General features: G+C 43.5%; 2 protein-coding genes across 2 annotated transcripts; one reads left to right on the top strand and one right to left on the bottom strand.

The window, feature by feature from the left end:
* Positions 1–21,674: 21,674 nt before the first annotated feature.
* ALG2 (ALG2 alpha-1,3/1,6-mannosyltransferase) lies at positions 21,675–42,334 on the bottom strand. Its single transcript, XM_044293964.1, has 3 exons — positions 42,138–42,334; positions 36,449–36,779; positions 21,675–23,170 (listed from the first exon to the last, which is right to left on the bottom strand). Exons 2-3 carry the CDS (start codon positions 36,758–36,760, stop codon positions 22,262–22,264), a joined length of 1,221 nt encoding a protein of 406 aa, XP_044149899.1. The 5' UTR covers positions 36,761–36,779; positions 42,138–42,334; the 3' UTR covers positions 21,675–22,261.
* A 206-nt stretch (positions 42,335–42,540) lies between these two features.
* On the top strand, positions 42,541–50,075 carry SEC61B (SEC61 translocon subunit beta). The gene is made up of 4 exons (XM_044294649.1): positions 42,541–42,681; positions 45,820–45,917; positions 47,110–47,211; positions 49,732–50,075. The coding sequence occupies exons 1-4, from the start codon at positions 42,679–42,681 to the stop codon at positions 49,817–49,819; spliced, it is 291 nt and encodes a 96-aa protein (XP_044150584.1). The 5' UTR covers positions 42,541–42,678; the 3' UTR covers positions 49,820–50,075.
* Positions 50,076–72,089: the final 22,014 nt, after the last annotated feature.

Raw genomic sequence — 72,089 nt, 5'->3', positions numbered from 1 at the left:
CTTTTGTCTTTTTCCAACCTTAACAACTATGTAACTATGTAACAAAAATACCACATTTGAAAAAAAGCTAAATTTAGCCAACTAAGAGAGGCCATTAGCTTATCTAACTGTCCTCAAAAATAAAAGTACATAGATAGGATGTTTTTTAAAAGCATCTTAAACTCTAATTGTGAAAGGGTAAATGTGGATAAATAGAATTTTAGAGAAAGAAACAAATAAAAAAAAAAATCATTTAAATCACATAAACAGGAGAGTAGTGAGGAAGCATTGAAAAACTAGAAGGAAAAAATAGAATATGTACAGTAAAAGACAAATAAAAGCAGCCAAACTAGACAGAGATTTATAGTAAAACTAACCCAAAAATGTTCTTCAATTATATAAATGGTAAAAAGTATAACTCTGAAGGTGTCAGCCCTTTACAGTGTGATGAGGGGGCAGTTGCAGACAGCGATGAGGAGAAAGCAAAGCTATAAAAAACAAAATTCTCCACTGTATTCTATGAAGAACATAAACTGTCAGATGAAATGTAGAAAGTAAAACAAAATTCCCCATTAAAAGTGCCCTGTCTGACCCAGGAAGAAGTGGAGCTGCAAGATGAAAATAGACAAATCGCCGGTACCAGATGGCATACCCCATGTATCCTAATAGAATTAAGTAATGTTATAGCCAGACCCTTATTTCTGATATTTAAGGAATCTATAAGGTGCGCTTGCGGCATGACGTGAAGACGTGACTCCTCCCCGCCCGCTCTCTCTCAACTATGTGTGCCCTATGTGCCCATCTATGTAGACTGATGATTGAGTCCTGGACTCAGGCCTGGAGCTAGGACGCCGCGGGAAGGAATTAGCTGTGAAATGTGGTGAGGAGCACTCCTGGCTATGCTGTGCCATACCCTCGCTTTATCCTCGCTCTGGCGTTCCCATTTTTGACTAAGAATCGCCCCTTCTGTGATCCACCTGTGGCCACCGCTCGCTAATCTACGGTCTATTGGAGGCTCTGGAAACAAATAGAAGCTACTTTCCATCCACGGAGAGTCTGCCCTGGTCGCGTGAGACATCTTGTTGTATTTATTGCTGGGGGGATTTATATCGGCTTGGACGCCGTGAATGCCCTGATATAGTGCTCACACTGCCATCAGTATATGGTGTAGCTGGAGGTCCTGAGAAATAATCGCTTTGTAAGCCCGGTGTCTGAGGAATATTGCCGGTCTCTGGCTTGGGACATGTTTTCTGGACAAAGAAGTGTGTGTTACCATCCCCCCCCCTAGTATTCACATAAATCTTGAAGTCCAGCAACGTGGTTCTTTATTATACTACTATACTAACCAGCTATACTAACTATAGTAGCCTGAACCTACTGCCGTATTCTGCAGTTTTGCTGCATAAAGGTCTTACAACACCAAGAGGATCTGCCTCTTTGCAGCAGACTAATATTAACCACATAAGACAATAGTTGTTCTGGATTTCACTAACTCGTTATATTGACTCGAGACTGACCTTTGATTGTGTAGGAGAGTCTTTGAGCTTTAGGGGTCGTCTGGTCTGATTGTTTAACTTATATTAATGCATTTTTTGGTGTTATAATCTGAAACACACAGGATGACTATCTCACAAATTTATAGCAAGCTTAGGAAAGGAATAGGTAGAATCACAAAGTTTAAGAGTGAGATAAAATGGGGATTAGATACGGGACTTCAAAATAACACATTAATTTGGAAGACTATATATAGAAATATTAAAAAGACCTCTATGTCTGGGAATTTTAGGTTAATACAATTCAAAGTCTTGAATCATCTTTATTACACTCTGGCATCTCATTTTAAGTTCTATTAGAACTTATCATAGTTGTCGGAGATGTAATAGTGAACAAGCCGATTTTTTACATATGACTTGTACTTGCCCTGGGAACCAGATTTTCTGGGGAAATGTATTTAGGGAACTTGATAGCCGCTCCTCCTGTAAAACCACAGGGAATATTGCCTTAGCAGTGCTGTGTGCCCCCCTTCTTGATAGCAGGGGGCGAGAAAATATATTTTGGATAAAGGCTTTGATGCTGGCTAGAGAGATAATTGCTAGAAACTGGGGCTCAAGTAAAACCCCAGAAGTGGCAGAATGGTCTCAATTAGTTGGCAAGGTCAAGAAGTACGAGAGATTTGATAGTCAGGGGAATCGTCATAAAATAAATTGGGAAAAAACATGGACATACTGGACATAAAGCCCAGACCATACCAGTTGATATCATACCCTGCAATATCTTGGATATATGTGTTCATTTATTTTATTTTTCATACTTCCTCAACCCATTTTGGTGGGTATGCCCTGGCCCCAGAGACATAGAAGGTGGGAGGGGATGTGTGGGAGGGGGGGGTTTGAGTTCCGGGTTTTTTAAGCACACGTATTTTAAATACGATTTCTGAAATAATTGGAAACATGGAAAGCCAGATTATGGTGCATATACTGTTTTTATTGTACAAACCGGATTCCAAAAAAGTTGGGACACTAAAGAAATTGTGAATAAAAACTGAATGCAATGATGTGGAGATGGCAAATGTCAATATTTTATTTGTAATAGAACGTAGATGACAGATCAAACGTTTAATCCGAGCAAATGTACCATTTTAAAGGAAAAATACGTTGATTCAAATTTTCACGGTGTCAACAAATCCCCCAAAAGTTGGGACAAGTAGCAATAAGAGGCTGGAAAAAGTAAATTTGAGCATAACGAAGAGCTGGAAGACCAATTAACACTAATTAGGTCAATTGGCAACATGATTGGGTATAAAAAGAGCTTCTCAGAGTGGCAGTGTCTCTCAGAAGCCAAGATGGGTAGAGGATCACCAATCCCCACAATGTTGCTCAGAAAGATAGTGGAGCAATTTCAGAAAGGTGTTACCCAGCGAAAAATTGCAAAGACTTTGCATCTATCATCATCAACTGTGCATAACATCATCCGAAGATTCAGAGAATCTGGAACAATCTCTGTGCGTAAGGGTCAAGGCCGTAAAACCATACTGGATGCCCGTGATCTCCGGGCCCTTAAACGACACTGCACCACAAACAGGAATGCTACTGTAAAGGAAATCACAGAATGGGCTCAGGAATACTTCCAGAAACCATTGTCAGTGAACACAATCCACCGTGCCATCCGCCGTTGCCAGCTGAAACTCTACAGTGCAAAGAAGAAGCCATTTCTAAGCAAGATCCACAAGCTCAGGCGTTTTCACTGGGCCAGGGATCGTTTAAAATGGAGTGTGGCAAAATGGAAGACTGTTCTGTGGTCAGACGAGTCACGATTTGAAGTTCTTTTTGGAAATCTGGGACGCCATGTCACCCGGACCAAAGAGGACAAGGACAACCCAAGTTGTTCAGTTCAGAAGCCTGCATCTCTGATGGTATGGGGTTGCATGAGTGCGTGTGGCATGGGCAGCTTGCATGTCTGGAAAGGCACCATCAATGCAGAAAAATATATTCAGGTTCTAGAACAACATATGCTCCCATCCAGACGTCATCTCTTTCAGGGAAGACCCTGCATTTTTCAACAAGATAATGCCAGACCACATTCTGCATCAATCACAACATCATGGCTGCGTAGGAGAAGGATCCGGGTACTGAAATGGCCAGTCTGCAGTCCAGATCTTTCACCTATAGAGAACATTTGGCGCATCATAAAGAGGAAGGTGCAACAAAGAAGGCCCAAGACGATTGAACAGTTAGAGGCCTTTATTAGACAAGAATGGGAGAGCATTCCTATTTCTAAACTTGAGAAACTGGTCTCCTCGGTCCCCAGACGTCTGTTGAGTGTTGTAAGAAGAAGGGGAGATGCCACACAGTGGTGAAAATGGCCTTGTCCCAACTTTTTGGGGATTTGTTGACACCATGAAATTCTGATTCAACATATTTTTCCTTAAAATGGTACATTTTCTCAGTTTAAACTTTTGTTCCGTGATTTATGTTCTATTCTGAATAAAATATTAGAAGTTGGCACCTCCACATCATTGCATTCAGTTTTTATTCACGATTTGTATAGTGTCCCAACTTTTTGGGAATCCGGTTTGTATATTGTATGTTTATAAAAGAGAAAAGAATAAAAAATATTAAAAAAAAGGAATCTCTATTGACAGGGAGTGTTCCACAGGATTTGCGCATAGCAAATGTGGTACCAATATTCAAAAAAGGTCTAAAAACAGAGCCTTAAAAATACAGGCTGGTAAGTTTAACATCTGTAAACCGTTTCAAGGTTTTCTAAGAGATCTGTCACTACTTGGGCACTAGTGTTGATCTCGAATATTCTAATAGCTAATTTTTATCGCAAATATCGGCACTTCGAGAATTCACGAAAATGTAGAATATAGTGCTATATATTCGTAATTTTTTTTACCATCATTAACCTCCCTTCTTGTTTGTGGGCCAATGAGAAGGCTGCAATAACTTTGTCAGAGCTTGGCAACATCCATAGCAACCAAAAGGAAAGTTGCCTACCCCTTACTATATAAGAAACTCCCTAGCAGCCATTTTTGCTCATATAAAATATATGAAATTTATTAAGACATGAAATAAACATGCAGTAACAAAAGGCACAAGGTACTGGGAGGATGAGGCGCCCCGTGTAACGGAGCCAAAAACCCTCACCCTCACAACTACCGTACTGACAGGGGAACGTGCCAAGAATACCGGGTGCTGAATCACATAATGGGTAACACTGACATAGAAAAGGACTTAGGAATTTTAGTGGACAGCAAACTAAGCTGCAGAAACCAGTGTCAGGCAGCTGCTTCCAAGGCAATAAGATAATGGGTTGCATTAAAAGGGGTGTAGATGTCTGTGATTAACATAGTCCTACCACTTTACAAATCACTAGTCAGACCACACATGGAGTACTGTATACAGTTCTGGGCTCTGTGAACAAGGCAGACATAGCAGAGCTGGAGAGGGTTCAGAGAAGGGCAAATAAAGTAATAACTGGAATAGGGGGACTACAGTGCCCTGATAGATTATCAAAAATAGGGTTATTCACTTCAGAAAAAAGATGACTGAGGGGACATCTAAAAATTATGTATAAATATATCAGGATACAGTACAGAGATCTCTCTCATCATTCATTTTTCCCTAGGACAAGGGGATATCCTCTGCGTCTGGAGGAAAGCAGGTTTGTACACAAATAAAAAAGAGGATTCTTTATGGTAAGAGCAGTGAAACTATGGAACTCTCTGTCTCAGGAGATGGTGATCGTGAATTCACTAGAAGAGCTAAAAGGGGGCTGGGGGACCTGAATGTATTTTTGGAGTGTAATAATATTACATGTTATAGTTACTGGAAAGGATCATTGATCTAGGGCGTTATTCTGACTGCATGATTGGAGTCGGGAAGGACTTATCTTCCCCGAAAATGAGGAAAATTTGCCATCCAGCTGAACTGGAAGGACATATTATTATGTTGGGTGGCACTATACAGACACATTTTATTGAACAACTCAGTGGCTATGCAAAATGTTTAATTACATGCAGTTACAAAAGAACTCAGACAAAAGAATTCAGATACAGGTGCTGGGTTTAAGTCTCTTTCAGACAAGCGATATGAAACTCTACGGCTCTAGTGGACGTGACTTAAGGACCTGCGCCGTACATGTACGGCAGGCTGATCGGGCAGATGCAGTAGCTGCGCCCACCCAATCAGAGGCACGAACCTGGCAGTCACTGACAGCCGGGGCCCCTGCTGCATACGGTGACATCAGTAAAAACACTGGCGTGTTAACCCTTTGTATGCCGCGGCATGCAGAGGGTTTGCGAAGGGTACGGGTGCCCTCCGCTTCCCTGCGTTGCGTTGGCGGGGACCCGATGCCAGAGAAGGCAAGCCCGAGGCCTTCCATAGGCATCGGTGCTTGCCTTCTACAGAAGCCTGTGAGATCCAGCCCTTAGGCTGGGTCTCACAGGCAGACTGTCAGCATAACAGCTGACAGCCAATACATTACAATACAGGTTGTTATTGTAATGCATTGCAGAGGGGATTAGACCTCAGAAGTTGAAGTCCCAGACTGGGACAAAAATAAAAAGTAAAACAAAAAATTAAAATGCTTTTCATAATAGAAAAAAATAAAGTATCAAGTAAAAAAAAAATAATTTTTGGTCACCTTACCTTACAAAAAGTGTAATATCAAGCAATCAAAATGTGTAAATACAACAAAAATACATGATATGTGAAACTGAAACAAACAACCCAAAAATATTTGTTGTAAAAAACAAAATAAAAACTGCCAAAACTGCTATTTTTTGTTACCTTCCCTCAAAAAAAGTGTAATATAGAGCAAACAAAAATTATATATACCCTAAAATAGTACCAACAAAACTGTCAACCATCCTGTAGTTTCCAAAATGGGGTCACTTTTTGGGAGTTTCTACTCTAGGGGTGCATCAGGGGGTCTTCAAATGTGACATGGCAACTTAAAATTATCCCAGTGAAAATCTTCTTTTCAAAAACCATATGGCGTTCCTTTCCTTCTCCATCAAATGTATCATAACCAAATGGAAAGAACATGGCACAACAGAAAACCTGCCAAGAGACGGCCACCCACCAAAATTCATGGACCGGGCAAGGAGGACATTAATCTGAGAGGAATCACAGAGACCTAAGGTAACCCTGGAGGAGCTGGAGAGTTCCACAGCAGAGACTAGAGTATATGTAAATAGGATAACAATAAGCCGTACGCTCCATAGAGTTGGGCTTTATGGCAGAGTGGCCAGAAGAAAGCCATTACTTTTAGCTAAAAACATAAAGGCACGTTGTGAGTTTGCAAAAAGGCATGTGGGAGAAAGGTGCTCTGGTCTGATGATACTAAAATTGAACTTTTTGGCCATCAAAGAAAACGCTATGCCTGGCGCAAACCCAACACATCACATTACCCAAAGAACACCATACCCACAGTGAAACATGGTGGTAGTAGCATCATGCTGTGGGGATGTTTTTCAGCAGTCGGGACTAGGAAACTGGTCAGAGTTGAGGGAAAGATGAATGGTGCTAAATACAGGGATATTCTTAAGCAAAACCTGAACCAGTCTGTGCATGATTTGAGGCTAGGATGGAGGTTCACATTCCAGCAGGACAATGACCCCAAACACACTGCTAAAGCAACACTTGAGTGGTTAAAGGGAAACATATAAATGTGTTGAAATCGCCTAGTCAAAGCCCAGAGCTCAATCCAATAGAAAATCTATGGTCAGACTCAAAGATTGCTGTTCACAAGCACAAACCATCCAACTTGAAGGAGCTGGAGCAGTTTTGCCAGGAGAAATGGGCAAAAATCCCAGTGGTAAGATGTGGAAAGCTCATAGAAACTTATCCAAAGTGACTTGGAGATGTAATTGCCGCAAAAGGTGGCTCTACAAAGTATTGACTTTAGGGAGGTGAATAGTTATGCACATTGACTTTTTCTGTTATTTTGTCCTATTTGTTGTTGGCTTCACAATAAATAAAAAAAATAAACATCTTCATAGTTGTGGACATATTCTGTAAAATAAATTATGCAAATCCTCAAACAATCCATGTTAATTCCAGGTTGTGAGGCACCAAAATACAAAAAAGTCAGGGAGTGAATACTTTTGCAGGTTTACTTTATAAACATATTTGAGCCCTCCAGCCCGGCTCAAGCCGCGGATTCCACAGCCCTCCTGAGCTCCACTGTCAGACGGAGGTAGTCCTCCTCACCTGGCAGTGCTGGCTGGTTTTGATGACTGGCAAAACCTGTCCTGGAACATGGGGAGTAGTCACCCAAACAGCACTTTGACTACTCCCAGTAAGAGTTGTCCCAGATCAGTTTTACAGCCATACTAATCAAGGTGTCAAACAGCAACTGCTGCTGACACATAAAAAATGGCTGTTACCACACGTACGTCTGTATCTGTTTGATGTTCAGCAACTTACAGAGTTCCCGCATGATATTGGACATAAAAGCGGTCCCCTGGTCAGTCAGAACCTCTTTAGGTAGCCCCACTCTGGAGAATATCTCCATTAACTCCTTTGCTATGAGTTTGGCCAATGAGTTTGGCCAATGTATGTCACAGTGGCAACGCCTCCGGGTACCAAGTGGAATAGTCTAGGACTTCCAAGATATGTTGGTGCCCTCTAGCGGACTTCGGTACTGGGCCTACGAGATGCATAGCAATTCTTTCAAATGGAGTCTCGATAATCGGGAGAGGCACTAAGGGCTAATGGTTTGGCAGGTCGAGCAATACTTGCAAAAGTCTTCCACTCTAAACACACTGGGCTAGTAAAACCGTTGTAGTATCTGGTCCTGTGTCTTCTGCAGTCCCAGATGACCCCCGAGAACATGTTGGTGGGCTAACGCTAACATGAGTTTTTGATAAGCCTGGGGCACTACCAACTGTTCAATGGGTTCACGCCGCAGCTAGTTTACCTGATATAGCATATTCTGGTTGACCACAAAATGGGAAAACATCGACTCGGCCCCAGGTTGTTTGGGTACCCCATCAACTATTATCACATTCTCCCAAGCCTGGGATAGGGTGGATCTCAGCTTTGGGCTGTACAGAAATTATCCCCGGAGACGTTGAGGTCTGCCAACTCAGGTCCCAGTGGCAATTCCCCCACCATTACCCTACGCATGGTTGTCTTCCCCTCTTCCACTGAGGTGGAAGTCACCCCTACTGCTGGCCTTTCGGCCTCGGGTTCCCAGGGTTATGGCCGTCCTCTTAAACAAGGCCAATCTCCTGGGCTCACCCCTGACTCAGGGGTACCAGTCACTCTCACAACCGGCCATAGGGCCGGGAAACCCGGAAAGTCTCTCCCTATTATGAGTTCGTCGTGCAAGTTTGCGGCGACTGCCACTTCGTGGATCCACCTGCCGGCTACCATGGTTAGAGTCTTTTTTTTCCCCGCCAGTATACTCAGCGGACCGCACTAGGGCAGCCATTACTAGCGTCACCAGGTTTACCTGCCCCCCTCCCGAAAGAATACCCCTTAAGATTCTTAGTGGCCTCATAGCGTTCCACCATTTCCAGGAGACACCTGGCCGATCCAGAGCTGGAGAGGAGGTGGCAGAGCCTTCCAGAATATGTCAGCCAATAGTCTATCCAGCATAGCCATGGGACTCAGCACATCAAGCTGTAGCCACTTTTGCAAAAGGTGGAGTAAGTCATAATACTGGGGTCTCGCGGGCTCAGCCGCCTTAAACCCACACTGATGTACCCGCTGGGCCCGGACCAACACATTTACCCCCAGTCTTGCCAAAATCTTACACTTTACCTTCGGGTAGTCTGCTGCTTGATCATCCGGCAAGTTGAAATATACGAGCTGGGACTCTGATGCCAGGAAAGGAGCGATGACCTCAGCATATTAACATGATTCTTACATTCTTACAGAAATACATCTCAAAGTTTATACAAAAAATAATAATAAAAAATCACAATGGATTGTATAGGATGGATCAGGGAGAAGGATTGTTATAATATTCTCAATGTGTCACACTAGGCGGCTCCATCAAGAGCCTTTGCGCAAAATGTGCAGTTCTGATCTAGGGGACGCTTTCCATAGTTGGCGTGTTACAAGTATGATGACTTCCTGTACATGAGGTGGAGGCACATGCACAGTCTTGAGGATGAGGCTCAGAGCAGCACATTAAGATTGACAGCAATCCTTTTACCTGGTCCTTCCCATACCATCTAAACTGAAAAACTTCTCTGGAGGGAGAAAACCTTTCTAAGTTCAGGGGCAAGTAGTAAACGTCATAGCCGATCTGGAAGGACTCCCATAAACAGAGTCTTCTGAGGTAGGTAAGGATAAGATCTCCTCCAAATTACTATCCATCGAAGATGATACAACAGTTGACATATTGGACATCAATATTAAAAAAGCAGACAGCATCTTTAACTTTTTGATGATATTCTAATTTATTGAGATGCACCTGTATATACTGCCAGTCTAAAGAATCTCTGATCAGATAATATGCACCTTGCAGGTCTAACTAGGCGTTATAGTTTCCCTTCTGCAATAGGGTTACTGTGGATTTTACAGTTTCCATCTTGAACCTAGTAATTTACAACCTTGTTCAGGCATTTAAGATTTATTATATTATAAGGTTCCACTTGGTTTTCTGACCAAAAACACTATTGAATAATAGCCAAGCCCCAATTGATCAGGTGGAACAGGGATAATCAACCTCCTTGACAATTAATCCAAAATGCCTTTTTCTAGGGCTTGCTGTAAAGGGTAGATATTTTTGAATTGAGGTAACACTGAAGATAAAGGGAAGGGGAAAGAAATAGAATATGGAATGCTGCACCCTCCAATACCCTCCTTTTAGAGTGTTCAGAACCCAAGATATTGTGGTAATTATTTTGCCCTTCCAAAACAAATATTTTTTTTAACCAACATCCAGTTTGTGGCAACATGGTTTAGAGCAATGTTCCTCAACTGCAGTCATCAGGGCCCACCTTCTGCTCATGTTTTCAGAATTCCCATAGTATTGAGCAGGCAATATAATTAGTGTCAATGCATCAGGACTTACAACAGGTATTCATTCTGTGTGACATTCTCAAATCATGAACAACAGATGGGACCTGGGGACTGGAGTTGAGGAACACTGGTTTAGAGGACTCCGTAATTTTGAGGTTAAAAATAAAGCCCATACTCTTTCCTCCTTTTTGGGATTTCCATCCCTCACCATTTTCATTCTCTTTCTACTGGAAAGAACTTTGGGGGAGATTTATAAAACTGCTGTAAAGTAGAACTGGCTTAGTTGCCCATAGCAGTCCTTTGCAGAGGTCATTATGCAAGCAAAGACTAGACCAGCTTTGACAATCAACTTTGTGAATGATGGATTCTGTTTTATCTATACACAGGTGCTATCATTACAGGTAGGATAAGAATGACAGATAAGCAGGCAACTGTAGTAAAGTGATCTGTACAGACCAAGAAGTGGCGAAAATAATAAAAACAATAATAAATGAAGATTAAATGGGTTTTATTCCAGGGGGAATTATATATTCCAATATGAGAAGTGTTTACCAATATAGAAGGGAGAGATAAAAGTAGTGAGAAAGGTATAATGTCCCTAGATGCATCCAAAGTGTTCGACTGTATAGAATGGGAATACCTGTGGGAGTTCCTTAGATGTTTTGGTTTTGGGGAAGGTTTTAGAAATTGGGTTAAATTAATATATATTCAAATCCTGAGGCAAGGGTAGTGGTGGATGGGGTAACGTACCTGCCCTTTCTAGGGGCACTAGACAGGGTTGCCCCCTATCCCAGCTGCTTTTGCAATAGAGCTATTAGCTATGATAATTTGAAAAAGCGATGTGATTAGGGGGGTTCCAATACAGCAGTATTAATGAAAAAATAATGTTATATGCAGATTATATTTTATTGTTTTGGGGGAAAACTGAGGTGGACTTAGATAAAGTGATGAGTATTTTTGAAACCTTTGGATATTATTCAGGATTGAAAATAAATTAGGGAATTAAGTGAGGGGGAATTGAATGGAAATTAAGAAGGAAGTTTTAAATACTTAGGAATAAATACTGGAGTATGGTATGTTAAATTAAATGTTGCCCCTCTTATAAATGAATTGAGGAAGAGAATTGATATTCGGAAAACATTATCACTGTTGATGATGGGATGAATTAATTTGATAAAGATGATTTTTCTTCCTAAGAGATCTGTTTGTAATACAAAATGCCCCAATGTGTTTTAGGACACTAATACATTAATGAGGGAATTTGGAAGGGAGGAATATCCAGGATAAAAAATAAGAAATATTACAACTACCTGTTAGGGGACTGTCTCTTCCGAATTGGTACTTATACTTTTTAGTTGCACAATTAGTTCATATGGATGAGGGGGAAATAAACCCAATATTGAGGTGGAACTTGATGAAAATTGGAGATAAGGGTAACCAGGGTAAGTAGGTGGAGTTTTTGGAATCAGGTATATTAGGGAGTATAAACACTAATAATCAAATATTAAACTTAATTGATAGCACTTGGAGAGAAATTAAAAAGATAATGGGCCAGATTTATCATGACTCTGACAGGTCACTCCACTTTCACATATGGCTAAAGTCAGTTTTAGCCAAATCAGATTTATGATCTGCCCTTTAAGACTGTAATAAATGTGGTTTGACAGTAGCAGTTTATCCGTCAGTAAGCAGCTTTACAAAAGTCGCACATCTTTATGAAAAAGTTGCACGTTTTTATGAAAAAGTTGCATGTTTTTATGAAAAAGTTGCATGTTCTATTAAAAAGTCTCATAAGATAAGCATGGTCCTCACTGGAGTGAAATTGTGACTTGATTGCGACTTTTTAAATAGTCCCAATAGTAAATCTGTCTAAAGATTCATTTACATAAGAAAACATGCCCACTTTAAAAAAAACTGGCGAGCATAGTGCAGAGCAGAAAAAAGTCGTAAATTTGTGTGCAGTTTTAGCGTTTGAGACTTTTTCACTCTATTATTCTGACCTGAGCTAATTATAAATCTGGCCCAATGGGTAGAAAAGGTTTTTGGGGAATATAATCCAATATGGAATAATATTAATTTGAAAGAAATTCAAAAACTTAAGCACTATGTAAATTGAAAAAAAGGGGAGTACATTTTTGTCTCACATGTTTGATGGGGATATACTGAAGGATTTTGAAACTTTGATTAAGTAATTTGGGATTCCCCATAGAGATTTTTATAAATATTTGCAAATTAGGGATGGTTCCTGGAATAAAAAGCTTTCTATCAGGAATCTTCCACTCACGTCTGATTAATGTAGGTTTTTGTGTACAGTAAGGCTCCATTCACACGTCCGCAGAATGTGTCCGCATCCGTTCCGCAATTTTGCGGAACGGGTGCGGACCCATTCATTCTCTATGGGGATGGAATGGATGCGGACAGCACACAGTATGCTGTCCGCATCCGCATTTGCGGTGCGCGGCCCCGATCTTTAGGTCCGCAACTCCGCAAAAAGATAGAGCATGTCCTATTCTTGTCCGCAGCTTGCGGACAAGAATAGGCATTTCTATGGGGGTGATGAGCTAGTGTGTTGCAGACCCTCAATTTGCGGGTCCGCAACACACCACGGACGTGTGAATGCAGCCTAAAAAGCATGTATTTTCCTTTGTTCCAGCCTACTAATCATTTTGTCATGGTCCATCCTGTCCAACTTTTAAATATCACCCCAACCACTATACGGCTCGAAAAATGTATAACCACTGTGTGCTACTAGAATAAATCCACTACCAATTAAAGAAACCACTGCCACAGTCCATAATTAGTTAAAAAATACAATTATACAGTTCATCATAAATAATGTTAAAAAGTGAAATAACAGTCGCATACATATACACTGAGAGGAGACACACTGGGCATGTAACCTTAATAATGATCCCAATGTTGGACTCGGCACAAATAGACTTGGCCCCTCCCTCTATTAACACATACCCCCAACTCTGACAAATAAAGTGCTTAGTGCCATCAGATAATGGAGGTTATAGTAAGAAATAGTCTAGTAAAGTAAAGGTAAAGCCACTGAAGCTGAATCCATATAACATAAGCAGTGCAACATATAGGAACAGTCCTCTAGGGAACAAATAATACAAATAAATACCGACAAGTGTAGCTCTAACCCAGCCCTTACTATAACCTCTGTTATCTGATGGCACTAAGCACTTTATTTGTCAGAGTTGGGGGTATTTGTTAATAGAGGGAGGTGCTAAGTCTATTTGTGCCTAGTCCAACATTGGGATCTTTATTAGGGTTACATGCCCAGTCTCCTTTCAGTGTATATGTATGTCGCTGTTATTTGACTTTTTAACATTACTTATGATGAAATAATTAATAAAGTAATTATATATTTTTAACCAATTATGGACTGTGTGGTAGTGGTTTCTTTAATTGGCGTGGTCAACCTTTAAATATCACAAAAAGGGACAATAGCAATGGCAAGGGGGTAAATGTTTTAATACTAAGCATGCCTCTAACTCCATCCAATACATATCAATACACGCCCAATCCCGCCCAGTGCAATCTCACAATAGTTATGTCCACATTGTGCCCCCACTGTACATATGCTCCTCTTTTCAGTAGTGCCACCTCCATTAACAAAGTAAACAAGAACATTAAATACTCACCTAGGCATTTCTCAAATGAGTGGTGCACATCCTGCGCTCCCCAGCAGGCACGATGCGGTTACATATTGCATTGATGGGCTGTGCACGAGAAGCGTGCCAGCCTAGGAATCAGCCTGCACATATTCCTCTACACAGCCCAGCAGCAGGATTTGTGACTGCATCACACCGCATGGGGAGTGCCGGCAGATGAATGGTGAAGCAGGGAGCTGACAGCTCCCTAATTTACCACTGCAATTAACAGTTGAGAGGGGCACTTACATCGGCCCTCTTGGGACAGCCACCGAAATCTGGGACCGTCCTGCCAGATTTGGGGCATTGAGGAGGTATGATGGTCTGACCTCTCTACTCTTGTCTTTAGTTTTATCAAAGAAAATACTCTTTATATTTGAAATCTGAACCTGAACGTTTAGACCAGGCATCCTCAAACTGCGGCCCTCCAGCTGTTGCAAAACTACAACTCCCAGCATGCCCGAACAGCCTACAGGTATCAGCCTACAGCAGGGCATTGTGGGAGTTGTAGTTTTACAACAGCTGGAGGGCCGCAGTTTGAGGATGCCTGGTTTAGAGTCAATCATTTTCCTGACTCATATCCTTAAGGACTTAGCCCTATTTCAACTTAAGGACTTGGCCATTTTTTGCAAATCTGACCAGTGTCCCTTTAAGTGCTGATAACTTTAAAACACTTTGACTTATCCAGGCCATTCTGAGATTGTTTTTTCGTCACATATTGAACTTCATGACACTGGTAAAATGAAGTAAAAAAAATATTATTTTTTTTTGCATAAAAAAACCTAATTTGCCCAAAATTTGGAAAAATTTGCAAATTACGTTTCAGTTTCTATATTTCTGTAATACATAATAATACCCCCAAAAATTGTGATGACTTTACATTCCCCATATGTCTACTACATGTTTGAATTATTTTGGGAATGATATTTAATTTTTTGGGGATGTTACAAGGCTTAGAAGTTTAGAAGCAAATCTTGAAATTTTTCAGAAATTTACAAAAACCCAATTTTTAGGGACCACTACAGGTCTGAAGTCACTTTGCAAGGCTTACATAATAGAAACTGCCCAAAAATGACCCCATTCTATAAACTACACCCCTCAAGGTATTCAAAACTGATTTTACAAACTTCGTTAACCCTTTAGATGTTGCACAAGAGTTATTGGCAAATGGGGATGAAATTTGAGAATTAATTTTTTTTTGCCTAATTTTCAATTTTAACCCATTTTTTCCACTAACAAAGCAAGGGTTAACAGCCAAACAAGACTGTATCTTTATTGCCCTGACTCTGCCATTTACAGAAACACCCAATATGTGGCCGTAAACTACTGTACGGCCACAAGTAGGGGGCGCAGAGGGAAAGGTGTGCCGTTTGGTTTTTGGAAGCCAGATTTTGCTGGACTGTTTTTTTTTACACCATGTCCCATTTAAAGCCCCCCTGATGCACCCCTAGAGTAGAAACTCCATAAAAGTGACCCCATCTAAGAAACTACACCCCTCAAGGTATTCAAAACTGATTTAACAAACTTTGCTAACCCTTTAGGTGTTGCACAAGATTTCATGGAAAATAGAGATGCAATTTCAAAACTTTACTTTTTTGGCAGATTTTCCATTTTAATATTTTTTTCCAGTTACAAAGCAAGGGTTAACAGCCAAACAAAACTCATTATTTATGGCCCTGATTCTGTAGTTTACAGAAACACCCCATATGTGGTCATAAACTGCTGTACGGGCACACGGCAGGGTGCAGAAGGAAAGGAATGCCATACGGTTTCTGGAAGGCAGATTTTGCTGGACTGGTTTTTTTTGACACCATGTCCCATTTGAAGCCCCCCCTGATGCACCTCTAGAGTAGAAACTCCAAAAAAAGTGACCCCATTTTAGAAACTACGGGATAGGGTGGCAGTTTTTTTAGTACTAGTTTAGGGTACATATGATTTTTGGTTGCTCTATATTACACTTTTTGTGCAGCAAGGTAACAAGAAATAGCTTTTTTGGCACGTTTTTTATTTTTTTGTTATTTACAACATTCATCTGACAGGTTAGATCATGTGGTCATTTTATAGAGCAGGTTGTCACGGACGCGGGGATACCTAATATGTATACAATTTTTTTTATTTATGTAAGTTTTACACAATGATTTCATTTTTAAAACAAAAAAATGTTTTAGTGTCTCCATAGTCGAAGAGCCATCGCTTTTTCAGTTTTTGGGCGATTATCTTAAGTAGGGTCTCATTTTTTGCGGGATGAGATGACGGTTTGATTGGCACTATTTTGGGGTGCATAAGACTTTTTGATTGCTTGCTATTACACTTTTTGTGATGTAAGATGACAAAAAAGGCTATTTTTATACCGTTTTTATTTTTTTACGGTGGTCATCTGAGGGGTTAGGTCATGTGATATTTTTAGTTTTCATTTTTGAAACAAAAAAATAATGTTTTAGTGTTTCCATAGTCTAAGAGCCATAGTTTTTTCAGTTTTTGGGCGATTATCTTGGGTAGGGTCTCATTTTTTTGCATAATGAGATGACGGTTTGATTGGCACTATTTTGGCGTACATGCGACCATTTTGATCACTTTTATTACCTTTTTTGGGAGGTAAGATGGGCAAAATTTCAATTTTCTTATAGTTTTTATTTTTATATTTTTATGGCGTTTACCGTGCGGGGAAAGTAACATGACTGTTTTATAGATCAGGTCGTTACGGACGCGGCGATACCTAATATGTGTAGTGAATTTTATTTTTTTAATTTTTATTTAGTGATGAATGTGTTTTTTTTTTTTATTCTAACTTTTATCACTTTAAAAAAAAAAAAAAATTTACCCAGACCCACTTTGTTCTTGAAGATCCAGTTGGTCTGATGTCTATATAATATAGTACAGTACACTATATAGTATTTTTGTACTATATTTTACTTACACTTTGTCTGAACAGATCTATGCCTTTAGCATAGATTTGTTCAGCACCATGGACAGCAGGACGCCTGAGAAGGCGTCCTGTTGCCATGGGAACCTTCCCCGTCTGCTCAGTTGTAGCCAGAACTGCGCATACGGGGTAGGGTAAGGATGGGGCTCTCGGGTGTCTGTCTGGGGGCTCTCTCCCTCTCCCATCGGGGGGCTGCAAAGGCACAGCAGCCCCCCCTATGGGAGAGGGAGGGTGCTCCCTGAGCTGTTAACCTTTTCCATACAGCGGTCGGTACTGTATAGAAAATGATGTCAGCCGTTTATACCAGGGTGTCAGCAATGTGCTGAAACCCTGGTATACCCACTAGACACCAACGATTATTCAAGGGGAGGCAGGCGGGGGATCGCGATCCCGCCTGCCGCACCGCCCGCCTCCCGCACCGCCTGCGACACCCCCCCTGCACCAGCCGCCCACATAATCTCATTCAGGGGTGCAGAGGGGTGAATAAAACTTGATTTCGGGCACTTTAAAGTTTGATCCCAGCGGTCAGAGACCGCGGGGATTAGAATCTGCTAAAAGCACAGCAAACCGCAGGTCTGAATTGACCTGCGGTTTGCTGCGATCGCCGATATGGGGGGTCACATGACCCCCCCCCCGGCGTTGAGACAGGATGCCGGCTGAATGATTTCAGCCGGCATCCCGTTCGGATTAACCCCTGGGGCGCCGCAATCTTATGTTAGACTCATGATGTACCGGTACGTCATGGGTCCTTAAGGACTCGGGAAACATGCTATACCGGTACATCATGCGTCCCTAAGGGGGTAAGGAAGAGACTAAAGGGAGTCATCTATTAAGACTGGCATTTTAGACACTGGTCTTAATAAGCCCTTTAGCTGGCAGTGTATCTGCCAGAGACTGCAGCTGAAAATGTAGATCATTTTGCTGAAAATCATGAATGACGCTTTTTTTAGACCTGGCGTGAGCAGGGAAAAAGTTGCAGATTGCTGCGCAGATAACCTAATATAGGCGTATTTCTGATTGTAAATTACCTCCTAAATTACTAGAATATAATTTCTTTGAATAGGATTCAACAAGTTTGGACAGACAAATTTCACATTTTGGTGCAAATTTAGATTTGCAAGAATTATCCTTATCACTCTATCAATTCAATACTAGTGTGTAAAACAATAAGTTATCCCCTATCTACAGGATAGGTCCTAACTATTAGATTGGTGGGGGTCCTACTGTTGGGATCCCTAAAGATCACAATTACAGGGGCTCCGTACCCCCTGCAATGAACGGAGAGGCCAGTCAGACATGCATGCGGTCACTCCATTAATTTCTATGGGAATTCTGGAGATAGCTGACACTTAATGTAAGCAGAAAACCCCTTCAAATAGCCCCTACTGAACAGTAACTCACAGTTCCAGTGCACTGAGTGGTCTCTATGCTGTCTCCAACCTCAGACATAATTGTAGAGAGACAGCAAGGCACAAACAGATAACGTTTATAGGTGGACCCAGAACTTCCAGTCCATCACCATTCACACTGAAAGGGGTCCTGTACCTGAATCAGGCACTTGCACGTGGACCCCCACTCATGCCCTCAATGACATCATCCACTGGAGATGACCTATCAGGCAGCGGCATTCTAAGATCAGAGTGACTCCTTGAGTGTCTAAAGAAAAAAGTTTGTCATTGTGAGAAGTACATGCAGTATGGGAATAAGAGGTTAAGGAACAAAAATAAACCAATGTGGATAAATAGAACTGTAAAGAAAGCAATAAATGACAAAAAGAAAGCATATAAATCACTGAAACAGGAGGGTAGCACGGAAGCACTGAAAAATATAAGGAAAACTATAGAACATGTAAAAAACTAATAAAAGCGGCCAAACTAGAGACCGAGAGATTAATTGCCAAAGAGAGTAAAACTAACCCTAAAATGTTCTTCAATTATATAAATGTTAAAAAGTATAAATCTGAAGGTGTCGGCAGGGGGAAGTCGCAGAGAGAGACGAGGAGAAAGCAAAGCTGTTAAATATTTTTTTCTCCCATGTATTCACTGAGGAAAATAAACAGATGACACGCAGAATGTAAAAATAAATTACCCATTAAAAGTGTCCTGTCTGACCCAGGAATAAGTACATCAGCGACTTAAAAAGATTAAAATAGAAAAATCGCCAGGACCGGATGGCATACACCCCGGTATCCTAAGGGAATTAAGTAATGTCATAGCCAGACCCTGATATTTGCAGACTCTATACTGACAGGGAATGTCCCACAGGATTGGCGCATGGCATATGTGGTGCCAATATTCAAAAAGGGGCCAAAAACAGAGCCTGGAAACTATAGGCCGGTAAGTTTAACATCTGTTGTGGGTAAACTGTTTGAAGGTTTTCTGAGAGATGCTATCTTAGAGCATCTCAATGTAAATAAGCAAATAACGCCATATCAGCATGGCTTCGTGAGGGATCGGTCATGCCAAACTAATTTAATCAGTTTCTATGAGGAGGTAAGTTCTAAACTTGACAGCAGCGAATCAATGGATGTCGTATACCTGGACTTCTCCAAAGCATTTGACACTGTACCACATAAAAGGTTAGTATATAAAATGAGAATGCTCGGACTGGGAGAAAACGTCTGTATGTGGGTAAGTAACTGGCTCAGTGATAGAAAACAGAGGGTGGTTATTAACGGTACATACTCAGATTAGGGCACTGTCACTAGTGGGGTACCTCAGGGGTCAGTATTGGGCTCTATTCTCTTCAATATATTTATTAATGATCTTGTAGAAGGCTTGCATAGTAAAGTATCAATTTTCGCAGATGACACTAAATTGTGTAAAGTAATTTACACTGATGAGGACAGTATACTACTACAGAGGGATCTGGATAGATTGGAAGCTTGGGCAGATAAGTGGCAGATGAGGTTTAACACTGACAAATGTAAAGTTATGCACATGGGAAGGAATAATGCAAGTCACCCGTACATGGTAAAACACTCGGTAACACTGACATGGAAAAGGATCTAGGAATTTTAATAAACAGCAAACTAAGCTGCAAAAACCCGTGTCAGGCAGCTGCTGCCAAGGCCAATAAGATAATGGGTTGCATCAGAAGGGGCATAGATGCCCGTGATAAGAACATAGTCCTACCACTTTACAAATCGCTAGTCAGACCACACATGGAGTACTGTGTACAGTTGTGGGCTCCTGTAAATAAGGCAGACATAGCAGAGCTGGAGAGGGTCCAGAGGAGGGCAACTAAAGTAATAACTGGAATGGGCCAACTACAGTACCCTGAAAGATTATCAAAATTAGGGCTATTCACTTTAGAAAAAAGATGACTGAGGGGAGATCTAATTAATATGTATAAATATATCAGGGGTCAGTACAGAGATCTATCCCATCATCTATTTATCCCCAGGACTATGACCGTGACGAGAGGACATCCTCTGCGTCTGGAAGAAAGGTTTGTACACAAACATAGAAAAGGATTCTTTACGATAAGAGCAGTGAGACTATGGTGATGGTGAGTACAATAAAGGAATTCAAGAGGGGCCTGGATGTATTTCTGGAGCGTAATAATATTACAGGCTATAGCTTCTAGAGAGGGGTCGTTGATCCAGGGAGTTATTCTGATTGCCTGATTGGAGTCGGGAAGGAATTTTTTATTTCCCTAAAGTGGGGAAAATTGGCTTCTACCTCACATTTTTTTTTTTTCCTTCCTCTGGATCAACTTGCAGGATAGCAGGCCGAACTGGATGGACAAATGTCTTTTTTCGGCCTTATGTACTATGTTACTATACAGTTGGGCATGCGCGTTTAGAGCAAGAAAATGCTGAAGACATGTGCAATCTAGTGGGAAACTGTCCACCCATTTCCACCGTGGTATGTTGATGGGACTTTGAAATTATAGATTTAATAATATAGCAATCATGCTTATATTGTAGGTGAAATAGTGCAGTGTGGCGTGTGCCTGTGGGGAAGTTTCAGCGTGGAATACGATTTAAACTGCGCTTTCCTTTAATAAGGCGTTTTCTAAACTATATCTCCTTTGAAGCGCGGACCTGGACTCTGGTTTATGGATTATATTGTAGGTGATTGGTGAGCACATCACTGTTGGGTATATTAATTACATACTTGATGATTATTGGTTAATATGTGAAACTGATGTCATTTTCCAGTACTATATATTCACACTGTATTATGCTTGAGAAATTGGTTGAAACATTGCACTATTTTTGCACTTTGTTGGACCCATTTTGAGTAAAGGAAACAATGGAGCATATGTTACCGACATTTCAAACAGAAGGCTGTAGGAGAGGAGGCACCTCCAGGACACCAACAGGATTAGGCCCAATACGAATGCTGTGGTGCTGGGATGATCTTCTCCCCACCTGGAAGTGATGGGACACTGAGGAGGACCTGGGGACAATCTAATCTATAGTTCATGTCCCTACCTGGTGGGAGAACGTCATGAAAGATGAGAGAGAAAATAAGTCTCCTAATATTGTTGCAGTCTCCTGATGTTTGGAGCTGGCTCCCAGGTTGAACAAAGATTTATTCTACTCCTCATCTTTTTTCATATAGATCTGATGACTTTTCACTTCACCAAAATAGAATCAATAGACATTCAGAATAATAAAGTATCAACAAGGAATGTTTATTTTCAAAAGGACCTCACAGTGCACCAGAAAATATTAAACACAGCACACTAAAAAACAATCTTCCATGAACAACCTCTGAAATACCAAAGTACTTTTGCCCTTGGGGAGAAAGCCACCCTGTATATATATTACACAGGTCCAGATCTCTGAGCATCTGGTGTATTTACTTAATGGACAGGTTCCTTACTGCTTTAAGGCTTGGTTTCTACATTAGACCTCATTCACACCAGTGTTTTCATTAGTGTTTTACATCATTATTTGTAAGCCAAAAGCAGAATGTGAGGTCCAAAATATGAAAAGGGTAGAAATATTTCAATTATATTTTTTCTGTTTATCTTTTACTCATGAAAATACATACCAGAATATGTGTGAATGAGGCATAAGGCCGAAATCTAGATTCAGATCATCTCCCTAATCAGTAAAGTCCCAATGTCAAGTTGGCTAGGTTTCAGGCACACTGTCAAATTAAAAACAAAAAAAGCTCAACAACTATTAACATTTTTCTAGTACAAAAAAATCTGTTAAAGTAGTAGAAAAATATGTATTTATTCATATAGACATTTTATTTCCATTCTACCAGCCTACAGATGTAATGATACAACTGATTTGAGAAAGCTTCAGAAGAAAACTTTTCCATAACTCTTCCATGCCCAGATTTTCCCACTGTTGTCCTAAGTGAAGGATTTTTAACAAACTTCTCCATTGCATCAGAAAAAGCTTCATGTGTAGGAGCGCATAAAAACCCTGTGACATTATCGACAACAGATTCAAGGGGACCACCTGAGTTAACAGCTATTACTGGACAGTACATGTACATAGCTTCTACAGGGACAATTCCAAAATGTTCATTGCTTGGAGTATACAATATACATGTGCAGTTGTGAAGAAGATTAAGTTTTTGTTTATCAGAAAAAGATCTTAAAAATGACACATGGTTGGAAATGTCATACTTGATTGCCAGCTCATTTAGTTCTTGATAATACTCAACATTTTCTCTTACTCTCTCATCATATCCTCCAGCCAAGACAAGATGAATCTTCTCCCAGTCCTGCAAACTTACTTTGTCACGAAGAGTAGACAGAGATTTCAGTGCAAGTTTAAGATTTTTCTTTCTCTCATATCGGTTGATTGAAAGAAATACAATCTTTCTCTTTGTAGGTACAAGTCCAGCCAGACCATCAAAAGCACAAGACTGGAAGTTGCTAACATTCAAGGATGGATACAAAACATCAGGTTTCATATGAGATAAAGATGTAAATGTTTCTTTGAAGATTTGTGCAGTGAAATGACTATTAACTAGAATACAGTCTGCCATGCCCGTGGTCTTCTCTTCCAACCAATCAATGGGAGCTCTATATATCTTTTTAACCAATGATATTCTTGAAGTAAGTAGCTGGTCGGGAAAATGGCAATAAAATAAAACGCGTTTCCTATCTCTGGTCAGTTTGAAAATTGGAATGCAAGCAGAGATCTAGAAAGAAAAGGAACATGAAACTGAAAATAGTTACAGGAAACATTAATTTTACTGTTCTTATAAGTAGGAACAATCTGAATAATATAGTGGAAACTAGAACATACATTTTTGTAAGTCGCTGGAGAAATAATTTCCTGTTGCTTATAAAGGCTCAGCATATTCCACAGCACTGTTCAGAGATTGCAATTATACACATCACCATTTATGACATTTCCACTCTTTGAATAGAGAATTTTAAGGGGGCTTCTGGGACGTACTGCTAAAAATGAGAACACCTCTCTTCATGAACATATGGCCTCATTCAGACAACCATAATTTGGATACAATTTAGTAACAGTTTGTAAAGCCTTATTCACAAGTCAGTCTTCAGTCAGTTTTTTCCATCAACCAAAACCAGGTGTGGCCATAAAGAACAGGTGCAGGTCTTTCACATATTGGTGTAGGATGTAGTGAATAAGGCATAAGGCTGAAAAAATACTTAAAGGGAATCGATCACCACATACCTGGAAATAAAACCTTTTGAATGTTTAGAGGACTGCTTGTCAGGTGAAAGAAACACACTTGGTCCTACGGTGATATATGACCCCAATTTGGGGAAATAAGCCTTAAGGGTCCATTCACACGTCCTGTTTTTTTTCATCCTGAAAAACGGTCCGTTTTTTGCGGATCCGTTGTTCCTGAAAATGTTTCCGTATGTCATCCGTTTTTTGCGGATCCGCAAAAAACGGGAGCATGTATACATTTCAATAATCAAATAAAGTTGTTTGGATTTCTTTGAAAAAAAATTGGAAAAAAAAAAAAAAAAAAAAAAATTTGTTATGTGTTTCCAGGAACGGAATCCGCAAAAAACGGATGACATACGGAATAACATCCGAATGTCATCCGTTTTTTGCGGATCCATTGACTTTGTATTGTACCAGGATCCGATTTTTCAGGACAAGAATAGGACATGTTTTATATTTAAACGGACATGCGGAACGGAACAACGGAAACGGAGAGCACACATTGTGCTGTCCGATTTTTTCCAGGACCCATTGAAAATGAATGGGTCCAGATCTGGTCCTGATCTGTTCCTGAAAAAACGGAACAGATCAGGAAAGAAAAAACGGACGTGTGAATGGACCCTAAGGGTCCATTCACACGTCCTGTTTTTTTTCATCCTGAAAAACGATCCGTTTTTTGCGGATCCGTTGTTCCTGAAAATGTTTCCGTATGTCATCCGTATGTCATCCGTTTTTTGCGGATCCGCAAAAAACGGGAGCATGTATACATTTCAATAATCAAATAAAGTTGTTTGGATTTCTTTGAGAAAAAAAAAAAAAAAAAAAAATTTGTTATGTGTTTCCAGGAACGGAATCCGCAAAAAACGGATGACATACGGAATGACATCCGAATGTCATCCGTTTTTTGCGGATCCATTGACTTTGTATTGTACCAGGATCCGATTTTTCAGGACAAGAATAGGACATGTTTTATATTTAAACGGACATGCGGAACGGAACAACGGAAACGGACAGCACACATTGTGCTGTCCGATTTTTTCCAGGACCCATTGAAAATGAATGGGTCCAGATCTGGTCCTGATCTGTTCCTGAAAAAACGGAACAGATCAGGAAAGAAAAAACGGACGTGTGAATGGACCCTTATAGTATATGCAAATGAGTCCCTAGGTGCAAAAAGGGCATTGCCATTGCACCCGAAGTTCCAGTCAGTTTCAGTGCTTTAACTGACAGGGTCAGGCAGTATACAGGTAATCACACCTGACCCCAAAATCTCACAACTGCAGAATACAGGGCTGTAGATCACCGGGCAGATAAGGAGTACAGATTATATCTGCCCAGCAATCTCCAGCCCTGTACTGTGCAGCCATGAGATTTTAGGGCCAGGCGTGATTATGTCTACGCTATCTGGCCTGTCAGTCAAAAAAGGGTCAGGGTGGAGTATGCGGCCAGCACAGAAACCTAGTAACGTAAAATGTTATACTAGTCTGCCCATGAATAGCCCCTGGCCCTATCTTATATGAAGGATGGACTTATGTCTATCCCATACATGCTTAAACTACTTCACTGTATTTGCAGCTACCACTTCAGCAGGAAGGCTATTCCATGCATCCACTACTCACTCAGTAAAGTAATACTTCCTGATATTAGTTTTAAATTAGAGGGGCAAAGGTTTAAAAGTATGTCCTCTTGTAGCAGTTTTTCTTCTTTTAAATATTCTCTCCTCTTTTACCTTGTTGATTCCCTTTATGTATTTGAAGTTTCTATCATATCCCCTCTGTCTTGTCTTTCTTCCAAGCTATACATGTTAAGGTCCTTTAATCTTTCCTGGTAAGTTTTATCCTGCAATCCATGTACTAGTTTAGTAGCTCTTCTCTGAACTCTCTCCAAAGTATAAATATCCTTCTGGAGATATGGTCTCTAGTACTGCACACAATAATCCAAATGAGTTCTCACTGGTGCTCTGTAGAGCGGCATGAGCACCTCCCTCTTCCTATACACCCAAGCATTCTGCTAACATTTCCTGCTGCTTTATGACATTGTCTGCCTACCTTTAAGTCTTCTGAAATAATGACCCCTAAATCCCTTTCCTCAGATACTGAGGTTAGGACTGTATCACTGATTTTATATTCTGCTCTTGTTTTTTTACGCCCCAGGTGCATTATCTTGCACTTATCAACATTACATTTTAGTTGCCAGATTTTTGACCATTCCTCTAGTTTTCCTAAATCCTTTTCCATTTGGTGTACCCCTCCAGAAACATCAACCCTGTTACAAATCTTTGTGTCATCAGCAAAAAGACACACCTTACCATCGAGGCCTTCTTCAATTTCACCGTTAAAGATATTAAACACTATGGGTCCCAGAACAGATCCCTGAGGTACCCGACTGGTAACAAGACCATGGTCTGAATATACTCCATTGACTACAACCCTCTGTATCTAATCCATTCAACAATATGGGAGTCCAAGCCCAAAGACTGCACTTTATTGATAAGCCTTCTATGTGGGACAGTATCAAAAGCCTTACTAAAGTCTAGATAAGCGATGTCTACTGCACCTCTGCCATCTATTATTTTAGTCACCCAATCAAAAAAATAGCTTTGGGTGTATCCCATCAGGCCCCTGTGACTTATTTGTATTAATTTTAGACAGCTGACTTAGAGCATCTTCCTCTGTAAAGACACATGCGTCAACAGATTCATTAGACTTTCTTCCTGGGGTCCTATTCCTTCATGTTCCTTTGTAAAAACTGAACAGAAGTATCCATTGAGGCAGTCAGCTAGTTCTTTATCTTCTTCCATATACCTTCCTTCTTTTGTATTTAATTTGGTAATTCCTTGTTTTAGTTTTCTTTTTTCATTTATGTATCTGAAGAATGTTTTATCGCCTTTTTTCACTGACTGAGCTAATTTCTCTTCTGCCTGCGCTTTAGAAGCTCTTATAACTTGTTTGGCCACTCTCTGCCGAATCTTATAAATTTGCCTGTCATACTCGTTTTTTTTTTGTTTTTTTTATAATTATTAAATGCTATCTTTTTGTTTTTAATGATTTTGGCCACTTCTGCTGAGTACCACAGTGATCTCTTCATTTTTTTGCTTTTACTGACAAGCCTAATGCAATTTTCTGTTGCCTTCAATAGTGCCACTTAAGTTTTCCCATTTCTCCTGGACTCTATTGAAACTGTTCCAGTCTGATAGGGACTCGTATACCACTAATCTAATTTTAGAAAAGTCATTTTTTCCAAAATCTAAAACTTTTAATTTCGTGTGGTGTGACTCAGTCACTGTACTTATAGTAAACCACACTGACTAGTGATTACTAGATCCCAAGCTTTCCCCTACAGTATTATCAGATACCAAATTCCCATTTGTGAATACTAAATCTAAAATGGCCTCCTTCCAGGTTGGCTCCTCAACTACTTGCTGTAGAGATAATCCCAGTAGGGAATTTAGAATATCTGTACTCCTGGCAGAACTAGCTATTTTGGTTCTACAGTTTACATCAGGAAGATTAAAGTCTCCCATAATGATAACTTCCACCTTCAATGTCATTTTAGCTTTTTCCTCAACTAGTAGACCATCTAATTCTTTGACTTGGCTAGGTGGTCTATATATCACACCTACATGAGTTACCTTATGATTATCAAGCTGCAAGGTAACCCAAACTGACTCTAAATTGTTCTCGCTAACTTGTATTAAATTTGATTTTATGCTATCTTTCACATACAGGGCCACCCTGCCTTCTCTGTCTTTCCTATTTAGAGAGATCCCTGGTATTGTTATATCCCAGTCATTACTTCCATTTAACCACGTCGCAGTAACAGCCACTAAATCTATATTCTCAAATGCCATTATAGCCTCAAGTTAATTGATCTTATTCCCTAAACTGCGAGCATTTGTAGACAAGACTCGGAGCTTGTCATTTCTTAACCTATGTGCTACTGGCATCTTCTGGCATTGTTCTTGGGGGCAGTCGGACTGCTGGATTGTCACTCTTTTGCCCCCCTTACCTAGTTTAAATGCTCCTTAGCATATACTTTGAACTGTTCACTGAGGACAATCGTTCCCTTGAGAGAAAGATTCAAACCATCTTTCTTGTACAGTTCTTTTCCATTCCAACGAGAGCTAACATGAGACACAAAGCCAAACCCTTGGTTCAGACCCCATTACAGCCATACATTGAATTCCTTAATGCGCATCTTCCTGTCATACTGAAGGTTATGCACAGGCAAAACTGCAGAGAATGAAACAGTTGATGCAACCTCTCGAATATCATTTCCAAGTGTGTGAAAAGCTTCCTTCACCTTTGAAACCTCATTGCAAGCCAGATGCTTTGTCCTAAAATGGACAATGACATCCACCTCCCTTTCCTGCTTTGCTGGCCAAACAATATTAAGGATACGTTGTCTATCCCTGCTAGCGGTAACACCAGGGAGACATCTCACAACACCATTTTCCTCAAACTTCACACCTCTTATGATGGAATCGTTGTCACTACCAGAGCTTTGAGACGTTCTCACAGCTCTGTGTCTCCACCCCTGTGATGATGTCACTTAGAGTTTGGAGGTGTTCTCACTGTTCTGTTTCTCCGCCCCTGTTGTGAGGTCTTTACTCCCAGCTGTCTCTCCTGATTTCCCTGCCTTTAAATCACCCCTCCTCCTATTGCAGGGCGTGGATTATATTTCTCTTTTCAGTTGTAGCTCTGCCTTGAGTATCTTCACTTCTTTAGCTACTAGTTCCCTGGACCTGTGTTCTGCTGCTGCAAGCACTCCGGATATTGCCAGCGGCCCTTAGATCCGTCTTCTCTGCGGTTGCAGCTTCATCAGCTAAGTGTGCAGACTTTGTTGTGTACCTGGTGATTTCCTGACTGGATCTGAGGTGGCCCCGGTTCCCTCCATATTCTGAGCAGGGCATCGGTGGCCGTGCCCCTTCCACTATTGTAGGGGTTACAGGGCTCATCAGTCTAAGGTACGCGGGCATGCCTCGTTCCACCATTTGGATCCGGGCATGTGCTTTAGCAGCATAGGGAGAGTGTTGAGGGTCTGACAGGGGTCACCCTTTCTCTTCCCTAGTTTGGGGTCCGGTCAGTAGCTCTTCTTTCTGTGTATGCTCTGGTTACCCTTAAACAGCCGTGACATTATAATCCACCAAAACCGTCCTTGTTGACATGGATCCGCTTTCTGACCTGGTTGACCGCATGCAGGGTCTTTCTTTGGAAGTAGCGGATCTCCGTCAATCTCTGACTCACCTACAAGCATTGGGCTCTGCTCCGGCTCATGGAGTCTGTTGCGAGCCAAAGGTCTCACTTCCGGAAACGTTCTCCGGGGGCAGTGAGAATTTTGTTCGCTTCAGAGAGGCATGTAAACTCCATTTTTGTTTGTGTCCCCACTCCTCTGGTAACGAGGAACAGAGGGTGAGGATTGTCATCTCCCTGCTCAGAGGTAATGCTCAGACTTGGGCTTTTTCGCTGCCATCAGGGGATCCTTCACTTCGATCCGTGGAAAGGTTTTTTGTGGCCTTGGGGCAGATATATGATGACCCGGATCGTGTTGCTCTGGCAGAATCGAACTTACGTGTTCTATGCCAGAACAAACTGTCTGCGGAGCTTTATTGTTCTGAATTTCGGAGATGGGCAGCTGATTCAGGCTGGAATGATGCTGCACTCCGAAGTCAGTTCTGTCATGGTCTCTCAGAGGATTTGAAAGATGCCTTTGCTTTCCATGAGAGACCAACATCCTTAGAGTCTGCCATGTCATTAGCGGTACGCCTTGACAGGCGTCTAAGAGAAAGAAACAAGACCTCTCCGTCCAGCCATTGTCAGTCTAGGGGCAATGGTGCGGACTCATTCAGTATGCAGGGGTCTCATCCTGTCTCGCTCCCTTCTGAGGAGGAGCCCATGCAGCTAGGGCGACTTGCCCCTGATAAAAGAGGATTTAGTCCTCAGAATATGGTGTGTTTTTGTTGTGGGGGCATAGGTCATTTGGCAAATGTTTGTCCGTCTAGGAGATTCCTGACCTGTTCTAAGAGCGATAATAAGAGAAAAACCTCAAGAGGTAGATCATCAAGTTCTGCTTCATCTGCTACTTTGGGCAAAGTTGATGTGGGAATTGATGCTTTTCCTTTGACCTGCAGTTCCCGTTTTCTCCTGTCTGCCAGGGTGGAGCTAGAGAGCAAAGTCATTCCTTGTGAGATTTTTGTCGATAGTGGAGCGGCCGTCAATCTTATTGACACTCAATTTGTAGCCTTGCATGGTTTTCAGGTTTGTACATTAGAAAAGGATATACCTGTTTTTGCTATTGACTCTGCCCCACTCTCGCAGAGATCTCTGAAAGGCATTGTTCACAATATCCGGCTAGCTGTAGGTGACACTCATGTGGAGGAGATATCTTGTTTTGTCCTTAACGGATTGCCTTCTCCTCTAGTTTTGGGGCTACCCTGGCTCACTAGACATAACCCCACTATTGATTGGCAAGGAAGGCAAATAAATGAGTGGAGTGACTTTTGTAGAGAGAATTGTCTCACAGCCACTCTTGCAGAGGTGTCTACTAAAACTCTGCCATCATTTCTCTCTGATTTCTCGGATGTGTTTTCCGAGAGCGGTGTTCGGGAGCTACCTCCTCACCGGGAGTTTGACTGTCCCATTAACCTCATTCCCGGCGCCAAGCTGCCAAAGGCACGCCTCTACAATCTCTCACAACCGGAAAGACTCGCAATGCGAACCTATATCTCCGAGAGTCTCGAGAAGGGGCATATTCGTCCCTCAAAGTCGCCTGTTGCCGCGGGTTTTTTTTTTTGTTAAAAAAAAAGATGGCTCTCTGAGACCTTGCTTAGATTTTAGGGAGCTGAACCGTATCACGATTCGCGATCCCTATCCCCTTCCTCTAATCCCGGACCTCTTCAACCAAATTGTTGGGGCCAAGGTGTTTTCCAAATTGGATCTGAGAGGCGCGTACAACCTGGTCAGGGTCAGAGAGGGGGATGAATGGAAAACGGCCTTTAATACCCCTAATGGGCATTTTGAGAATCTCGTTATGCCTTTCGGCCTGATGAATGCTCCGGCCGTCTTTCAGCATTTTGTTAATAGTATTTTCTATCATTTAATGGGGAAATTTGTATTGGTGTATCTTGATGATATTTTGATTTTTTCCCCTGATGTTCAGACCCATCAGGATCATCTTTTTCAGGTCCTGCAGATACTGCGGGAAAATAAACTGTATGCCAAGCTGGAGAAATGTATTTTTATGGTATCGGAGATTCAATTTCTGGGTTTTCTCCTCTCTGCTTCTGGTTTTCGCATGGATCCGGAGAAGGTCCGTGCTGTGCTGGAGTGGGAGCTTCCTGAAAATCAGAAGGCATTGATGCGCTTTCTGGGTTTTGCTAACTACTACAGAAAGTTCATTTTGAATTATTCCTCTATTGTCAAACCCCTTACTGACATGACAAAAAAAGGGGACGGATTTTTCCTCTTGGTCGGAGGAGGCGCTTGCAGCCTTTTCTAAGATTAAAGAGAGTTTTGCGTCTGCTCCCATCTTGGTGCATCCCGATGTTTCCTTACCTTTTATTGTTGAGGTGGATGCTTCCGAGGTGGGTGTGGGTGCAGTTTTGTCCCAGGGCCCCTCTCCTGCCAAATGGCGACCTTGTGCCTTTTTCTCTAGAAAACTCTCCCCGGCAGAGAGAAACTATGATGTGGGAGATAGGGAGTTGTTGGCCATCAAGTTGGCTTTCGAGGAATGGCGCCATTGGTTGGAGGGGGCCAGGCACCCTATCACCGTTTTTACCGACCATAAGAATCTGGCGTACTTGGAGTCGGCCAGGCGTATGAATCCGAGACAGGCCAGATGGTCTCTGTTCTTCTCCAGATTCAATTTTGTTGTTACTTTCCGCCCTGGGATCAAGAATGTGAAGGCTGATGCTCTCTCTCGCTGTTTTCCGGGAGGAGGAAACTCCGAGGACCCGGGTCCCATTTTGGCGGAGGGGGTAGTTGTTTCTGCTCTATATTCCGATTTGGAGGCCGAGGTCCAGGCTGCCCAGTCTGAGGCACCTGCCCGTTGTCCCTCCGGGAAGTTGTTCGTGCCTCCTGAGCTACGTCACAAACTCTTTAAGGAACATCATGATACGGTTCTTGCTAGTCACCCCGGGAGTAGAGCCACGGTAGATCTCATTGCTCGGAGATTTTGGTGGCCGGCTCTTCGTAAGTCTGTGGAGGGTTTTGTGGCGGCTTGTGAGACGTGCGCTCGCGCTAAGGTCCCTCGTTCACGACCTTCAGGTTCCCTTCTCCCGTTACCCATACCTTCCCGTCCTTGGACACACCTGTCCATGGACTTTATCACGGATCTTCCTCGTTCCTCGGGGAAGTCGGTGATCCTGGTGGTCGTGGACCGTTTTAGCAAGATGGCTCATTTCGTTCCTTTACCTGGTTTACCCAATGCTAAAACGTTGGCGCAAGCTTTTGTCGATCATATTGTTAAATTGCACGGCATTCCCTCTGAGATTGTTTCCGATAGAGGCACGCAGTTTGTGTCCAGGTTCTGGAAGGCTTTCTGTTCTCGCCTGGGGGTTCGGCTGTCCTTCTCTTCTGCTTTTCACCCGCAGTCGAATGGTCAGACTGAGCGCCTCAATCAGAATCTGGAGACATATTTGCGCTGTTTTGTGGCAGAGAACCAGGAGGATTGGTGTTCATTTCTCCCTCTTGCTGAGTTTGCTTTGAACAACCGTCGTCAGGAATCTTCTGATAAGTCACCATTTTTTGGTGCATATGGGTTCCATCCGCAGTTTGGGACATTCACGGGAGGGGCTCTTTCTGGTTTACCTGAGGAGGAGAGATTTTCCTCGTCTTTGTCTACCATTTGGCAAAAGATTCAGAGTAATCTCAGAAAGATGAGTGAGAAGTATGAGCGTGTGGCTGATAAGAGACGTGTGCCTGGTCCGGACCTGAATGTGGGTGATCTGGTGTGGTTGTCTACAAGAAATATTAAACTGAAGGTTCCCTCCTGGAAATTGGGTCCCAAGTTTATTGGGCCTTATAAAATTTTGTCAGTCATCAATCCTGTTGCCTTCCGCCTTGATCTTCCACGGGTTTGGAAGATACATAATGTATTTCACAGATCTCTCTTAAAACCATATGTCCAGCCCACGGTACCCTCCTCTTTGCCTCCTCCTCCGATTTTGGTTGATGGCAATCTGGAGTTTGAGGTTTCCAGAATTGTGGACTCTCGCATTGTCCGCGGTTCTCTTCAGTACCTCGTTCATTGGAAGGGTTATGGTCCTGAGGAGAGGATGTGGGTTCCGATGTCGGACATTAAAGCCACTCGCCTTATCAGGGCATTTCATAGGGCTCATCCTGGGAAGGTGGGTCCTGGGTGTCCGGAGTCCACCCGTAGAGGGGGGGGTACTGTCACTACCAGAGCTTTGAGACGTTCTCACAGCTCTGTGTCTCCACCCCTGTGATGATGTCACTTAGAGTTTGGAGGTGTTCTCACTGTTCTGTTTCTCCGCCCCTGTTGTGAGGTCTTTACTCCCAGCTGTCTCTCCTGATTTCCCTGCCTTTAAATCACCCCTCCTCCTATTGCAGGGCGTGGATTATATTTCTCTTTTCAGTTGTAGCTCTGCCTTGAGTATCTTCACTTCTTTAGCTACTAGTTCCCTGGACCTGTGTTCTGCTGCTGCAAGCACTCCGGATATTGCCAGCGGCCCTTGGATCCGTCTTCTCTGCGGTTGCAGCTTCATCAGCTAAGTGTGCAGACTTTGTTGTGTACCTGGTGATTTCCTGACTGGATCTGAGGTGGCCCCGGTTCCCTCCATATTCTGAGCAGGGCATCGGTGGCCGTGCCCCTTCCACTATTGTAGGGGCTACAGGGCTCATCAGTCTAAGGTACGCGGGCATGCCTCGTTCCACCATTTGGATCCGGGCATGTGCTTTAGCAGCATAGGGAGAGTGTTGAGGGTCTGACAGGGGTCACCCTTTCTCTTCCCTAGTTTGGGGTCCGGTCAGTAGCTCTTCTTTCTGTGTATGCTCTGGTTACCCTTAAACAGCCGTGACAATCGTCTACCAACAGCTGCTTACTATCAGTCCTCACCTTCTCCTTTTTGTCTTTGGCTGCAGTCTTGCATACTTTAGGCATGGGAGATGATTGTTTCTCACCCACTGTGCTTGAGCCATCCTCCATGTTGCTCTTGCACTCTGAAAGTGCTGCAAATGAATTATGGAGAGCCACGGACTGTGGGACATGTCTTCTATCAACAACTCAGTCTACCAGAACCTGCTGTAACCCATCTTCCATTTTTAGGGGGCCTCTGTGGCAGTGGCATTGCAACGTTCTCAGCCTGAGTTTGTTAAACGGTTAATTTACAAATCTCAGATTTCAAAAATGCAATTTCCTGCTGCATTATGGAGAGCTGTCTACAGATCAGACAGCATCCAAACCTCCGAAGAGTGGAACCTGAAATAAAAGCACAACAATTCCTGCACAGAACCAGGTCTGCCATTTTAAAGAGGGGAAAGATTTAAAACAAACAAATCTTACTTTTTTAGATTGTATCCACCTCCAGATTACCTCCTGAGTATCTCCTGAATATCTCCAATGTACTTATAAAAATCAGCACTTGAAAAATCAGCAAGCTATAATTAGGCAAGCTAATACTATGTGGCTATATATACACACACTATACACACGTCGTTAAAGTTATGTTTACTGTAAAGTAAAATTCTTAAAAAGGTGGCCTCTGGGAATTAAGAAAATACGTAAATATTACTTTATTATAAATATATTCCTAAATACCTTTTATTAGTTATAATGGCTTATTTTGTCTAGGGAGCAATCATCAGATGAAATAAAATGGTCGCTTTCCTATTAGTACACACAAAACCTGTTCTAGTCACACAGGAGGACAAGTTACTTCACAACACACAGCTAAAGAGCTGCCTCATCCTCCTCTCTGCTCTACTTATCAAGGATTATGGTCCTGAATACAGATGATAAAATCTTTAGCTGAATCTCTGTAGGAATGGAGTTCATGAGAAGACATGAAGCACAGAGAGGAGGGTGAGAGGGGTGTGACTGATGAGCAGAAGCTCTTGTATGCAGTCTCTATTACACAGCAACACATTACAACAGTATGTCCTGTCTGTCCTCTCTGTATTTCATGTCTCTTCATAAACTCCATTCTCAGAGAGATTCAGTAAAAGTTATCATCTGTATTCAGGATCATAATCCCTGACAAGCACAGCAGAGAGAAGGCTGAGGCAACTCTTTACTTCAGTGTTGTGAAATAACTTGTCCTACTGTGTGATTAGGACAGGTTCTGTGTGTACCAATAGGACAGTGGCCATTTAATTTCTCCTAATGATTGCTCCCTAGAAAAAAAAGGCAATAACTATTGAATGGTATTTGGGAATATATTTATAATAAACTAATATCTAACTATTTTTATTTTCTTAACTCCCAGAGAACCCCTTTAAGTCCTTTTCTATATCAGTTTTACCCAGTGTTTCCCTGTGACGAAACCAACCTCTCCACTGGGTGGTGGTGAAGCCTGGCTACCAGCCTCTTGCCCCAGGATTGCTTCCTTTGTTCACAAAGGACTTTTACAAACTTTTGAACCCCTGGTCTAATTCGTGCCATTTTGGGATATGTTAAATGTCTATGTGTACTGTAAAGGGTGGGATATTGTATATTTGAGTAGTGATGTCTGTCATATAGTCCCCACGTGTGTATTGGCGATTTCCCTTTGTGCTGAGAGATAATTGACTTACTCCTCGGTTGTCTCCAGGACAGAAGACACTGTGTATTCTCCTGCCTGTGATAAAATTGCATCAACCCATTGTGTGGGGTAATTGTATCACAGGCAGAAGAGAGCATTTTGTGTGGGAGTGTCTGAGTGTATTGTACGTGTTTATTGGTTGTTTTTACAAAACCCTGTGGGTGGTAACCTTGTTGGAAAATGTGTATAAGTCAATGCTTGTGTGTTCAATAAAGAGTTCCTGTTGTACCCTTCATCATGTTGAGGCTGGTGTTTGGGTAACTGATCGACACTGGGGATTGCTATACGCTGAAGATTTTCTATACTCCCCTGGCTATACTATTAGCTCTTGTAAGAGCTGTTCCTGCTCTCTGGATTTAGGAGAGGTTCACCCAATGGAGCCTGGAGCCTTGTCGTAGGTCCAGGGCGGGTAGGAGACGGTGAGACCTCAACCAAGCTTCGGCGGTTCAGTGGGGTCTGTAGTGTTTACGGTGTCAGGTGGAGTGCTTGGAGTCCTCGGGAAGCGCTAGGAGCATCCATCGACGGAGGTACCCGGTCGGGGTGCCAGGAAATCCGTTACATTCCCCATTTACTTTTTACTCTTAGCATGTGCATAACCTTAGATTTATAAAACTCAAACCTTGTTTGTTGCTTCTCTGTTCACCTCTCTACTTTATCCAGATCTATCTGTAACAATACTGTCCTCTTAGCATCCATATTATGGTTGTACGGAAAGAACTCCTCCCACAGTTCAAGTGAACCAAACTTAGCTCTCCATGTTCGTGTGGCCATAAAAAAAAGGAAGTTAAAATGCATCTGCATTCTAGCAATCTGAATAAGGAATCATGATGGTGTCATGAACAGCGTAGTCTGTTGTCAGAACTTAGGAAAGCAGCTAAACCAGAGACTAAAACCTGCCTGCTTTCTATTAGAAATCACACCATTCTTATAAATAGGTTGTGTCAGGTATTGCAGATCTAATCACCTGTATCTTACTGCAATAGAGAGCAAAAATTACCTGGGCACAAAACTTACCTGGTCACAAAACACAACATCAAATTGTTCTCCACTAAGAAAGACTATGTAGAAGGCCAGAAACAGCATTCGAATGTATGCACACAGAGCCAGGAATCTGCCAAAAATGCTTCGAGGAAGCCAATCTCCACAGCATCTAATCGGGATGCCTGAATCCAATGTCTCGGAGAAACAATGATTTACATCATAATGAGCTGTCCACACTTGAACTTGACAACCACGTGATTTAAGAGCAAGTGCCGCATCAACAACAAGTCTCTCAGCTCCTCCAATGCCAAGATCTGGATGAATGAAAAGCACAGAGGGTCCCATGGTATCAGCAGGATATAAGCTGTATGAAAATAAATATGCATTTTATTATATTTCACTAATCTGCACTGAACAAGCATACATTTTTTCCATAGGAAAAATACATTTTTAACAAATCTAATATATTATTTATCAAAACATTAAGTGTGGAACCAGCCTTATAAAAGTACAACCTCTTATAGGGTACTTTCACACTAGAATTTTTTCTTTTCCGGTATTGAGGTCCATCCTAGGGGCTCAATACCGGAAAAAAAGGAACAGTTTTATCCTAATGTATTCTGAATGGAGAGAATTCCGTTCAGTATGCATCAGTTCAGTCCCTCTTATGTTTTATGGCCGGAGAAAATACCATACCGCAGCATGCTGCATTTTTCTCTCCAGCCAAAAATCCTGAACACTTGCTAGAAGATCCGGCATTAATTTTCATTGAAATGTATTAACGCCAGATCCGTTCTTCAGGTCCGCGCATGCGCAGACCTTTACATCTGTGAAATAAATAAATACCGGATCCGTTTTTCCCGATGAAACCGGAGAGACGGATCCGGTATTTCAATGCATTTGTCAGACAGATCCGCATCCAGATCTGTTACAAATTATATTTGTTTGCATACGGATTTCCGGATCTCGCAGACAGTTCTGGCGAAAGAACTGCCTGCCGGATCCTCACAACGCAAGTGTAAAAGTACCCTAAGACCCTTCATGCCCCTTATCAGTATCATATAAAGTTTTTAGGAGTTGGTTTTTAGGCAGATTTTTCACCCAAAGCCAGAGGTGGATCCAGCAGGGAGGAGAAGTATAAGTCCTTCCTTTATCCTTTTGAATCAACTTCTGGATTTGGCTGAAAAACCTGAATGCAAATCTACCTCAAAACCTCCTCCAAAAAACGGTGCCTGAACCTACCCTAAGGCCTCATGCACACGGGCGTTGTTTTGGTCCGCATCTGAGCTGCAGTTTTGGCGGCTCGGATGCGGACTTATTCACTTCAATGGGGCTGCAAAAGATGCGGACAGCACTCCGCGTGCTGTCCGCATCCGTTGCTCTGTTCCGTTCGCCCCGCAAAGAAAATATAACATGTCCTTTCGGATGCGATTTGTGTAGCGAACGCATAACATTCTGTCTCAATTCTAACCTATTCATTTCAATGGGTCTGTGCACTTCAGTGTAGTTTTTCACGCATCATCTTTGTGTTCAGGAAAAATCGCAGCATGTTCTATATTGTGCATTTTTAAGGCTACCTTCACACTAGAGACTTCGTTTTCCGGTATTGAGATCTGTCATAGGGTCTCACTACCAGACAAAAAAACATCTCAGTTTTATCCCGATTCATTGTCAATGGGGATAAAACTGAACAGAATGGAATGCTCCAAAATGCATTCCGTTCCGTTTAGTTGCGTTCCCATACCGGAGACCAAACCGCAACATGTTGTAATTTGCTTTCTGTCCTGGGATGCGGAGCAAGACGGATGTGGCATGTCCCCCAAAACAAACGTTTTCTCTGCCACAACAGAAAATTGATCTGCCCCCCATTGACTTTCAATGGAGTTCATGACGGATCCGTCTTGGAAATGTTAAAGATAATACAACCGGATCCGTTCATAATGGATGCAGATGGTTGTATTATCAGTAACGGAAGCGTTTTTGCTGAACCCTGCCAGATACAGCAAAAACGCTAGTGTAAAAGTAGCCTAACAGAAGTGAATGGGGCTTGTGTGAAAAACGGAAGGCATCTGGAAATAATGCGTTCTCCACTGATGGTTGCTAGGAGATGTAGATTGGAATTCTTCAGTTTTTCTTCATGGGCAAGATAACAGCATGCAATGCAGATACAATCCAGATGGAAAAAGACTGAAACTTGCATGCAAAACCCTCAGTTTTTCCCTGAACAGATCCTATCGCTCTTGTGAAAGAGGAACAGGTATTTTGGGACATGGCATTAGCAATTAACTTTATTTATTATTATTTATTTTTATTTGGGAGACTTGAACATGTGATCATCTGATCGCTTCTCCTATAAACTACAACGAATTACCACTGCAGTATCAAGAAATTCGCAATGTTCCTATAGAGACTTACCACAGGCAGATCTCCCCAGGAACATTACAGTGGCAGGCCTCAGATCCGAATGATTCCCGCAATCTTGGCACAAAGAGCTGTTAGGGTCTGTTTCACCGCTCAGAAGCCGTGGTAAAAATTGACCACACCATTTATTGAAATGTATTAGTGCCGGGTCTGGCATTAAAAATATTGCAATGCCAGATCGATCCTTCTGATCCAGAATTTTGGACGGAGATCGGTATTTCCTCCATCCAAAACTCAGTTCAGTGACTGAACTGAAGACACCATGATGCATCCTGAACGCATTTCTCGCTATTCAGAATGCATGGGAATAAAACTGAAAACATTTTTTCCGGTATTGAGCCCCTATGACGGAACTCAGTGCCGGAAAAGAAAAACTCTAGTGTGAAAGTACCCTGACTTGCCCATACTTTCCACCAAGTTACAGATCAGCAGATGGGGTGGGTGCCCCCATGATCAGGCGATAAACAATCCAACATATTGGACACACCCTTCACAACAGATAGTGATCTGATGGTTTCCTGCATGTAACTCACTTTACACACGCGCCGTTATTTGTGTAATCTATTATCTCCTTATTACCGTATTTTTCGCTCCATAAGACGCACTTTTTCTTCCCCCAAAATGGGGGAGAAATGCCCCTGCGTCTTATGGGGCGAATGCTGCCACTTTTACATCGCAAGCTGCGATGTATGAGCAGAGCGGGGACTCGGGGAGGGACTGGGAGGAGCTGGGGGCCAGCAATAGCGGCGGGGCGGTGCAGTCAGTGTAGTATAGCACCGCCCCGCGGCTCCGGTATACTAATATAAGATCTCATATTCAAGTAATAGTTATTAAACATGCCCCCCAACTGCTATTACTACCTTACATCCTAATCGCTGCTGTAGAATTTAGGCAGGCCGGGCGGGCGGCAGCGTAACTCGTGTCACGTGCCTGCCCCGCCTACTTTATGAATGAAGTAGGCGGCGCAGGCAAGTGACGTCAGTGAGACGCGCCGGCCGTCCGGCCTGCCTGAATTCTACAGCAGCGATTAGGATGTAAGGTAGTAATAGGAGTTGGGGGGCATGTTTAATAACTATTAATTCAATATGACATCTTATATTTGTATGGCGGCGGCGGGCGGGGGGGGGGGGTTCGGATTGCGATCTGTGGATGGCACTGTTACAGGGGGGGGGGAATCTGTGGATGGCACTGTTATGGGCTGGGGGGGTCTGTGGATGGCACATATATAACAGTGCCACCCACAGATCCCCCCCAGCCCATAACAGTGCCATCCACAGATCCCCCCTGTAATAGTGCCATCCACAGATCCCCCCTGTAACAGTGTCAGCCACAGACCCCCCCCCCCGTAACAGTGCAAGCCACAGATCCCCCCCCATAACAGTGTCAGTCATCCACAGATCCCCATAACAGTGTCCGTCATCCACAGATCCCCCCATAACAGTGTCCGTCATCCACAGATCCCCCCATAACAGTGTCCGTCATCCACAGATCCCCCCTATAACAGTGTCCGTCATCCACAGATCCCCCCTATAACAGTGTGCGTCATCCACAGATCCCCCCTATAACAGTGTGCGTCATCCACAGATCCCCCCTATAACAGTGTGCGTCATCCACAGATCCCCCTATAACAGTGTCGGTCATCCACAGATCCCCCATAACAGTGTCGGTCATCCACAGATCCCCCCATAACAGTGTCCGTCATCCACAGATCCCCCCATAACAGTGTCCGTCATCCACAGATCCCCCCTATAACAGTGTCCGTCATCCACAGATCCCCCCTATAACAGCGTCCGTCATCCACAGATCCCCCCCATAACAGTGTCAGTCATCCACAGATCCCCCCATAACAGTGTCAGTCATCCACAGATCCTCCCATAACAGTGTCAGTCATCCACAGATCCCCCCATAACAGTGTCCGTCATCCACAGATCCCCCCTATAACAGCGTCCGTCATCCACAGATCCCCCCATAACAGTGTCCGTCATCCACAGATCCCCCTTAACAGTGTCCGTCATCCACAGATCCCCCCATAACAGTGTCCGTCGTCCACAGATCCCCCCATAACAGTGTCCGTCGTCCACAGATCCCCCCATAACAGTGTCCGTCGTCCACAGATCCCCCATAACAGTGTCCGTCGTCCACAGATCCCCCCATAACAGTGTCCGTCATCCACAGATCCCCCATAACAGTGTCCGTCATCCACAGATCCCCCCATAACAGTTTCCGTCATCCACAGATCCCCCCCCATAACAGTGTCAGTCATCCACAGATCCCCAGTAATAGTGCCATCCACAGACCACCATTAGTTCCAAACCCACCAAACACACAGCACATCTTTTGGTTAAAAAATTTTCTTTTCTTATTTTCCTCCCAAAAACCTAGGTGCGTCTTATGGGCCGGTGCGTCTTATAGGGCGAAAAATACGGTATATATAAACATATAAACGTCACAGCACATCAGAAAGAAAACGCATTCTGCAGACTTACTTGACAATATTCTTATAGAACTGTATACAAAATGACAATGACGGTAAAAAAAAAAGAAAAATCATAAAAGATTTTGTGTAGTGTTGAGCGAACTTTTGTTTTAAGTTCGGCGTCTAAAGTTCGGGTTATTGAAAAATCGCGTTATGGATTCCGCTACCACGGTCCGTGGTAGCAGAATCCTTAACGCGATTTTTCGATAACCCGAACTTTAGACGCCGAACTTAAAACAAAAGTTTGCTCAACACTAATTTTGTGTTATTTTCTTGTAGGCAAGTATATTTTTCAGTATAGCTAAAAAAAAAAAAAAAAAATATGGTTCCATAATGGTCTAAGGCAGTTAAGGTGAACCTTTTACAGACCGAGTGCCCAAACTGTAACCCAAAACCCACTTATTTATCGCAAAGTGTCAACACGGCAATTTAACCTGAATTCCAATATAGTATATGTTCCATGTACTTTATAATTTAACTATAATATCCTGCCTACATCCAGTGTGCTGCTTGTGCTGTTCATAGTGCGCCTGCGCTGATGAATGGCAGGAAAAGTCTAAGGCATATTGGTACACCTGAGACTTTTTCCAGGTTGCGGGTGCCCACAGAGAGGGCCCCGAGTGCCGCCTCTGGCACCCATGCCATAGGTTCGCCATCACTGGTCTAAGGTATCCCGGGCTAATATGGACATTACAGAACATATACTTTTGTAAGGTAATGTGCACAAAGCCATACATGAGTAATAAATATATCAAAGTCCCCCCAAAATATGTAAATAAATGATCACAGTGATGTAATTCATCTGGAGCCTCAGTACTCACACACCTGGACTGCGGAATCAGAAAAGCCTGTGCAATGAGTATACATAGGCACCGGCCTACTCTTCATACACACACACACATACTGGGGTCTACAGGCTACACGACAGTCTTTACAATTGTCACTGGCAACTCAGTGACTCACAACAAGCTAAGGTTTCAGGCCATGAATGCTGACGTGTCCTAGAAGCCGATACGTCTCGGTGTACAGAGTCATGTGTCATTTTTCTGTCTCAGGCCCTACCGCCATTATAGTAAAGGTCTTTACAATTGCTTGTAACTAGATTTTATCTTCGATAAAATGGATACCTCTGCAGACGTGTACTAGTCAGATGGAGACAAAACTAGCGCAAGGTTTTTCCTCTACTATATTAGGGGCAGGAAACTAAAAGGACATTAGGCGTAAACGTGATGACGCTCGGCGCTCTGATTGGACGCCGCCTGGCTAGTGCTGACGCGTTCCTTTTAGTACAGTGAATAAGTGCCGCTGCGTTGCACTTTTCAGGCAGGAGATTCAGCGTTAGTGGTGTGAACGGTCCGACAGCAGAATGGTAAGTGCTCCTTAATGGCGGTGTCTTGTTTGCCGCCTGCTTCCGTCTCCTCGTTTATCGCTGTGTCTGATTATTCGCACTATTACCCGGCTGGGCTACGCTCTGTCTGGTGACTGGAGGGGTCAGCCAGCTGGTCGTTGGGGATCTGGCTGCTGGAGGCCGCCCTTACACGTCTGTTAGTGAGGTAGCGTTACATGTGCCGTGCAGACATTATCATCCCTCACGGTCTATGTCTGGAGTGTGGGAGGAAGCCCAACAGACTCCATGCAGATGCTGTCTTTGGTTGGAAGACACCAGTGCTGTCCAGTAACATGGCATCTTTTCTAATGGACAGGCATGTACAATACTAGTCCATTGAGAGAGTGGACTTAAGCACCCTGCTTTCTCAGCATCACAAGGGATCCCAGGGGTTGGACCCACCTTCATAATATATGTATCACCTATCCTCTGGTTAGGTCGCAAATAAATTACTAGAATAAACCCTAAATAAAATAAAGATTTATTTTGCCACAGTAACTCGTCCTTGAGCCATTTGACTTGCCTTGCCCAGAAGACATTTTATAAAGGCCATTGTAGCATATGCCAATTGTGCTGCGTATGCGTTGACCTACCATAGTGGGCTAAGTAGTTGAATGAACCAAGGCTGTGGAGCCGGTAAGCCAAAGACCCATAAATTACATCATGGGGATACCAACTGGAGTACAAAAGGCAACTTGCTCTCTCTGTCTAACCATTCAGATGCCATGGTCACTATTGGCTGGTGTAATACAGATGGCGACCAAAACGGTTGCCAATGCGACTTAGAATTGCAAAATGGCGACAAGACTTTGTAGTCTTGTTGCCATTTGTGCCTAGACCCTCTGCTGCTTTGCCTCTAAGAAAAAAAGGCTTTCATCCAGCAGAGACATGATGCAGACGTCTGCTGGGTGAAGATCCGCCCCTCACACTACCCGTCAGAGGGTGGGCATGGCTTGGGTTCCCACATATTGTGCTCCCGCTTCCAGCAGTCTGGTAAGTTTGGAGTAGTCTTTCACCTCACCCTGACTGGCTAGTAATTTTCCCACCCATCGCTCACTGCCCCTTCACGTGTATTCGCTGCTGTGCGAAAGCTCATTTCTATTGAAAGTGCAGAACCCCTTTAAATAGAAAGAGGCCGGACATGTCAGGTGGAGATAATTAGCAGTAACCACTCCTTACGTGCAAATAAAAAAAAGGAGTGGTTACTGCTAATTATCTCCACCTGAGTTGTCCGGCCTCTTTCTATTTAAGGCTACTTTCACACTAGCGTTCGTCGGTCCGCTCGTGAGCTCCGTTTGAAGGGGCTCACGAGCGGACCCGAACGCAGCCGTCCAGCCCTGATGCAGTCTGAATGGAGCGGATCCGCTCAGACTGCATCAGTCTGGCGGCGTTCAGCCTCCGCTCCGCTCGCCTCCGCACGGACAGGCGGACAGCTGAACGCTGCTTGCAGCGTTCGGGTGTCCGCCTGGCCGTGCAGATCCGTTCAGACTTACAATGTAAGTCAATGGGAACGGATCCGCTTGAAGATGTCACCATATGGCTCAATCTTCAAGCGGATCCGTCCCCCATTGACTTTACATTGAAAGTCTGAACGGATCCGCGCAGGCTACTTGCGCACTTGCGAATTTTTTTTAAGTTATTAATGCAGACGGATCCGTACTGAACGGAGCCTCCGTCTGCATTAATATGAGCGGATCCGTTCGGAACGGATCCGCCCGAACGCTAGTGTGAAAGTAGCCTAAGACTGGCACTCAGCATATACATTGTCATGCTTAAGGATCAGAACCTGACTATCTGAAAAGCGTAGATGTACATGTTGGATTTTATTCTGCACCTATGAAATAAAGATCATCACATTTACTACTGCCATCTTGGAAGCTAGATTACTTTCTTCTGTTGCTTTTATCGTCAAAATGGAACTCCCTTTTAAACTCCCCTTGCCACACTGCATCAAATTGAAGATGTCTGCTTGCTGTCGGTGAATGCAGACGCACATGCTTACATCCAAAACTTGCAATACAGTGGTAAACGCCATGCTTTATTTACACTGATACAATGTAACGGAACCTCAGCTGTAATAAGTAGGTTAAGATAGTTTTCAGTGTCCCAGTGGGTGACTGCAAGCAGAGAGTTTGAAAGTAGTGAGGTATAACACAGTGAATAAACGCGTATGTACAGAGGCTGAAAACCCATCTTGGTGACCGCTGTGGGTTTGTTACAATGTGTCAGTGTAGCTTGGTGCTATACTCCTCGTGAGGGTAAGGGGGGTTGCACCCCAGCGTCGTCTGATGTGGCGCCTCTCAAGTAATTGGCCAACATGCAGTGGGGATAGTTTTATTTTAACCTATTCTGTGTCACAGATAGAATAATATTGGTTTGAAACCCCTTAAAAAAAAAATATATAACTCCTTAAAGGGTTTGTATACACTAATTTCTGAGACTAGCAGGACCTTTTGTTGGTGATCATACTTACCTGATCCCCAGTACCGGGTCTCATTTGCTCCCCAGCCTCCGTTGCTTGTCTTGAGTCCCTTCATGAAAACGTCCTGTTTGATGCCGTTGCAGCCAATAACTGACCACAGCTTCCCTTGCATTATGTTAAATGGTTGCAAGGGGAGCAGATCTCCACTGTGGCCAGTGATTGGCTGCAGCAGCATCAAGATAAAAGTTTTCATGGAGAAATCGAAGACAAGCAGCGGGGGCCTGGAAGCGAATGAGCCAAGACCTAGCACCTAGGGATCAAGGAAACATGATCAGCAATATGAATCTGGCTAGTCTGAGAGGTCATAGAAATGAGTGCACAACCCCTCAAGATTAATGGGGTTAGAAGAACGAATCAAAAGGAGAGACAAATGGGCAACTACACAAGGTAAGACACGTTATGTGTTTTTATTTTTTATTTATGTGTTTTAAATTTGGCGACTACAAATTTCATATGGCTCCTTGATCATTTTTTTAGTCTGGGGCACAGGACCTGCCTTGGATGTAGCTGGGTCAGCGCCTGAGCTGCTCCATACATTACTTGGTGACTAGTGACGATCATACACTTACATCGCTATAAGGTCAGGTACAGACATAGATGCTTTGCATACTTAAGACGTGTGACTTTCTTTTTCCCAGCCTGGTCCTGCAGCAAGTTCTACCAATGTTGGTGCTTCTGGACGTTCTCCGAGTAAAGCTGTTTCGCCTAGAGCAGCAGGATCCACTGTGAGACAAAGGTAGTAAACATTTTAATGTGGTAAAGAGGTATTCCAAAGATATTCTGTCACCTGCCGGAACCCCCAATAATCACCAGAACAAAGGAGCTTTGGCTCCTTATGAAGTTCCCCTTGCGCAGCACCCTGGTCATCCAGATGCAAGTGCAGAAAACAGAGGCTAGCCTATCTGTTACTGTAGCATAGATTGATTAGGCTACTTTCACACTGGCGTTTTGGCTTTCCGTTTCTGAGATCCGTCATGGGCTCTCAGAAGCGGTTCTAAGCGGATCAGTTTTGCCCTAATGCATTCTGAATGGAAAAGGACCCGCTCAGAATGCATCAGTTTACCTTCTTTCAGTGACCATTACACTCTGGAGGCGACAACAAAGCGCTGCCTGCAGTGCCCAACTGATCTGTCCTGGCACACAATGTAATTCAACGGGGACGGATCCGTTTTTTCTGACACAGTAGAAAACTCATCAGTGGCGTTCATGACGGATCCGTCTTGGCTGTGTTACAGATAATACAAACAGATCTGTTCATGACGGATACATGCAGTTGTATTATTGTAACGGATCTGTTTTTGCAGATTCGTGACTGATCCGCCCAAAACGCGAGTGAAAGTAAAAAGTTAATGCTGGACACCTTGAATTGTCTTGAGGAGTCAGACATGGAAATGAGAGGAAGGCAAATACAATGTATAATTAGCAACTTTCCTCAGAATAGGCCATAAATATCTGATAAGCAGGGATCAACACCCGCACAGCTGTTTTGCAGTAGCGCCAGTGCCTAAATCACAGTCTAATTCTCCCCTTCCCCCACTGATCAGATATTGATGGCCTGTCATGAGGATAGGCTATTAGTATAAATGGACTAGAAAACCCCTTAAAGTTTAAAGGGGAACTGTCATCACTCCTGATATGTTTGTTTTAGTAACTGTTTACATTTCTCCATAAAAGAATTCTGGAGCATCTATTCTTAACTGTATATTGTGGTAGTCCTCTATTCTTCCTGCTAGAAGTTTATAAGTAAAGGTACAACTGGATGTTACCAGGTGTGTGTGTGTCCCTGTACAGTCTGCCACTGGAAGTGCTGATTGTACAGTCAGACCCCCCACCATTTTTTTTCACCATTTGGGAGCATGTCCAAGTTTTTTATATAATCTCAGACAACGCCACTAAGTAAATGTATTCTGAACTTTAATTCCTTATAGGAAAACGACAAGTAGTGGTACAAGAAGTTCAGGAAGGACCACATCTGCTGGCACAGGGGGCATGTGGAGATTCTACACAGAGGATTCTCCAGGTCTTAAAGTGTAAGTACTGTCCCCATGACATATGCCCCACTGAGGTCCCTGTTGCTCTGAGGGGGGGGGGTCGGCCCCACTGAGGTCCCTGTTGCAGTGATTTTATGAGGTTTAAAGGGTTTTTCCCAAGATCAATATTTATCATCTGTCGTTAAAAAAGGACCCCTCACCTCTCCTGATTTGTCTGTTTTGGTAACTACTTGCACCCCCCCCCCCCATGTAATAACAATCCTGGATGATCTATTCTTATGACTTTATGTTGCAAAAGTCCTCTGTTATTCCTGTTATTAGTTATGAATGACTTGCTGGTAGTTTGCAGTGATGGTCCAGATAGGGGTGTCACCGCACAGCCTGATATTATTCAATCAGTGCTGTCAACTGGTAACATCCACCTGGACCTTTATTGCAGACTACTAGCAATTAGTTCATAAGTTCTAGTAGGAATAATAGAGGAATGGTACAATATAGTCACAAGAATTGACTCCCCAGAATTGTTATTGCATGGGAAATGCAAGTCGTTACTAAAACAGACCTGTCCCCTTCAAGTACATTATCGCTGGGGGTCCCACCTTGGTTACCATGTTCTAGTGTTCTCTGGGTCAAGTATGGATAGGTAAATAGTGTTGATCTTGGGACAATCCCTTTTAATTTTTGCTGCTGTTTCTGTGCTGCTGGTCACTGGGGTATGCCATCCATCATATGGCCATTGCTGCCCACCAAAGTTACGTCCTTGTAGATGAGCTCTCAGGTGAGTGTGTCGTGCCACCGGGGCTGTTTGTAGACTCTGAAGAGACCTGAGGCACTGGCAGAGCAGGACACAGGCACAATGGATGGTGGTGCATGCTGGTGCCAAGGGCACATGCGAAAGACCCAGGCACATACCTTGCAGTGCCACAGTCACACGTTGTGGATCTGGATGATGACATCACGCAGTGATAACCACTGATCTAGGGTGCAGCAACCTTTGGCACTCCAGCGCTGCTGTGAAATTACAACTCCCAGCATTCACACTTGCTCAGCTGTTCTTGTAACTCCCAAAGAAGTGAAAGGAAGGATACTGGGAGTTGTAGTTTCAGAACAGCTGGAGTGCTGGAGGTTGCTGATCCCTAATCTAGAGGCTGTCATTTTGTGTTATGCTTGATCTTGCTATAAAAAGAAGTTTGTCTTCCATGACCCATTGCCCTATATCATTCCACAAAAAAAGCCACTACCGCTGTGGTTACTGGATTATACAGTTTTACAGCAAAGTACTTCATGTGCTTGACAGAGGGACTATGTCCTGGAGGCTGTAAATGGCCACATGCGGCACCGCATTACAGAAGAAATCCTTATAAGCATCTGATGAAACGTGCTGCAATAGGGGTCTACGGGTGACAGGTCTGTCGTTATGGAGGTCTCCTGTTGGCGCTCAGCCACTTTTCCTCACTGCTGACCGCGGTAGTGAAGACGGTCCCCCTAGACCTTCTATTGAGGCCGTCTTCACTACCGTGCTCAGCAGGGAGGAGCGCTTCAGACTCATCACTATAAGGTAAAAACAAGGCGCTCAGATCCCCACTTACCCCGCATCTGATGATACGGGGACCTCAGTGCCCCGCCCCCCCCCCCCCTCAGAGCAACAGGGAAACATGGACCTCAGTGAAATCACAGGGCTCCGATCGGTTACTATGGCAGTCAGGACACTACTAAAGCCATCCATAGTAAGCTTCCTGCTGCTTTGTGCACGGGGCGGCAGAGGCAGTGTAAAATCCTATTTACCCTAGGGTAAATAGAGGACAAGGGACTACCCTCCCTACTTTACATATAAAAATATATCAACAATAAAAAATAAATAAACATATTGGGTATCTCCACATCCCAAAAAGTCCAAACCATTATGCGTATAATGAAAAAACACAATTTGTGTTTTTTTTTTTTTTTTTTGTCAGACATGCACAACTGCCACTCTATTGAAATAAGGAGACTCGAACCCCTGTTCTCAAAATCCTTAGTGACATCAGTGAATAGGACATAAGTATTCATCAGACAGCAGTATACATTTCTACTCCCTGTCAGTCAGTTGTTATCGCAAGGGGAAGTTTTGTTATATATTGACAGTGTATCGCCGAAATGGCTTACTTGAATGCCTTCATTTCTAGCTTTTAGGAGATGTCCCTGAGATGGAGACCTCTGTCTATATGCCCTTATAGGGACATATGGTCAGGGAGTGTTGAGGCAACCTCTTAATCATCATGACCTAGAGGTGGACGCACGCCTACAACGGAGTGTGCTGATAAGGATAATCTTGTAATATGGTTATTTCTCCCTCTAAGCGGCACCAGTCCGATAAAGGCCTTAATTGGCTGAAACAGAACATCCACATTGGATTCAATAAAAGCAAAGCATATTTCTATGGAACCAGAGTTCATTGCGGGTGTTAACCCCCCACCCCCTCTTGAGTTTCCTCTTCATGCATAGATGTGGGCAAAAAAAAACACTTTGATACTTACACCTTAGGAAAAATTATTATAATTTATTTTTTATTTTTTATAGGGGTCCTGTTCCAGTTCTGGTGATGAGTCTGCTTTTTATTGCTTCAGTCTTCATGCTGCATATCTGGGGAAAGTATACACGTTCGTGAAATCTCTTACTTGCCAATATATTACTGGACCAAATCATTTGGACTTCAGAGAACAACAAGCTGTTTAAGTGCAGCTATAACACTTGATTTTCAACAGACTTTTAACAATTCTCTTTTGTACAACCATTAAACGCCATATTTGCTAATGTTATCTCCTAGTCTATAAATAACCTGGTGGGTCTCAGCTTACTGAAACTCGGATATTTTGCTAGCTGTAGTCTTGTGGGAGAAGTTAAAATAAATAACATGAACCAGACGTTGTGTGTGGTGTTTTTTTTTTTTTTTAACCTTTATGTCCATAACGGCACGCAGAGACATAGTCCTGGGGACAAGACAGAAACACCTATGGAGAGATTTAAAAGGTGAAAACACCCCCCTACATTTCTTTCTTTTCCCGGATAGAAGGATGACTAGAGGCTACTTGGCATGGCATAAGTCTTCTCTAGGAGCCACCTTTTATAAGTCTGGGTGGCTTTCCTGGCTCACACAGGGTCTTGCAGACGTATGTAGCAAGCTTTCATTGTCTGGCTGCTGCCTGAGAGTATTTGTTGGCTGTCCAAACTGTACGGGTGAAAAAGGCATTTTACCCTGTATTCTGTAGAACTCCAAGGAGGGTCCTAGGAAGGCAACTGCTAGGACCAAGGGGGTAGTATGTGCAAAATGAAACTTTCACCTGCTTGGGTTAAACCATTGTCAGCAATATTTGAACATGTGAATATACTTTATTAACACAATTAATGACTCCATATATAAAACCAAGTGCAGAGAAAAGGCAACATCCACAGTAGGAGACACAAATGTTGACTTAATCCCTCATATATAAATGATGATTAAGTGCATATAAACATCCAATACATACAAAACATAGTCTATTCACCCATTATGTGTGTCCTCTGGGATCGCGCTGCGGCAGCCCTGACTCGTGTTTCGGCAAACATTCGTCTGTGGGGTAACACATTAAATACAGTTGTCAACCAATCGTGGGGCCCCACAACATGATTAGAAATACGATAAGATCTGGGCATAGAGCACTAAAATACAGGGGGTGGGGTGAAGGTGAGAAGAAGAACCAGGAAACATGAAGGAGGTGCGGAGCATCACGCGACATCCAAGATGACTTGGCGGTCATATGACTGCTCATGGAGTGGGTAATACCGGGATACTAAAATTGCAAAAGTGCCGATGGAACACAGCGTGGTGTAGCGCAGGCCCAGCGCTTTGAAATAGATAAGATAGCATAACCCAGTTCAGTGGATGTATCTATATACTATTATTATTTGCATTATTTTTTATGTTGCTCACATTTGCATTTTTTTTGTCTATTATATTTTCACAATTGATCTTTAACACAAATCATCAATTTACACTTTTTTTGTATCCTCATACATTCTTTTCCATGCACTAACATCCCTAGGTTTCAAATACTTTATAAATTATATTCACTATTCTGATGTTTTGTTCTATAGTATATAGATACATCCACTGGGTTAAACTATCTTATATATTTCAAAGCGCCAATCCCTCGCATGTGCTACATCTCGCTGTGTTCCTTCGGCACTTACGCGATCTTAGTATTGCTGGGGACACCATGTGACTCGCGGTCATATGACGTGTCATCTTGGATATTGCGCGATGCTCTGCACCTCCATGTTTCCTGTTTTTTCTTTTTTCTTTTTCTCTCCTCACCTTCTCCCCGCCTCCTGTACTTTAGTGCTATATGCCTAGATGTCATTGGAAAAACAATCATGTGGCGGGAGCTATGATTGGTTGACCACTGTATTTAATGTGTGACCCTCGGAAATGACACCACCACCAGATGAAGGTTCAGCGAAACGTGCGTCGGGGCTGGTGCCATCTCGGAGGAAACACATAATGGGTAAATAGACTGTTTTGTATGTACCGCAGCTATACAGAGTACAAACTCTATTGGAACAACAAATTTGAAATATAGTGAAATACCAGTTCCCCCCCCCCCCCCATTAAAACTAATTGAGGCAGGGGTGTGATATACCTATAATATAATTTCTGTATTGTGCAGCAGTGATGTGCAATTCTGCTGAGATACCGCAGCTATACAGAGGGAAAAATGCTATTGGAACAACTAATTGCAACTGGTGTGATATACCAGTTGCCCCCCCCCAAACAAACTGATTGAGGCAGGGGTGTGATATATCTATAAAAAAAATGTCTATATAGCGCATTTGTATTGTTCAGCAGTTGTGTGCGGGTTTGCTGATATACCGCAGCTATACAAACGCTATTGTAGCAACTAATTGCAACTGGATTGATATACCAGTTTCCCCCCAAACAAATTGATTGAGGCAGGGGTGTGATATATCTATAAAATTATTTCTATATAGTGCATTTGTATTGTGCAGAAGTTGTGTGCGGTTCTGCTGTTATACTGCAGCTATACAGAGGGACAAACTCTATTGGAACTGATTGCAACTGATGTGATATACCAGTTGCGCCCCCCCCCAAAAAAAAACAAAAACGATTGAGGCTCAATTTTGGCTTTTTTTTTAAAGGGATTCTGTCACCAGGTTTCACCCATTTAAGATAAAAATATGGTTATGTTCAGGGTGCCTTCACGATTCCTAATGTGGTCTTATAAATGTAATCTGTAGGCTCATTTTGCTAAAAATAAGCTATTACTAACCTGTCATTCATGAAAATAAGGTGCCCAAGGGGATGTAAATGGATCCAAGCTGCCGCCCTCACCCGCTGCCGTTCGTGCCCAGCGCCGCCTCATAATCTTCTGTGACGCCTCCAGCTCTCCCTCCCCCTCCTGCTGTAACATCGCTGTGAACACCTCCCTCCTCCCTCTGTAACATCGCTGTGAAAGCCTCCTGCTCTCCCTCCCCCTCCTCCCTCCTGCTGCTGTAACATTGCGATGTTACAGCAGGAGGAGGGGGGAGGGAGGGAGAGCAGGAGGCTTTCGCAGCGATGTTACAACATGGGGGGGGGGAGAGCTGGAGGCGTCACAGAAGATTATGAGGGGGTGCTGGGCACAAACAGCAGCGGGTGCGGGCGGCAGCTTGGATCCATTTACATCCCCTTGGGCATTTTCCACATCCCCTTGATTTTTATGACTGACAGGTTAGTAATAGCGTATTTTTTGCAAAATGAGCCTACAGATTACATTTATAAGACCACATTAGGAATGGTTAAAGCTCCCTGAACATAACCATATTTTTTATCTGGAGGGGGTGAAACCTGGTTACAGAATCCCTTTAAGCATATTACTGTGTGACAGGCCATAAATACTCCAGATCAATTTTTTTATTTTTTGTTGCTAAAACACAAAATTTTGGCTTTTTTCAGCATATTACAGTGTGACAGGCCGTAGATACTCCAAGTCTATTTTCTTAGTAAAATTACAGCTTTTTTTTTTTTGGCATTTTTCAGCCTTTTTTAGAGTGAAATAGAAGCTTTATGTACCACTCTTATATTCTATTAGTTACAAAAATGATCCTAAATTTTCGGAGAATGAGGAGACATGGCCCAGGTCATGGTGCTGCTGGTGGAGTTCCTGTTGCAGGGAGAGGATGTGGTGAAAGTAGGCGACAGAACCTTCAGCTGTATTTGATCTGGCCTAATGCGACTCTATGAATTTTGAGGCCACAACAAGTACAGGTGATAGTAGATTGGGTTGCTGGCAGTGCCTCCAGTTCCTTTACATTGTCTCCCACCCAGTCTCCTGCTGTAAGATCAGAGTTGGCACCTGCAGCCGATGTCCTTCAGTCTTTCACCTCACCCCCCTGGAAATCAGCCAAGCAGTCTGAGCCCCAAGTCATGCAGCAGTCTCTTCTGCTTTTTGATGACTCTGCTAGCAGGGTTTCTGAGTGCCATCCACATAGCCCTGTCCCTGAAGTGGAAGAGATTGAGTGCATCGATGCCCAACCACTTATGTTTCAAGATGAGTACATGGGAGGACCACCGCAGCACATCTCGGATGATAACGAAACACAGGTGCCAACTGCTGTGGCTTTCTACAGTGGGCAGACCGACAAGGAGGGCCGGGGTCAAGACTGGGTGGAAGATGATGTGGAGGAGGATGAGGTCCTCGACCCCACATGGAATCAAGGTCATGCGAGTGACCTTTGTAGTTCTGAGGAAGAGGCGGTGGTCGCACAGAGCCACCAGCACAGCGGGAGCAGGGTGCAAAAGCGGAGCATCCGTCCTCTAGACTGTATGCCTGCTACTGCACACTGCAGCAAGGGACCGAGCACACCAAAGCCAGCTCCCTGGTGTGGCAGTTCTTCAGACAATGTGCTGACAACAAGACACGAGTGGTTTGCACGCCGTGCAATCAGAGACACCTCAAAAACCCAGAAAGGTCTCTGGCTCCTCCTGCTTCCTCTTCTGCTGTCTCGGCCTCTTCCTCCTCCTCTGGAGTGACAGTGCCACCTGCCACCCAGCAAACAGAGGATCTGCCAGCAACACCACCCCCTGGGTCACCGAGCATTTCCACAATGTCCCACGGAAGCGTTCAGCTCTCCATCTCCCAAAAACTGGAGCGGAAGAGGAAGTACCCCCTACCCACCCGTGATCCCTGGCCCTGAATGCCAGCATTTCAAAATTACTGTCCTTTGAAATGCTGTCATTCCGTCTGGTGGAGACGGAGAGTTTTAAAAGCCTTATAGCGGTTGCTGTCCCACAGTACGTCGTGCCCAGCAGCCACTACTTTTCCAGACGTGCCATCCCTTCCCTGTACTACCAAGTGGGGGACAAAATCAGGTGTGCACTGCGCAATGCCATCTTTGGCAAGGTCCACCTAACTACGGATACGTGGACCAGTAAGCACGGTCAGGGACGTTATATCTCCATATAAGCACACTCTGTAAATGCAGTGGCAGCTGGGCCTGTTATGTTATGTTACTAAGTCCTTGTATAGCGCTCTAGAGGAACTCAATCCGATCGAAGCGCTTGTCGACGGCTATATTGGTGGGCCCCTCGTCATCCTACACAAAAAGCCAGGTCTTAACCAACCTCCTGAATTCCAGGTAATCTGATGTTGTTCTAATGTGTTCTGGGAGGGAGTTCCAGATTTTGGGGGCCAATACTGAGAAACGTCTGTCCCCCCCTTGTCTTGAGGCGGGTTCTTGGCACCGACAAAAGGGAGGCTGAGGTGGATCTCAGTTCTCTAGGAGGATGGTAACGTGTTATCTTCTTTTGCAGGTAGATGGGACCTGTTTTGTAGAGAGCTCTGTGTGTGGCCTGGGGCGGATAGTAGTTTGGCGCATGTCCTTCCACCACCAAGGATTGCAGGGCGCTTCAGGTTGCTTCCTCCTCCTACTCTGCTTCCTCATCCTCTACTGGCTCCTCATCCGGTCAGTGTAACACCTTCACCACAGCCAGGGTAAACGACAGCAGGCAGTTTTAAAACTTATCTGTTTGGGGGACAAACCACACATCGCACAGGAGCTGTGGACAGGCCTTGAACATCAGACTGATGAGTGGTTTGTGCCAGTGAGCCTCAAGCCCAGCCTGGTAGTGTGCGATAATGGGCAAAATCTCGTAGCAGCTCTGGGACTAGCCGGTTTGACTCACTTCCCTTGCCTGGCGCATGTGCTGAATTTGGGAGTGCAGAGGTTCCTTAAAAATTACCCTGATATGTCAGAGCTCCTGCAGAAAGTGTGGGCCGTCTGTGCGCTCTTTCAGCGTTGTCACCCTGCTGCTGCTCGTCTTTCAGCACTGCAGCGTAACTTTGGCCTTCCCTCTCACCACCTGCGACGTGCCTACAAGGTGGAACTTCACCTTGCACATGCTGGCCAGACTGTGCAAACAGCAGCTCGCACGGGTGAGTCACTCTGCGGAACAGCACCACTTCACCACCAATGACTGGGACTCCATGCGAGACCTGTGTTCCTTGTTGCGCTGTTTCGAGTACTCCACCAACATGGCCAGTGCCGATAACGCCGTTCTCAGCGTTACTATCCCACTTCTATGCCTCCATGATAAAAGCGCTGCTGGCGATGATGGAAGAGGATGTGGCACAGGAGGAGGAGGAAGAGAGATGATTGCATAGGGTTTCCGGCCAGTCATTCACAAGTGGCTCCGAGGGTGGGTTCCTGCACCCACAAACGCCAGGTACACATCTGCCCAGCCAGGGCACAGTTCTGGAGACTGACGAGGTGGAGGAGGAGATGGAGGAGGAGGAACCATGTTCCCAGCAGGGTGGCACCCAAACCAGCTCATGGCCATCACTGGTGTGTGGCTGGGGAGATACAGAGGACACAGACGGTATATTTCCCACAGAGGACAGCTTTTTGTTGCCTCTGGGCAGCCGGGCACACATGAGCGAGTACATGCTGCAGTGTCTCCCCAACGACCGCCGAGTTGCGCACATTCTAACTTGCTGATTACTTGGTGGCCACGCTGCTGGATCCCTGTTACAAAGTCAACGTACCTTCCTTAATTCTGTCACTGGAGCGTGATCGTAAGATGCGCGAGTACAAGTGCACGCTGGTAGACACGCTGCTGATAGCGGGGGCATAGTGGAAGCACAAGGCGAAGGCAGATGAGGAGGAAGAGGTCGCCAACGCAGCTGAGGCACCACCATCACCTCAGAAGGCCGGGTTAGCATGGCCGAAATGTGGAAAAGCTTTGTGAGCACGCCGCAACCAGCACCACCAGCTGATATGGAAAGTCTTAGCAGGAGGCAGCATTTCAGCAACATGGTGGAGCAGTATGTGTGCACACGCCTACACGTACTGAATGACGGGTCTGCCCCCTTCAACTTTTGGGTCTCCAAATTGGGCACATGGCCTGAGCTTGCCCTTTACGCCTTGGAGGTGTTGGCCTGCCCTGCAGCCAGTATACTGTCTGAACGTGTGTTTAGCAAGGCAGGGGGCGTTATCACAGACAAGTGCAGCTGCCTGTCCACAGCCAATGTGGACAAGCTCACGTTCATTAAAATGAACCATGCATGGATCCCACAGGACTTGTCCGTACCCTGTGCAGAATAGACATGTATACCAGCCTTTACCAGCCATTGTTATACTACAGCGCAATTGCTCATTGTTGTATTTTGGATATTTCACACTCTAAAAATTTAAATTAAAACCAAAAACCAGTGCTGGCTACCTCGTCCTCCTCCACCACTGCTTCCACCTACACCGCTACGTCCACCGCCTCCTCAACCTCCTACTCCATATGGACCTCCACCTCATACATCAAGATAAAAAATAAAATCAATTTGTACTTTACTTTAATGTAATTTCACTAATTTGTCTGTTAGCTGAAATTCACCAATTTTTGGCTGTGATATACCCCTGCTCTACCTAGTAGACAGGTAAACAAATGTAACTGATTTGTTACATTTTCAGCTGAAATTCACCAATTTTTGGCTGTGATATACCCCTGCTCTACTTAGAAGACAGGTTAATAAATTTCACTAATTTTTCGGTTACATTGTCAGTGACATTCACCAATTTTGGGCTGTGATATACCCCTGCTCTACCTAGTAGACAGGTTAATACATTTCACAAATTTTTCTGTTACATTCTTGGGTGACATTTTACAATTTTGCCGTGAATAAACCCCTGCTCTGCATGGGTGACAGGGACCGAATTTTTTTAAAATCATCTGTTCTATTGGTGGGTGACATTAACCCATTTCTGGCGATGAAAAACCCCTGGTCTGCATAGGTGACAGGTAATTATATTAGTAAAATTTGTCTTTAATTGGCCGTTTTTATGTGATCCTTCCGCTTTAAAACCTTGCCCCATATTTCAGCTCGATCACATTGCAGCCATTGACCTCCCTTGAAATTGGTATCCCTTTCTCACGCTCCCTCTCCAGCGTGGAACCCTGATTCACCAATAACCGTGATCAACATGGTAGGCTCAGAAAAGAACATCGAAAGTTGATCGAGAAGATATCCAAATGGATTGTGGACGTGCAATTAGGCACAAGTTATCTAGAGTCAACAAAGCGGCAGAAGGGCCTCTCCTGTCTAACGTTTCCAAATCCTAAATACCCCAGTGACATTCCTTGTAATTTTTTATTAATCATTCCAATAACCGGGCATCTTAAGAGTCCTGTCTTGTTATTTATCGTCACTTCCTCCCCGAGTCGGGAGTGAGTAATTGCCACGCGTTCCCCTCCTTTCCTTCGATTCTTCCATTTTAATAGCTTCTCCCACATTTCCACTTGATCACAATTAAATTTCATCCATTGATCTCCCTTGGATGTGCTATCCCTTTCTCACGCTCCCTCTCCGTCGTGGAACCCTGATTTCCCGCTAACCGTGATCAACATGGTATGCGCAGAAAAGAACATCAAAAGTTGATAGAGCAGATATCCAATTGGATCGTGAACATCACAGGGACGTGTGACATGGTGGGGCAGTATATGTGCACATGCCTACACAAACTGACTGATGGGTCTGCCCCATGCAACTTCTGGGTCTCCGAATTGGGCACATGGCCTGAGGTTGCCCTTTATGCCCTTGGAGGTGCTGGCCTGAGCTTGCCCTTGGAGGTTCTGGCCTGCCCTGCAGCCAGTGTATTGTCTGAACGTGTGTTTAGCACAACTGAAGGGGGCTATCACAGGTTATATTTCCCAATGTTTTGGGGTCTACCCTAATAAAAAAATAAAATTCAATAAATTTAAAACCAAAAAGCAGTGTAGGCTACCTCCACCACCGCTTCCACCTACACAGCCACATCCACTGCCTCCTCAACCTCCTACTCCATATGGACCTCTTCCTCCTAGATCAAGATTATTATTTTTAATTTTTACGTATTTTATGTTATTTAACCCCATAGGGACACAGCCTTATTTCACCTTAAGGACCAGGCCATTTTTTTGCAAATCTGACCAGTGTCACTTTAAGTGCTGATAACTTTAAAATGCTTTGACTTATCCAGGCCATTCTGAGATTGTTTTTTCGTCACATATTGTAATTCATGACACTGGTAAAATGAAGTAAAAAAAATAATTTTTTTTGCACCAAAAAATACCTAATTTACCCAAAATTTTGAACAATTTGCAAATTTCAAAGTTTCAGTTTCTCTACTTCTGTAATACATAGTAATACCCCCAAAAATTGTGATGAATTTGCATTCCCCATATGTCTACTTCATGTTTGAATTATTTTGGGAATGATATTTTATTTTTTGGGGATGTTACAAGGCTTAGAAGTTTAGAAGAAAATCTTGAAATTTTCAGAAATTTACAAAAACCCAGTTTTTAGGGACCAGTTCAGGTCTGAAGTCACTTTGCGAGGCTTACATAATAGAAACCACCCAAAAATGACCCCATCTAAGAAACTACACCCCTCAAGGTATTTAAAACTGATTTTACATACGTTGTTAACTCTTTAGGTGTTGCACAAGAGTTATTGGCAAATCGGGATGAAATTTGAGAATTCAATTTTTTGGTCAAATTTTCCATTTTAACCCATTTTTTACACTAACAAAGCAAGGGTTAACAGCCAAACAAGATTGTATGTGACCGTAAACTACTGTACGGCCACACAGCGGGGCGTAGAGTGAAAGGTGCACCATTTGGTTTTTGGAAAGCAGATTTTGCTGGACTGGTTTATTTACAGCATGTCCCATTTGAAGCCCCCCTGATGCACCCCTAAAGTAGAAAGTCCATAAAAGTGACCCCATCTAAGAAACTACACCCCTCAAGGTATTCAAAACAGATTTTATATACGTCGTTAACCCTTTAGGTGTGGCACAAGAGTTATTGTCAAATGGGGATGAAATTTTAGAATTTCATTTTTTTGCCTAATTTTCCATTTTAGCCCATTTTTTCCACTAACAAAGCAAGGGTTAACAGTCAAGCATGACTGTATTTTTATTTCCCTGACTCTGCCGTATACAGAAACACCCAATATGTGGCCGTAATCTACTGTATGGCAACACAGCGGGGCGTAGAGTGAAAGGTGCGCCGTTTGGTTTTTGGAGGGCAGATTTTGCTGGACTGGTTTATTTTTACCATGTCCCATTTGAAGCCCCCCTGATGCACCCCTAGAGTAGAAACTCCCTAAAAGTGACCCCATCTAAGAAACTACACCCCTCAAGTTATTCAAAACAGATTTTACATACGTCGTTAACCCTTTAGGTGTTGCACAAGAGTTATTGGCAAATGGGGATGAAATTTGAGAATTTCATTTTTTTGCCTAATTTTCCATTTTAGCCCATTTTTTCCACTAACAAAGCAAGGGTTAACAGCCAAACAAGACTGTATCTTTATTGCCCTGACACTGCCGTTTACAGAAACACCCAATATGTGGCCGTAAACTACTGTACGTCCACACAGCGGGGCGTAGAGTGAAAGGTGCGCCGTTTGGTTTTTAGAGGACTGATTTTTATGGACCGGCTTATTTACACCGTGTCCTGTTTCAACCTACTTGATGCACCCCTGGAGTAGAAACTCCCTAAAAGTGACTGCATTTTGGAAACTACAGGACAAGGTGGCCTTTTTTGGGGGACTATTTTTAGGGTACATATGATTTTTGGTTGCTCTACATAACATTTTTGTGAGGCAAGGTTACCAAAAATTTAAATTCTCAAATGTCATCTCCATTTGCCATTAACTGTTGAGGAACACCTAAAGGGTTAATAAAGTTTGTATAATCAGTTTTGAATACCTTGAGGGGTGTAGTTTCTTAGATGGGGTCACTTTTAAAGAATGCATAGTTAAATAGCGCTGGAGGGGTTAAAAAATAAATAAATTTTTAACTCACCTTAGTCCACTTGTTCGCGTAGCCGGCATCTCCTTCTGTCTTCATCTTAGCTTTGTGTAGCAACAAGGACCTTTGGTGACGTCACAGTCATCACATGATCCATCACCATTGTAAAAGATCATGTGATGGATCATGTGATGACTGTGACGTCACCAAAGGTCCTTGTTGCTACACAAAGCTAAGATGAAGACAGAAGGAGATGCCGGCTACGCGAACAAGTGGACTAAGGTGAGTTAAATTAATTATTTATTTTTTTAACCCCTCCAGCGCTATTTTACTATGTATTCTGTATTCAGAATGCTTTTACTTTCCCTTATAACCATCTTATATGGGAAAATAATAATGATCGGGTCTCCATCCCGATCGTCTCCTAGCAACTGTGCGTGAAAATCGCACCACATCCGCACTTGCTTGCGGATGCTTGCGATTTTCACACAACCCCATTAATTTCTATGGGACCTGCGTTAAGTGAAAAACACAGAATATAGTGCATGCTGCGATTTCCACGCAACGCACGAGTGATGCGTGAAAATCACTGCTCATGTGAACAGCCCCAAAGAAATGAATGGGTCGCTCTTCAGTGCGGGTGCAATGCGTTCAACTCACGCATCGCATCCGCGCGGAATACTCGCCAGTGTGAAAGGGGCCTATGTGTCATTTTTTTAATTTATTTTTTATCCGATTATCTTATGTGGGGGCTCATTTTTTGCAGGATGAGTGGATGGTTTTATTGGCACTATTTTGGGGGCTATATAACTTTTTGTTATATAAGGTGACTAAAAGTTTTTTTATTGCACCTTTATTTTTTGACCGTGTTAATCTGGGGGGTTGGGTCATGGGGTATTTTTATAGAGGAGATTCTTACGGACGTGGCGATTCTTAATAAGTCTACTTTTTTTTTACATTTATTTAGGTTTTTGACTATATTATCTTTTTTGATACAAAAAAAATTTGGTATCTCTAAAGTCTAAGTGTCATCTTTTTTATTTATTTTTATCCGATTATCTTATGTGGGGGCTCATTTTTTGCGGGATGAGACGACGGTTTTATTGGCACTATTTTGGGGGCTGACTTTTTGAACTTTGTTTTTTTTTTATTATGTAAGGTGCAACTTTTTTTTTTTCTGGACCGTGTTAATTTGGGGGGTTAGGTCATGGGGAATTTTTATAGAGGAGATTATTATAAGTCTGAGAACCAGTTTTTTTTTTTATCCGATGTCAGTGCTGAATTGGGATATAAATTTAGTACTCCATGGAAGTGTGATACTCCCTGAAGCAACCAATAATGCAGAGGCCCGGATGATCGGGGCACGTGTCACATTGAGTTGTGGTGTCCTTCCATATCCCCCTCCTGTGACACACTCTGCACCTATTTTGGGTTCGTCCCTTCTTTCCAGTATAGGGGACCACACCTGGAAAGTGTTGGCCAGGGACGATCCGGGCATCTACAGTTACCGAGGTACTCCGGCCTGCTCTTTCCCGGTCCGAAAAGATCAGGGCCTTGAGGACTGCCTCATAGAACTGGAGGAATGTCCCTTTGTTGCCAGCGCTCCGGGACAGCACAAATGAGTTGTACATGGCAACCTGTACCAAGTAGACCACAACTTTTTTGTACCATGCCCGGGTTTTGCGCATGGCGTTATATGGCTTGAGGACTTGATAAGAGAGATCAACTCCTCCCATATACCGATTGTAGTTGACGATACAATCGGGCTTGAGGACCGTTGCCGCGGTACCTCGCACAGGGACAGGGGTGATGCCGTTTTATGAATTGTGGACAGCATGAGGACATCCCTCTTGTCCTTATACCTGACCAGCAACAGGTTTCCAGTGGTAAGGGCACGGGTCTCGACCCTGGGGATAGGTACCTGGAGGGGGAGGGCAGGGAGGCCACGTTGATTTTTCCGCACAGTCCCACAAGCGGATGTGGATCTGGCGGCAAGGGACTGGAACAAGGAGATACTGGTATAGAAATTATCCACGTACAGGTGGTAACCCTTTTCCAGCAGTGGGTGCATAAGGTCCCACACAAGTTTCCCGGAAACACCCAGAGTGGGGGGACATTCTGGGGGTTGAATCCGGGAATCTCGCCCCTCGTATATAGGAAATTTGTAAGTGTACCCTGAGGTACTCTCACAAATTTTGTATAGCTTCATGCCATACCTTGCCCGCTTGGAGGGCACATACTGATGGAAAATGAGTCTCCCCTTGAACGCAATGAGACTCATCAATCGCGACCTCCCTTCCAGGTACATAGGCCTCCATGAATTTGGCCCCAAAGTGATCGATGACCGGCCGTATCTTATACAGACGGTCATGGGCAGAATCACCTTGGGGGGGACATGCTGCATTATCGTAATAATGCAGACATTTCCGGATGGCCTCAAACCGGGAGCGTGTCATGGCCGTACTGTAAAGTGGGGTCTAGTATAGGACGTCCCCACTCCAGTACAGCCTGACACTGGGTTTCTTGACCAGGCCCATATGCTGCACGAGGCCCCAAAATGTCCTCATTTCGGCTGCACTGACCGGTGTCCATCCACCGGGCCTGGCCAAAAAGGAGCCCGGGTGTTGAGCAACGAACTGTTGGGCGTACAGGTTCGTCTGCTCCACCATCAGATTTACCAGGGGGTCACTGAAAAAATGACAAAAAAGTCATATTCAGTGTAGCCCACTGTGGAAATATGGATTCCTGATTGGAATCAGGAATCACGGGCTCGAATCGCTCTGGGCTACACCAGACTAGTTCACCGGCAGGGTGCTCCGGTGGATTTAACTGGTGGGCCAGTAAACCAGTACGAGCCCCAGAGCTGCTCAAACTAGGCTGGGCCACAGGGTCCCTAACATGGCGGTCCCCTTGCTCTGCCTGTTGGCGTCTCCGCCGCCTTGGGGGCTCATCATCATCACTAGATGATGAGGAGGACGTGGATGACAACAGGAATGTGGGGTCATCCTCGTCCTCACTGGGACTCTCGGAGTCGGAGGCAAGCTGGGCGTATGCCTCCTCGGCCAAGAACGTCCGGCGGGCCATAGGGGAGTGTGTGTCTGCGTGTGTATGTGCGTGTGTGTAAATCTTTATTTGGTGTGCGTGTGTGTGGGGGCACGGGTGTTCGCGGACTTAACCCTAAAACTAACAGGAAAAAAAATTAATAAATAACAAAAAAAAGGCCCCAAAAAAGTTCAAAACCGCTGATCAACCGTCCGAAGTTGATCAGCGGTGGGGTGTGCGATTCGCTAACAGTGGCCGGACGCTAAGAGTGCCGGCCACAGTCAGCGCACACAGAAAAATAAATAAATCCTGCACCCCAAACAAGTGGAGAGGGGGCAAGCGGCAGTACCCCTGGGGGGTATAGGGTCACACAGCTGTGCTGTGGACCCCAGACACCCTAACTTAGGGTGATGCAATCAAAGCTAACTTTCCCTTTTTGCCTAACCCAAACTTTCCCTATACTTTCCCAATGTACCTGAAGTTTAGATGGGGGGTGCTGGGGCACAGATCGGGTCCTGGGGGCACAGATCGGGTGATGCTGGCACCGACGGACGACACGTGCAGGCAGCTCCTCTCTCCTCCGGCTCCGGAACACAAAAGGAGGAGGAGAGGAGCGCCTGCCTCTTTTGATTCTGCCGCTGGCCCGCCCACAGACCAATCAGAAGCGATCCTGGTCACAGGACCCGCCGGAGCTTTTAGCCTAGGTGCCTGCTCAATGATTTGAGCAGGCACAGGGTTCCGATCACCGTCCGCCGTGCGGCGATGATCGGAACCATACATTATGTACCAGGACCTCATGACGTACCGATACGTCATGTGTCCTTAAGAGGTTAAAGTAATTTCCATATCCACATTTGTTTGCAGAGCACTTGCCATGCTCTTAACCACATTTTGCAGGCATTTTCAGCCCTCTAGCCCTTTCCGTAACATTTTTAGATCCATTTTAATGCTCAAAAGTTTGTGTCCCCATTGACTTCAATGGGGTTCGGGGTCAAGTTCGGGTGCCGAACTCGAACTTATTTTTCAAGATCGGCCAAACCCATCGAACCCGAACATCCAGGTGTCCGCTCAAATCTAGTCAAGATGAATCAGGCGTGGATCAGCCAGTATTTCCACCCACCAATGTCTGATGCATCAATTTAGATCATACATGCTGCCTCACCCAAACCTTGACAACAGAGACCGTTTTTTTTTTCTGGATACCTGCCTTAGCTACTATTCTGATGCTGCCACCCACCTGATGCTACACATCTGATGCCAGGTGCTCCTTCTTATACCCACCATCATCAGCGGGTACTGTTATTGCCACCCACCTCCCCACTCTGTGGTCTCCTGATGCTGCTGCCATCTCAACACTCAGGTCTCCTCATGCTGCTGCTGCCACCTTTACACTATGTCACCTTGCCAGTCTGTGGCTGCCTCATGCTGCTGCTGCCACCTCCACACTCTGTCATTGTGCCATTCTGTGGTCTCCTCATGCTGCTTCCACCTCCACACTCTTTATTGTGTCACTCTTTGGCCTCCTCATGCTGCTGCTATATCAACACTATGTCACTAGGCCACTCTGTGGCCTCCTTATGCTGCTGACTCAACACTATGTCACTGGGCCTCTCTTTGGCCTGCTTATGCTGCTGCTGCCACCTCCACACTATGTCACTGGGCCACTCTGTGGCCTCCTCCTGCTGCTGCTAATTCAACACTATGTCACTGGGCCACTCTGTGGCCTCCTCATGCTGCTGCCACCTTCACACTATGTCACTGGGCCACTCTGTGGCCTCCTCGTACTGCTGCTAACTCAACACTATGTCACTGGGCCACTCTGTGGTCTCCTCATGCTGCTGCTAACTCAACACTATGTCACTGTGCCACTCTGTGGCTTCCTCGTGCTGCTGCCACCTCAACACTATGTAAATAGCCCACTCTGTGGTCTCCTCGTGCTGCTGCTTCCTCCCCACTATGTCACTGGGCCACTCTGTGGTCTCCTCATGCTGCTGCTACCTCAAGACTATGTCATTGGTCCACTCTGTGGACTTCTAAAGCTGTTCTCCCACCCTCCCCATTTCATGACTGGGCCACTATTTTGCCTTTTTAGATCCTGTCTGTGTAGCAGCTGTAAGGCCTGTATGGTCCCATCACAATTGTCTTACCGTATATTATGATTTGGTAGCCAAAAGCAGGAGTGGGTACAAAACACTGAAGACCTGCAAATATTCCATTAACATGTCCTCTCTGTTTTGGATCCATTCCTGTTTTTTTTTTTGGCTTTAACAAATGATTACTGACTAAATGCTGACCGAATGAAGGCAGATGCTCAAGAAACATGTTGGGGGGTTATTCTTCTGACGGATCAGAAAAAGGGCAAAATAATCAGTGATGTCAACACAAACTTACTGCTGACACCCTTTCCACTCTGTCAGGAGTAGTGATGGATGAACATCGTCTGGAACGATTCGTTAACGTGATAAAATGTTCGCGAGCTGCAAGTTCGCGGCTGGCCCCATTCACTTTAATGGCAGGCGAACCTAAAAAACCTTCAGGTCATATTTGCAGCCACTAAATACTTACAATAAGTGCACAAATCGTAAGTTTAAAGAGACAGGGGGCACACCAAATACTGACAGGAGTGCAAAGGGTGGAATAACTACATATGACAAATAATCTGACCCAAGAGAGACTCAAAAGAGCCACCCCATAAATGCACATCCAACCATAAAGGGATACAAAAATATATATAAAGTTTATTTAGACACAACAACACACACGCATAAAAAAATTGTATACAATATGGAACAAAGTGCGGTATGCAATAAAATATATGTAACCGACACATACAGGTCCACTGAATTATCACATCTGAATGTATGCGTTATCAACCAGCATATAAAACAGTACAATTAATCACATATAGCAAATGTAAGGTAAGACCACTAGAATTGAAAGTGCAGACAGACTGACATAGGGTCAAATATCAAGAGCCAAACCTACATAGCCAGCTGGTGCACTGGACCTGGAAAAATAACAAGCGCCCAACACGTATCGCCAGAGCAATTCGGCTTCCTCAGGGGTAAAGCTGAGGAAGCCGGATTGCTCCGGCGATTCTACATTTATCTGAAATGTGTTTACCTTTATTGCAAGTGACTGTTGGTTTCCGTTTATCAGTAAAGCTCTTCTGTTCGGTTCGGTTAGCAGCCTTCTGGCCGACTGGTGCAAACACCAGTATCCTGACTCTGAGAGTCAGCAGTCAGCAATATAGGGCTAAAATCAGTCCTCTATCCACTGACCAACGGAATCCACATGATCTGATCGTAACAGTACGCTTTGGCCATGGATCCCGCTGGCTCTAAACTTGGAATGTCTGAACTGCTACAGGAACTTGAACAACAGCGTACCACCAAGAAACAAGTGGTGAATTATTTGCAGCATGTTGCTGCTCGCCTGGACTCTCTCCCTACAGCACAGTCTGCACAGGCTCCTACTGCTCCTGCTGTACCTGATGCTGGACCACAATTTTTCTGGACCACAATTATCAGCTCCGCCCTATTACAGCGGCAACCCAAAAACCTGTTGCGGGTTCCTCAACCAGTGCACGATTCACTTTGAAATACTTCCTCATCACTTTCAATAATATTGAGATAAAGTGGTGTTCATCTCTCATTTGAGGGTGAGGCTCTGGCCTGGGCAAATCCAATATGGGAGAGATCTGAACCCATCACCTGTAATGTTACTCTATTTATGGACTCCTTCAAGAGGGTGTTTGAAGAGCCAGGTCGAACTTCTTCTGCCGCCTCCTCGCTACTGCAAGGTACAGATATACCAGCAGATTGCAACTTGTTGACACTGGATGTCAACAGCTTATACACATCCATTACAAATGAAAAAGATATACAAGCCACAGCAAAACTTCTAAGTGGACATTTCAACCTTAGCACCTCAAACTACTTGAAATCATACTTACAATTTATTTATTCTTATTTGGGGACACCCATTATGGCCAGAAGAGAAGCACCACTATGGGGTCCATGATAAGATTTGAGGAAGACCACGTCTACACACATCCCCTGTTCCAACAACTAGTGTTGAGCGCGAATATTCGAAAAGCGAATTTTTTTCGCGAATATCGCAACTTCGCGATTTCGCGAATATTTCGAATATAGTGCTATATATTCGTAAAAACGAATATTCGTTTTTTTTTGTTTTTGTTTTTTTTTTCTCACAAAATTACAGTACACATATAATTGATTGTTTCCCAAAGGTCCAACAGCTCAGATCTTACTCACATTGCCTAGAAAGTGATTGAGGCGCGAATCTTCGTAAGGCGATTTTATTAGCGCACATGCGAATATCGGCACGTCCCAGAACAGAGGCAAAGGGCTTTGCATTCATACATTAGTGAATTGAGTTGCGAATCTTCGTAAGGCGATTTTATTAGCGCACATGCGAATATCTACACTTGTCCCAGAACAGAGGCACAGGGCTTTGCATTACATTAGTGATTGAATTGAGCTGCGAATCTTTGTGAGGCGATTTTATTAACGCAAATGCGAAAATCTACACTTGTCCCCAGAACAGAGAGGCAAAGGCCTGTGCATTCATATAGTATAGCACCATATTCGCGAATACGTAGAACTTCGTAAAATTCGATTTACGAATATTCGTATTTTTTATTTTACTTTCCACCTTACAGATGACATTGATCTGTACTCTGTCAACTACTGTCATCACCCCCCACTGTTTCTCGATTGATTCCCAAAAGTCCAAAAGCTCAGATCTTACTCACATTGCCTAGAAAGTGATTGAGGCGCGAATATTCGTAAGGCGATTTTATTAGCGCACATGCGAATATCTACACTTGTCCCAGAACAGAGGCACAGGGCTTTGCATTACATTAGTGATTGAATTGAGCTGCGAATCTTTGTGAGGCGATTTTATTAACGCAAATGCGAAAATCTACACTTGTCCCCAGAACAGAGAGGCAAAGGCCTGTGCATTCATATAGTATAGCACCATATTCGCGAATACGTAGAACTTCGTAAAATTCGATTTACGAATATTCGTATTTTTTATTTTACTTTCCACCTTACAGATGACATTGATCTGTACTCTGTCAACTACTGTCATCACCCCCCACTGTATCTCGATTGATTCCCAAAAGTCCAAAAGCTCAGATCTTACTCACATTGCCTAGAAAGTGATTGAGGCGCGAATCTTTGTAAGGCGATTTTATTAGCGCACAGGCGAATATCGGCACTTGTCCCAGAACAGAGGCAAAGGGCTTTGCATTCATACAGTATGAATGCAAAGCCCTTTGCCTCTGTTCTGGGACAAGTGCTGATATTCGCATGTGCGCTAATAAAATCGCCTTACGAAGATTCGCAACTCAATGTATTATAGCGAATTATACTTATCTGTCTTTATAGTAAACTTTCCTATATGATTGCTAGAATTAGCGAAGTTGATGAATAGGTAGATATAACTGAGATGCAGAATACTTCGTTATCTTCGTTTTGTGGAATATAACGAATATATTCGTATATTCGTTTTGTGGAATATAACGAATATATTCGTCATATTCGCTAATTCTACCATTGAAGCCAACCATAGTAAAAAAAAAAAATCGCAAATGCGATTAATATAACACGAAATGATCGCATTTGCGATTTTTACTTAGTAATGCTATATTCCAGGGATCAGCAACCTCCGGCACTCCAGCTGTTGTCAAACTACGACTCCCAGCATGCTCTATTCACTTCTTTGGGAGTCCTGAGAACAGCCATGGAGGTGTGCATGCTGGGAGTTGTAGTTGCACCACAGCTGGAGTGCCAAAGGTTGCTGATCCCTGCTATATGCCATGCTCATGGAGCGTCCCCATCACCATGGTAACGTCTCCATATACTAGAATGTACTGTCGGATTTGAGAATTACGTTGAAATCGCAAATGCGATTATTTCGTGTTATATTAATCGCATTTGAGATTTCAATAGGAGAGTAGCCTTTAAGTTTAAAAAAAAAAAAAAAAAAAAAAAAAAAAAAAAAAATTAAAAAAATCGCATATGCGATTTTTTAAATCGCATATTATTCGCGATAACTAGCATAATGACGAATATTCGATTTCGACGAATATAAAACGAATATTCTATCGAATATTCGCGAATTTCGTCGAAATCGAATATGGCACCTGCCGCTCATCACTACCAACAACACACTCATATATGGCTTTGTTTTATAGACAATATTTTCTGTATCTGGAAAGGCCCAATATCAAACATACACAATTTTATTAAGGACCTTAACCCCTTCCCGAATGCAATCCGTTCATATACGTGATATTTGCACATGCCCCGTGCAGCTACCACGTGTATAAACATCAAGCCAGTTCTTTAATCCAAGCGCTGCAAAGCGCTTGGATTAAAGCTTCTGCCCCTGTCCTGCTGCTGTCACGGACAGCATACAGTTCAGTAATGCCGGCATCGGACCAATCAGAGTGCCCCCTTGCCGGCAATCGATTAGATTGGTTAGTCTGTGCAGACTAACCAATCGGATCGCGGCAGTGAAAAAATTCCGGTTTCAGGCTCTGATCTGCGCTCTGCAGATCAAAGCCTGAAATCGGGAAGTGTTCCCCCCCCCCCGATCTGTGCCCCTCCAAGCCCCCCCTTGTGTCCGCCTGCCCCTGAAGCTCATCTCCACAGCCCCTGCCCTGATGCGATGCAGCGCCTGCCCTGATGCGGTCTGCCCCCTCCCCGCCCCATACATTCCTCCTGCCCCATTTCGTGCTGCCTCAGCCTCCTTCAATGTAGGCCGTACCCCCCCTTTCCCGCGCTGCCCCCTGCCTCCGATGCGGTTCCCCTGCTGTGTGTGATGGCGACGGCTCCATTCCTGAGCTCTTGCTCTATGCTGACACTCTGCTGTAACCCCATAGATGCCGCAGCTCCCTCTCTCCACCATTGGGGCTGCCACACCGCGATGGCAGCGCCCGATGTTTGCCAAGGCAACCGGACGCTTTGCAAAAGCGTCCAGTGTTGCCACCTACAGGGCATCTGATAGTATTATACTTTGCAATGCAAGAGCATTGCAAAGTATAGTACAGCCATCAGCCCCACTGGATCTTCAAGATCCAAGAGGGACTTGATAAAAAAAAATGTGAAAAAAATAAAAGTAAAAATAAATAAATAAAAATGTAAAATTAAAAAAATTTATTGCATTTTCCTATAAAAAAAATGAAAAAAAAACCTACACATTAGGTATCACCGCGTCAGTAACGACCGTCTTTATAAATATATCACATGATAGACCCTTCCGATAAACACCATAAAAAAATGTAAAAAATGCCATTTTTGTCACCTTACATCACAAAAAGTGCAACACCAAACGATCAAAAAGGTGTATATCAAACACATAGGTACCAAAAAAAACGTCACTTCATCCCGCACAAAATGAGACCCTACATAAGAAAATCGCTCAAAAAATTGAGACACTAAAACATAATTCTTTTATTTCAAATATGCTTTACTGTGTTAAAGTGAAAAAAAAAAAAAGTGTACATATTAGTATCGCCGCATCCATAATAACCTGCTCGATAAAAATATCACATGACCTAACCCCTCAGGTGAACACCGTAAAAATAAAAAAACTGTGCCAAAAAAGCTATTTTTGTTACCTCATCAAAAAGGCTTATGATCCCCAAAATAGTACCAATCAAACCGTCACCTCATCCCGCAAAAAATTATATCCTATTTAAGACAATCACCCAAAAATAAAAAAAAGCTATGCCTCTCAGACTATGGAGACACTAAAACATATTTTTTTGGGTTTCAGAAATACTATTATTATGTAAAACTTAAATAAATAAGAAAAAGTATACATATTAGGTATCGCCATGTCCGTAACGATCTGATCTATAAAACTGTCACATGACCTAACCCCTCAGATATACGCTGTAAAAATAAATAAATAAAAACTGTCCCAAAACAGCCAATTTTTTGGTCACCTTGCCCCATAAAGTGTAATAATGAATGATCAAAAAATCCTATGTACCCAAAAATGATACCAATAAAAACCTCAACTCTTTCTGCAAAAAACGAGCCCCTGCACAAGACGATTGGCAGAAAAATAAAAAACATATGGCGTTCAGAAAATGGACACATAAAAACATAATTTATTTTTCAAAAATGCTTTATTATGTAAAACTGAAACAAACAAACAAAGAAAGTAGACATATTTGATATAATTGCGTCCGTAACAACCTGCTCTATAAAAATAGCACATGATCTACCCTGTCAGATGAATCTTGTAAAAAAAAAACTGTGCCATTTTTTCAGTTACCTTGCCTCACAAAAAACTTAATATAGAGCAATTAAAAATCATATGTATCCCACAATAGTACCAATAAAACTGGCACCTTATCCCCTAGTTTCCAAAATAGGGTCACTTTTTAGGAGTTTCTACTGTATGGGTGCATCAGGGGGGCTTTAAATGGGACATGGCATCTAAAACCAGTCCAGCAAAATCTGCCTTCCAAAAACCATACAGCGTTCCTTTCCTTCTGCGCCCTGCCGCTCACCTTTACATCAGTTTACGACC

The sequence above is a fragment of the Bufo gargarizans genome, chromosome 5 (assembly GCF_014858855.1).
Source record: "Bufo gargarizans isolate SCDJY-AF-19 chromosome 5, ASM1485885v1, whole genome shotgun sequence".
NCBI lineage: Eukaryota > Metazoa > Chordata > Amphibia > Anura > Bufonidae > Bufo > Bufo gargarizans.
The sequence above is the reverse complement of the archived record's forward strand: the minus strand, read 5'-3'. Positions and strand labels throughout refer to the sequence as shown.

Excerpts from the sequence above, each read along its gene's own strand:
- ALG2 (XM_044293964.1), bottom strand. The coding sequence starts at position 36,760 with ATGGGACCCTCTGTGCTTTTCATTCATCCAGATCTTGGCATTGGAGGA. Across the intron at positions 23,171-36,448 it reads ATGTTGTGTTTTGTGACCAG|ATCTCTGCTTGCATTCCAAT; the intron begins GTAAGTTTTGTG and ends TTTTCTTTCTAG.
- SEC61B (XM_044294649.1), top strand. Across the intron at positions 45,918-47,109 it reads GGATCCACTGTGAGACAAAG|GAAAACGACAAGTAGTGGTA; the intron begins GTAGTAAACATT and ends AATTCCTTATAG. Across the intron at positions 47,212-49,731 it reads GATTCTCCAGGTCTTAAAGT|GGGTCCTGTTCCAGTTCTGG; the intron begins GTAAGTACTGTC and ends TATTTTTTATAG.